General features: G+C 39.9%; 6 protein-coding genes and 2 pseudogenes across 7 annotated transcripts; 6 read left to right on the top strand and 2 right to left on the bottom strand.

The window, feature by feature from the left end:
• Nucleotides 1-12,465: 12,465 nt before the first annotated feature.
• LOC141846492 (uncharacterized) lies at nucleotides 12,466-12,966 on the top strand. Its single transcript, XM_074734532.1, has one exon. The coding sequence runs from the start codon at nucleotides 12,466-12,468 to the stop codon at nucleotides 12,964-12,966; it is 501 nt and encodes a 166-aa protein (XP_074590633.1).
• Nucleotides 12,967-20,878: 7,912 nt separating this feature from the next.
• On the top strand, nucleotides 20,879-24,279 carry LOC141846381 (protein DETOXIFICATION 34-like). Of its 2 annotated transcripts, XM_074734412.1 has the most exons (7): nucleotides 20,879-21,222; nucleotides 21,784-22,409; nucleotides 22,486-22,542; nucleotides 22,620-22,858; nucleotides 22,929-23,047; nucleotides 23,115-23,201; nucleotides 24,031-24,279. In XM_074734412.1, exons 1-7 carry the CDS (start codon nucleotides 20,905-20,907, stop codon nucleotides 24,082-24,084), a joined length of 1,500 nt encoding a protein of 499 aa, XP_074590513.1. In that variant the 5' UTR covers nucleotides 20,879-20,904; the 3' UTR covers nucleotides 24,085-24,279. The 2 variants fall into 2 exon arrangements, with proteins under 2 accessions (XP_074590513.1, XP_074590512.1); XM_074734411.1 differs by having other exon boundaries at nucleotides 22,929-23,201.
• A 12,049-nt stretch (nucleotides 24,280-36,328) lies between these two features.
• LOC141846482 (ACT domain-containing protein ACR10-like) lies at nucleotides 36,329-44,209 on the top strand (annotated as a pseudogene).
• A 1,234-nt stretch (nucleotides 44,210-45,443) lies between these two features.
• LOC141846441 (proliferating cell nuclear antigen-like) lies at nucleotides 45,444-48,448 on the top strand. The gene is made up of 4 exons (XM_074734487.1): nucleotides 45,444-45,769; nucleotides 46,425-46,577; nucleotides 47,577-47,674; nucleotides 48,056-48,448. Exons 1-4 carry the CDS (start codon nucleotides 45,451-45,453, stop codon nucleotides 48,266-48,268), a joined length of 783 nt encoding a protein of 260 aa, XP_074590588.1. The 5' UTR covers nucleotides 45,444-45,450; the 3' UTR covers nucleotides 48,269-48,448.
• A 724-nt stretch (nucleotides 48,449-49,172) lies between these two features.
• On the bottom strand, nucleotides 49,173-53,592 carry LOC141846167 (elicitor-responsive protein 3-like). Its single transcript, XM_074734165.1, has 4 exons — nucleotides 53,442-53,592; nucleotides 50,222-50,348; nucleotides 49,894-50,008; nucleotides 49,173-49,454 (listed from the first exon to the last, which is right to left on the bottom strand). Exons 1-4 carry the CDS (start codon nucleotides 53,500-53,502, stop codon nucleotides 49,389-49,391), a joined length of 369 nt encoding a protein of 122 aa, XP_074590266.1. The 5' UTR covers nucleotides 53,503-53,592; the 3' UTR covers nucleotides 49,173-49,388.
• A 1,390-nt stretch (nucleotides 53,593-54,982) lies between these two features.
• Nucleotides 54,983-57,428, top strand: LOC141846491 (ACT domain-containing protein ACR10-like). Its single transcript, XM_074734531.1, has 4 exons — nucleotides 54,983-55,038; nucleotides 56,180-56,516; nucleotides 56,873-57,157; nucleotides 57,291-57,428. Exons 1-4 carry the CDS (start codon nucleotides 55,010-55,012, stop codon nucleotides 57,426-57,428), a joined length of 789 nt encoding a protein of 262 aa, XP_074590632.1. The 5' UTR covers nucleotides 54,983-55,009.
• Nucleotides 57,429-58,936: 1,508 nt separating this feature from the next.
• Nucleotides 58,937-61,947, top strand: LOC141846577 (proliferating cell nuclear antigen-like; annotated as a pseudogene).
• A 731-nt stretch (nucleotides 61,948-62,678) lies between these two features.
• On the bottom strand, nucleotides 62,679-68,384 carry LOC141846386 (elicitor-responsive protein 3-like). Its single transcript, XM_074734417.1, has 5 exons — nucleotides 68,239-68,384; nucleotides 66,983-67,048; nucleotides 63,778-63,904; nucleotides 63,450-63,564; nucleotides 62,679-62,960 (listed from the first exon to the last, which is right to left on the bottom strand). Exons 1-5 carry the CDS (start codon nucleotides 68,303-68,305, stop codon nucleotides 62,895-62,897), a joined length of 441 nt encoding a protein of 146 aa, XP_074590518.1. The 5' UTR covers nucleotides 68,306-68,384; the 3' UTR covers nucleotides 62,679-62,894.
• Between the last annotated feature and the right edge of the window lie 2,403 nt (nucleotides 68,385-70,787).

The following is a 70,787-nucleotide window of genomic DNA, read 5'->3' as shown; positions in this document are numbered from 1 at the left end:
CGACACTTCTGAAAACCTACTAAACTAGTTCATAATACAAAATCGTGTTGCTCGTTGAAGGTTGATTGATAAGTCAGAGCACCACATCCTAAAAGCTGCTCATCCATCTGGTCTTTTCTCAAAACCCATGACAATCCTCATACTCAGCCACTCTTCTGAAATGTTATTCTTTCTATAACAAAAAAGTGTGCAAAAGTTTGTCTTAGTTGATCTTACTGTTCAGGTTAATTATAAAAACATAAGTTCGCCCCTATTGGAATCACAAGCTGGAGCACAAACAAATCTTTCACAATATCATTATATCGTTCCTTCAATTTCTAGTAAAGGAGAAACTAGAGCAAGTTATCAACTGCACTGAAGAATATTTGAAGGATTACTTGCTAATTGTTCCTGTTGAGATCTGCACCAGGAAGCTTCGACCGTCTTCTCCAACACCAAGACTGTTGCGAAGGGGATGGAGTAGAAGGACTTGAGAGCAGCACCTGCACACAAGAGGAAGGTGAGATGGGAAGGCCAGGAGGGTCCTGGCGCGACCACTCCGATGCTTAAGTCAGTTGAGGGAGGAGAGGTGTGAAAACTCAAAGGAAGAAGCAGGAATTCTGAGATTGCATACCTCCCTTCATTAGCCAACTGACCTTTTATATGTTTCAATGAAGATGAGTCACATCAAGGATATGACTAAGGTCCCATCGTCGTTATGAATGTGTCAGAGAGCAGGGCATGGCCAGCACTGATGTCCCATCACTGACCAGCATTTAAGGGAGCATGTTTCAATATTTATCGAAGATTTGCTATGATGATATGCAGGAATGTCAGGAGAACATTCATAACCGTACGATAGGGGAGTGGTCCTTTCTGGGATTAGAGTAGGTTAATGGCGTGGGGTACACGCCCGAGCCGAGCGGGTCCTCTCGGGCGACGGGGAGGGGCCATGGACCATACGGGGTCGAGCCACCTAGACCCACTTGAAGTACCCAATGATGTCTTATCTTCGAGCGTGAGAGTCGAAGTGACCTTGCTTAACTGATGCGAAAGGATGGGCACCACTATGGGAATTACCCGAGCCGGGTGAGCTGGCCGTATCGCGACACCCGCGTCTCGACAAGGTATCAGTTGTGAGGACTCGCCTCGGTAGCGGAATAGGAGGATTCGGCTCGGTAGGTTAAAAGGATTCGGCTCGGTGGCTTAAGAGGCTTCGAGCTCGGGCTTAGCTAGATAGGAGGATCTCTCGGCCACTGGAGAGGGCCTCGGTCACTATCTTTAACCCTGAGTTCGGCTCGATAGCTTTGGGGCCTCGGCTTCGTCCGCCACTGAGGCTTCGCGCTCGACACCCTCCGTCTGATTCGGCTAACCAGGCCGGACACACACACACCCATAACACAAGCCTCCCCTCTAGTCTAGTCGAAGGAGAAGGGATTTTGACTGACTAGACCAGTGTGGCAGTGAGCTGCACGATCGGTAACCTTGGTTCTGGGGGAGATGCCTGCACAGAGCTTTACGTGGTTCGTCGAGCCCATACCGGTTTGGTGCGTTGACGATGTGGCGGATCGTTTCCCAATGTGCCATTAATGGGAGCGTGCTAGCGGGATGTCCGACGGGACAGATGAATCGTCATCATGTCGTCGAAGATCGGTTTAGGAAATTGAGCCCATCGGACGGTAGCCAACCATTCCCGCTCTTGTTCCGCCGCCTAATCGGACGGTCCTGTTAGGTTAGGGTATCGGATATATAGCCTAACCCGTCGTTCGTGTAGCGGCTACGCGATCTCCTTGTCTTCGTCTGTTCTTCGTCTTCTTTATCTTCTCCATCTTCCCCTCCGGCGACTCCCTCGCTCATCTTCTTCTCTTGCGAATCACGTAAGTGCTGTTTCTTTTTCTTCTTCTACAAAAATGTCTTCAGATAGCACTTCGGAAACCCCTGCAGTTCCCTGGTATGAGTCGATGCAGTCCACCTTCCATCAAGCCACCATTCCCACTGTTAGGTTAACGTATGAGATCCCTGCCAACCTTAGGATCTCAGCCCCTAGCCCGGACCAACGACCTAGTTTGCCCCCTCCCGGTAGTGTAGCTTTCTTTTATAGTCAACTTGAAGGCGGTCTTCGATTCCCGATTCCGGACTTCTTTACTGCCATCTCGACCTACTTTCACATTCCTATCAACCAGCTTGCCCCCAACTCTTTCCGCCTCCTTTGTGGGGTGGCTCTGATCTTCCGTTTGTATCAGATCCCCTTGCGTCCTCCTTTCTTCCATTTATTCTTTTATCCGAGGATGAAGGAGGATGGCGTATTTTACTTCAACGCCAAGCCGGGCATCAAATTTCTAGAGAATTGCCCGTCCTCGCATAAGGGATGGAAGAAGAAGTTCTTCTTTGTTCACTTCTCGAGTGCTATCCCTTTTCCTGCCGAATGGCAGGGTGAGCTTCCCTCCCCGCCTCGGCTCCGCCTCCTCAAAGTCGACCCGGAAGTCCAGGCAGTATTTGATTTGGTGAAGGGCTTGCGCTTCGACGCCCAGAAACTGCTGGCCGAGGAAGGCTTGCTCTATCGAGGCGGTTTGAGCCCGATTGCTGCTGAGCTGACGCGGCCTTTCGGTAAGAGACAGGCGTCTAAGTTCGTTTGTGATAACTAACTGAATGTTTTTGTTTGCTTGCAGCTGATATCTGGATGGACGCTTCCTCGAACAAGCACTTGAAGTGGAACCGAGCCGTGCTCGGGGCGTTCCTGCAACCTGGCTCCAGCGCCGGGACCTCAACTGCAGCGCCTCCCCAAGAGGATCCAACGGCGGCCGTGGTGACGGGAGCCACTGCATCCGAGACCCCGGTGATTGCCAAGGAAAGGCACCCGTCTCGATCGGCGTCGGAGCCACGACAGAAACGGAGGGAGGAGGATTCTTCCCATAAATCTTCAAAGTCGCACTCCAAGAAGCGCCATCATCACCGTTCCTCGGAGGAGGAGCGGGCAAAACGCCCCAAGAAGCCGGAGGCGCCAAAGGGCAACAAGTCGGCTCGGCCTTCTCGGAAAGAAGGGCTAGCGCCACCTGAGGCCGAGCAGACGGGAGAGCCGACTCAGCCGACACAGGCTACGGGTGATGAAGGGGTTCACCCAGAGCCTGCGGAGCTGACGGTACTGGCTCCCACATCCGAGCTGGAGGCGCCGGTAATGGAATCGGTCAACCTCCAGGAAGAGATTGAGAGGACCTCTCCCGCGGAGCCAGGAGTCGAAGTCGATCTGGAGGAGGTACCGTCGGCTCTGATGGCTCGAGGCCCGTCTGGACCCAGCCCGACCGGCTCTTCAGAGGGAGGGCAGGCCTCTTCCTCTCGACGAGAGTTTCGGGATATGCGGCTAACGCATGTACCTGCTGACGAGCCTCTTTCGCCCGAGGTTGTATTGGGCGTGATGAGCCGGATACGGGCCGGACTCGGCACCGAGTCCTTCGCCGGGGCTACCACCGCGGAGCTGAGCTATCGCGGCAACTTCCATTTCTTCCGAGTAAGTATTGCTTGACTTGTCTGGTGTTAAATGCTGATTTATACTAACTTCTTCTTTTGCCAACAGTCGTGGGCGGAACACCTGGAGGTGCATCACAGGTTGAACCGTCTGAACCGCCAATTTGTGGCGGTGAAAGCGGAGTTGGAAAAACTGAAAACCCAGGATGCCGAGCTGCGCCGAGAGCGCGACGAGGCGCGAGCCGACGCCTCCAAGAACCACGAAGAAGTAGATCGGCTCCGGGCAGATCTTCGCGAGGTGCAAGACAAGCTAGCTGCCTTGGAGCGAGAGGTGGAGGCGGCTCGTGCGAAACTAGAGAAGCAGGAGGAAGAACTATCTCGAATACTCGAGAACTCCACTTCTCAACAGAAGCAGCTGGCAGAAGAGCAAGAGAAACGGCGGCTTCTGGAAGCGGACTTGGAGAAAGCCTGAGCCGAACAGCCCAGGCGAAAGCCGACCTCGCTGCCTACCAAGAAGAAGAACCGAGCCGCCTGCAAACGGCTAAGGATACTTGGCTGCAGTCGGCGGAGTATATCGACCTATTCGAGCAGAGGGCGGCTCTGATGTTGCAGCGCGGCTTCGAGGGTGCAGTGAAGCAAGTGGGTGAGGCCAAGCTATTCCCTCCAGACTTCGACCCTGATCTGTTAGATATCAATAGGGTATGGAGTGAACTGCCCGAGTCCGAGAGGAGAGGTCTTCTGTAACTTTGTGTAGCCCTGCTTCCTGATGAAATGATAACTCTCTTTTTGGCCTACTCTCTAGGTTAAGTCATGTTGTGTTTTTATAAGAGCTGGATAATGTATGCCGGACTAGGATCTTTCATATGTTGTCTGTTTTTGCACTCTACATCCCCTAGTTTCTCGTCTTTTACGCTGAAGTTAAAGGCGAAGGTTTCACTAATTTTCCCGAGCCGAGCCGAGAGATGACCATCGATCGGGTCAGGAGGAGATCTCCCTCGAGTCGGTAATTTCTTTCCCAGAAGAGTTCCTTAGGGTTTTCTATAACATGTAAGTAAAAGTCAACCCTGCGGCGGCGCGCACGTGCGCAGTAAGGTTTGCTCTTTTTCCGAGGAATAGGCATTAATGGGACCCTACTTTCGATGGGACTAGGGTATCGTCATCATGATGACGCAAAATCTGCCTAGGAAGTTGTGCCGATCAGACGGTGGGCGTTAAATCCCGCCCTTTTATCTCCCTAGGATCGGAGGGTGTGGATCTGTTGTTCTCGTATAAGAAGTCGATGAATCAACAGTTGCAGGGCAACTGTATCGTCGACGGCGTCGTCTTCTTCTTCTTCCCAGCGCCTTGCTCCTTCTTCAGTAAGGCCCGTTCCTTATCTCCCTCCTTTTCTTAGGTTTCTTACGTTAAGGATGTCCTCTCCATCGGGGTCGATCTGGGTATCGTCGCCGTCTGAAGAGGATTGGGCATCGTCTTCTTCGACGGCTGGAGAAACCTCATTAGATCTGTCGGACGAAGGACCTTCGTCCGAGGCTGCAGACCCGTGGTATGAGGTAGAGTCCTCCACCTTTACTAGGGAATCTCGTTTAGAAGTTAGGCGACGATTCGGCATCCCTTCGGAGTATAAGATCAAGGTCCCAAGAGCCATCACTGTCCCGGTTCTCCTCCTCCCAGTTGCATCACCTTCTTCTTGGATCAACTGGAAGGGGGGCTCAGGTTTCCCATTCCCGAGTTCTTTCTAGAGGTTTCTAAGTACCTCGGGATTCCCTTGAATCAATTAGCCCCGAACTCCTTCCGTCTTTTGTGTGGGGCTTTCTTAGTTTTCCGAGTATACGGTATTTTGCCCAACCCTCGTATCTTTCACTTCTTCTTCTTCCCTAAGATGACAGAAGAGGGCGTCTTCTACTTCACAGCCCGAGTCGGTCATAACTTTTTAGATAATTACCCGACTTCCCATAGGGGATGGAAGAGTCGGTTCTTTTTCCTTCTCCCGCCTAGTCCCTCTCAATCTTTTCTCAGAGTGGTTGCGAGAGCTCCCGAGTCAACCTTCTCTAGGTTCCTTCAAGGAGGACTCGGTTTATCAGGAGGCATTCGATTTGTTGTTAGGCCTTCAATATGACGTCGACCGTCTAGTTGGTGAGGAGGGCCTTTTGCATTGGGCCCGCTTGAGTCCAGTACCCGCGAAGTTGTCTCAATCACTTGGTAAGACTTTTGTATTTCTTCGAGTCTCCGCATTTGTTAACTTAGCTTGGTTTTTATTGTTGCAGACGAATTCTGGATGTCTTCCTCTCTGAACCGATACCTCAAGTGGGACAAGACCATCCTTGGGTCTTCGAGCTCCCCTTCAGGCTCGACTGCTGCACCTGCAGTAATGGCACTAGAGAGCCCTAGACCCCGAGGAGGCGCGTCCCCCGCTTCGACTCGACCAGCCGCACCAACCTCGTCTCGGTCTCAAGGTTTGGGGCTAGGTCCACTCTTCAGCTCCTACTTCACTGAAGCGCCCTTCCTCATCGATTAATCCGGTAGAGCCCTCACCTTCCAAGTCCCAGAAGATGGTGGCTCCTAGCGGCTCTGGTCGAGGATCAGAGGCAGTTCGAGGGAAAGCCGTCGAGGGCTCCCCTGCTGAGGCACCGAATACGGGGCTGATGAGCCGAGCTGAGGAGACTTCCGGACGCCCTTCTGCTCTCCCCGAGGCTCCCGCGCGATTGATCGAGGGGCCTCCGCCCCTTCAGGAAGAAACGAGGTTGCCCGGCATGGGGGAGCCGACTCGGGCTGCCTTAACCACGAACGAGGCTCCGCCGATTCCCACCCCCATGCGGGCCCCCGCGACCCCAAGGACTGCTCCGTTGTCCGGTTCGGCCCCCTCCGCGTCACGGTCCGTCATCGACGCAGATGCTCCTTTTTAGTGGGCCGAGGTAGCTCAAGTCATGGACCACATTCGGTCCATTCGAGGCGCGGATAGTTACTCCAGGCTATCCTTGATGGACTTGTTCGGCCGCGGTAGCTATGACCTTTTGAGGGTAAGTATGTTCGCTCTTGTTCCTATGTTAACCTTTGAGGTTTACTGAACATGGTTTTGGGGTCAGGTATGGTCAGTATACCTCGAGATTTATCGTCGCGCGCCGGAGCTCCTCCGCCATCTCCACTCCCTAGAGCGACAGTCCGAGGATTTGACAGCTCGTGACTCCGTGCAGTGGCGGGAACTAAGCGACGCCCGTGCCGAACTTGCTGCTGCGCGCAACGAAGCTGCTGAGAGATATCAGGAGGCTAACAACTGGCGACTCGCACATTCTCGGCCGAGACCAAAGTAGAGGGCCGTGGAGGAGGAGGTGCAGTGAGTTCGAGTCCAACTGACCCAGAAGGATCAAGAGCTGAAGAGGGCTCAGGAAGACGCTGCTCACCTGCGTAGTCAGGTCAAGGATCTGACTGAGACTCAGCAGGCTCTAGAGCGACTGCTGGAGGAGTCCAGGAATGAGCTAGCCGCCCGCAAACTCGAGGAGGCCGAGCAGGCTGAGGCGGACAAGAGCAAATGGCGAGGTTCCAAGGGATACCTCGACGAGTATAAGAAGATTTCCGCAAGAATGATGCAACGCGGTTTTGAAGGGGCTCTGAAACAAGTATGTCAGGCAGGAGTAATTACCCCCGGTGCTTCCATGGACTTCCTAGATATAGAGAAGGTGTGGGCAGAGCTGCCCGAGTCGGAGAAAACGGGCAAGTGATGTAGCCGATTCGGCCGGGCTGTAATATCACTTTTGAATGTAATGATAACTTCTTTTGTCTGCCTTAGTCTTCTTGGTTCTCGCCTTCTTGTTACCCTTCTTGGATTCGCGCATTGTCTCGAAACATAAGTTGGTCCCGTCCAACGTGATTTCATTGCCGACGGGGTAGGTTCGGAATTTGGGCAGAGCTCGATCCCGGTTATGTCCGAACCGGGAGAGGTTGAACCCTGAAGAGGGCAATTGCTGATGGAGCAGGTCCGAAACTTGAATAGAGCTCGATCCCGGTTATGTCCGAACCGGGAGAGGTTGAATCCTGAAGAGGGCAATTGCTGATGGAGCAGGTCCGAGACCTGAATAGAGCTCGATCCCGGTTATGTCCGAACCGGGAGAGGTTGAACCCTGAAGAGGGCAATTGCTGATGGAGCAGGTCCGAGACCTGAATAGAGCTCCCGGTTATGTCCCGGTTATGTCCCTGAACCGATGGAGAGGTTGAGACCCTGAAGAGGGCAGATTGCTGATGAAGAGCAGGATGGAGCAGGTCCGAGACCTGAATAGAGCTCGATCCCGGTTATGTCCGAACCGGGAGAGGTTGAACCCTGAAGAGGGCAATTGCTGATGGAGCAGGTCCGAGACCTGAATAGAGCTCGATCCCGGTTATGTCCGAACCGGGAGAGGTTGAACCCTGAAGAGGGCAATTGCTGATGGAGCAGGTCCGAGACCTGAATAGAGCTCGATCCCGGTTATGTCCGAACCGGGAGAGGTTGAACCCTGAAGAGGGCAATTGCTGATGGAGCAGGTCCGAGACCTGAATGAGCTCGATCCCGGTTATGTCCGAACCGGGAGAGGTTGAACCCTGAAGAGGGCAATTGCTGATGGAGCAGGTCCGAGACCTGAATAGAGCTCGATCCCGATTATGTCCGAACCGGGAGAGGTTGAAAGCAAGATTATAGATGGGAGGAGAGCGCGCTAAGATGTCCTGCGAGCATGCCAATTATATTATCAGGAACATTTACAAGGGGAGTACAAGAAATTTACAGAGATGATTATCCGCTAAGTTCTGTATGGCCGAAGGTGAGCGGCGTTCCATGGCCGGATCAAGTCCTTCCCCGAAGAATCCGTCAAGTAATAGGCGCCGGAACTGGTCTTCTTGTTGATGCGGTAAGGACCTTCCCATGGCGGCTCGAGCTTGCCAACCTCTCCAACGGGCTTGACTTTTTTCCACACCAGATCCCCCACTTGGAAGGATCGAGGCAAAACTCGTCTATTGTAATTGCGGCTCGTGCGCTGTCTGTATGCGGTGAGCCGAGTGGCAGCGGCATCTCGGGCTTCGGAGACCAAGTCCAACTCCATGAGTCTTCGTCCGCCATTGTCTTCATCGTAGAGTTGTCGCCGATCTGACTCCACCCCCACCTCCAAAGGGACGACGGCTTCTCCGCCGTACACCAGATGGAAAGGGGTTAGGCCGGTACTCTCCTTGGGAGTGGTGCGGTAGGCCCAGAGTACCCAGGGCAGCTCCTCCACCCAACTGCCTCCTTCATGATCCAGCTTAGTCTTTAATCCGCGCTGTATCTCCCGATTGATGACTTCGGCCTGACCGTTGGCTTGGGGATACGCCACCGACGTGAATGCTTGCTGGATACCGAGTCCTCGGCACCATTCTTGTAATTTTCTTCCTTGGAATTGTCTTCCGTTGTCGGAAATGAGCCGTTGTGGTATACCGTATCGGCACACAATATTTTTCCACAAGAATTTCATCACTGCCTCTTCTGTAATCCGAGCCAGGGCTTCGGCTTCTACCCACTTGGAGAAGTAGTCGACAACTACCAATAAAAACTTTTTCTGCTGAGGCCCTGTCAGGAAGGGACCCACTATGTCCATTCCCCACTGATCAAATGGACAAGAGGTGGTAGCCGTCTTCAGAAATTCCGTGGGGCGGTTGCTGAAAGGCTGGTACTTTTGGCAGTGTGTACAGGTGGCTACAAGTTTAGCCGAGTCCGCTTGAAGTGTTGGCCAGAAATACCCAGCCAGGAGCAACTTTCGGGCCAATGATCGACCTCCAGGATGATCGCCACAACATCCTTGGTGCGCTTCTCGAAGCACGTAGTTTGCGTCCTCTGGTCCGAGACATTTGAGCAGGGGCCGAGATCTTCTATACAGTTGGTTTCCTATTATGGTGAATCGGGAAGCTCTTCTTCTGAGCATGCGAGCTTGATCCGGTGCCGACGGTCCCTCTCCCCTCTGAAGGAAAGCCAGTATGGGAGTCCTCCAATCTTCTGCCGTGACCTCCGGAGCGGCTTGATCTATCTGCGCCACCAGGGCTACTTGGATGATAGGGCCTTCTTCGGCCCACTCGGTCAGGGAACTAGCCATTCGGGCTAGCTCATCAGCCTTGACGTTCTCGGCCCTGGGGATCTTCTGCAATAAGACTTCCTTGAATTCAACTTTTATTTTAGAAAAGGCTTCGGCATACCTGCGCAGCCTGTCATTCTTGACTTCATAATTCCCTTCAACCTGTTGAGACACCAGCTGTGAATCAGAGAAGAGATGGACTCGGGCTGCCCCCACCCGCTTGGCGGCTTTAAGTCCTGCAAGGGCTGCCTCATACTCAGCCTCGTTGTTGGAGGCTTTGAAACTGAGCCGCATGGAAAATTTGATTTCTTCTCCTGCTCCACTTTACTTGGGATCCATCACAAGAATTGGAAATAAAGTGAATTTTTTTAAAAAAAAATGGGGATCATATTCGTCATATTCTAAATCATGTCAAGACCAGAAACAAGAAACTACCGTGCATCACTGATGAAAATTGGGCAAGGATCCTCGGTGCTTGGGAAACCGAGGAAAGTAAACAAAAAAGTCACCAGAACAAGACAAACCAATCATATAATTTTGGTGACTCATCTGCTACATATGCGGGAGGCTCCATCAACATCGAGGAACACACGCGCAGATTAGTAAATTCTTTTATATACTATGTTATTAATTAAATTTAAATTATTTCTTTATTTGTAACAATGCTTTTTTAGACTAAGGAAATAGGGAAGGAGCTACTATTTATTGAGACATTTACCCGCACTTTTTAAAAAAAAGATAAGACTTGGAGCGGGGACAGAGCTAGAGCTCTAAAGGTTTAAATTTTATTATTTAACTTAAATGAATTTTAATAGTTATGTATCTTCTTTAACTTATTAAATATATTTATATTTCAATACAGGAAAAATATGATGAGGTCGAGCTAGCAAAGAGGAGTTTAAGTGCTAGTGATAATGCTGATGGATCTGAGCCCTCTGTTGGAAATGACCTGAGTATCTGGTTGGATGTGACTGGAGAATCAAAGCGAGTGGAGGATATTGGAAATGAGTTCTCTGAGCAGAACTCATCAAGTTCCTGCCACCTCTTCTTCTTCTTCCACCCAACCAGCAATAAGGGCACAAATAGACAGCCTAACTGAAGAAGTCTCTCATTTAAAAGGAATAATTTTTCAAATGGATGAAGAAATGAGAGAAATACGCAGACAACAGAATGAAAAAATGAGAGAAATGCGTAGACAACAGAATGAAAAAAATGAGAGAAATGCGCAGACAGCAGGAGTTGATTATGCAGCATTTTCAGTTAGGCTCCGCTCTGAGTCAACTTCCTCATGTTCCCGATGATGACGGTGAAGACAGTGAAAACGACACTTCTTGATAACCTAGTTATGTATCATTTTAATTTTTCTCACATTTAATATTACTTTTACTTTTTCTTATTTGTAACTCTTTTTTTACTAATTAATATTATTATTTTATTTTGAACAGGGTTGATGAAACCAAGGATGGCCAAGAGGTAAATTTTTACATATTATACTTTATTTGTAATAAATAATTTTCTAATATTTTTATTTTTTGATATAGAAAAAGAAATTATGATGAAGAAATCAGTGATGCAGAAAGTATTACCCGAGGTTGATCCCGTGGACGGTGATACTTTTTTTTCCTGGTCATTCAGATACTTCCTTATTTATGTATTTTATTATGGATATGGATTTATGTTAGTTTGATACATTTGGAGTTAGAGTTTCATTTGTAGTTATGTTTGATACATTTGGAGTTGTTTATTATGTATGTTATTAGTATGGATGTTATGTTTGATACATTAGCTAGAACTTGGAGTTGTTGTTTATATGGATGTGTTTGGATGTTAAGTAAGATGTATTTATGTTTGTGGATGTGTTTGGATGTCATGTGGATGTGTTTGGATGTCTTTATATGTTTGTGGATGTGTTTGTTGTGGTTGTGGATATTGTATTGTAAACAGGTTTCATATTTCGGAGAAACAAATTGAAGTTATGAATTTTTTTTTAATTTGCGATGAAATTTATGACAAATCGAGGTTTCGTCGCAAAAATATCGAAACTGCACTGTTGTATCATAAAATTGGCGACGAATTGGTATCTTTCGTCGCCAATTTGACGACGAAATCATGGATTCGTCACCCATTTGCGACGAATCGACATGATTCGTCGCCAAATTGGCGACAAAAGTTTATTCGTCGCCAAATTTGTGAAGAAACTGAAATCTCCGAGCGAAGTTGGCAATGAAAAATGATTTTTCGTCGCCAAATTTACGACGAAAAACCATTTTTCATCGCAAATTGACGACGAAAAACCATTTTTCATCGCAAATTTGACCGTCGACATCTCCATTTACTCCGTAATGTTTCCCGAAAGTTTGCGACAAATTAGTTTTTTCGTCATAAAATTTGCCACGAAATTTTATTTTTGTCGCCATCTTTTGGAACGAAAATACTATTCATTGCAAAATTTAGCGACGAATTTAAATTTCGTTGCCAAATTTATGACGAATTTCAAAATTTTTGTCGCCACAAGTTGCGACAGGCTTTTGGCAACGAAAAACTTTTCGTCGCCACTTTCGTCGCAAAACCATTTAGCGACGAAAATTTTTTATTTTTTCGTCACCAAATTTGTCGCAAAAATCCTATTTTTTTTGTAGTGTATGACTGATTATCTGGATCGTCTGGCGGATCTATACTGCAGAGAGATCGTCAGATTACATAGAGTTCCTGCTAGCATTATTTCAGATAGAGATCCGCTGTTTACCTCCTAGTTTTGGCAGAGTCTACAGCAGGCATTGGGTACAGAGCTTCATTTCAGCACAGCTTTTCATCCTCAGACAGATGGCCAGTCAGAGCGTACCATTCAAACTCTTGAGGACTTGTTACAAGCTTGCATTCTGGATTTCGGAGACAGTTAGGAGGCCATTTACATCTAGTAGAGTTCTCATATAACAATAGTTATCATTCTACTATTCAGATGGCTCCATTTGAGGTACTATATGGTAGACCTTGTCGATCTCCGATATTGTGGGAGGGGGTCGGCGAGCGACAGATGTTGGGTCCGCAGAGTATTCAGCAGGATGCTGAGCTTGTGCGTATTATCAGACGTCGTATGTCAGAGAATCATGATCGTCAAAAGAGTTATGCGGATCGGAGGCGTCGACCACTTGAGTTCTCAGTTGGAGAGCATGCATTTCTGCGTGTTTCACCCACGAAAGGGGTGAAGAGGTTTGGGTTGAGAGGAAAGCTGGCTTTGCGATATATCGGACCGTTTGAGATATTGGAGCGGATTGGCGAGGTTGCATATCGCCTGGCTTTACCTCCGACACTTACGGGTGTCCACAACGTATTCGATGTATCTATGTTGCGGAAATACGTACCTCATCCTTCACATGCTTTGAGGGAAGTACCTGTTCCTTTCCAGTTGGATGCGAGTTATGAGGAGATTCCGGTGCAGATTCTTGACCGGAAGGAATGACAGTTGCAGAACAAAATCATTCGACTTGTTAAAGTCGGATGGCAGCATCACACGGATGAGGAGGCTACTTGGGAGCTGGAGGATACTATCCGAGCTCGATATCCTCATCTGTTTGTTTGAGGTATATTATTACGGTATTTCTGCATCGTAGTATGAGCATAATAAATTTGGGGACCAAATTTTTGTTAGTGGGGGAGAATGTAAAATACTGGAAGATTAAGGGTTTATTCATAAATAAATTAACCCTAAAATTAGGAAATTAATTAATTAAACCCTAAGTTGTCTAAAAGGGTTAGATGGTTAATGGTTTAATGGATTTTAGAACCCAATCCGCTAAGGAGTTTTAAAGGTCGACACTGTAGCTTTCTCAAAATTGCTATTTCCTTCGCTGGTTTCCTCATTTGCGCGACGCCGCCGCTATACCTTTCTTCTCCGACGAAGCCAAGCATGAGGGAAGCTCCAAATCTGGAGCTTGAGCGAAGGAGAAGCTAGCGACTGAAACTCAGCTGCGAGGGTTGGCTGGTCATCGATCGGGCGGTGCCGATTTGAGCCGTCGAGCGGAGGAATCGGGGGGTGAACCGAAGAGGAAAAAGGTCGATCGGTAAGTGATGTTGGTTGGATTTCGGGTTTGTGTTTTTTTTTAGCGTGGATCTGTGGTTTTCCAGATTTCTAAATTGGATTTCGAGGTTGAACTTTCGTGCTGGTCTCGGTAGTGAAGAAGATGAATCGGGCGGTGGCAGATTGAAGTGAGGAAACCGAATAGGTAAGGGATTTAGCTAGAGTTCGTGTTATTACTTGATTATGAGCTGAATATCTGTGGATTGCTTCAATTTGCTTGGATCTGGATCGGTTTCTTCTTTGCTTTATAGATTGTTGATACGATCTGACCGGAGCTTGAGGAAGGTTCGACAGCAAGGTCAGGGGGAAGAAATCGAAGCTTGATTTGGGTTTAAATCAGATTGAAGGTAAGCCTTCTTGAAGCCATTCCTTCTAATTGCTTGGCTTTGATGGTTGATTTTATTAGTGGGATCTGTTCTTAGGGATTGGACTGGTTGTGTAAAACTGGAATTTAAGTTGGATTCAGCAGTGAAGAAGGAAGGAAGGCTAATCTAGGGTTAATTTAGGTAAGTTTTCTTACTGATTGTGATCTAATTATTGATTAGATTTAGATTAGTATGGATTGTTGTATAAAGGTTGTTGGATGTGGGATTGATGATATTCTGTTCAATGAGGTTGGGAGTTGTATGTTGATTTGAGTAGCTTGTTGTTGTTGGTAATTGATTAGTTGGATGTGTTGAAATAAAGATTATGATTGATTAATCTAATGGGGTTAAATACGAATTGATTCGGTTATAAATGTTGGATTAGGATTTATTATGTTGTAAATTTAACAAGATAATGTGTTTAGTGTGATAGTAAGTGCTGTATTGACATTTATTGCAGGACCTTGATTGGATTGGTCTTATTATATTTGGAGTATTACATTTTTTTTTGATGAAAGGTAAATATATATATCATCAAAGTAAATGCACCAGAATATAGGAGCTCCAATGACGTTCACTCATATCATGTCTGACGAACTGTCAGATCTGAGCAATCGTCAGAGGTAAGCTGTACATGTGCTCTCGTGGGTACCCTATCTCAGTGCCTCGCTCTATATCATGTGTACACAATCATGTCACCCGCTCATGCCATCAATCTGTGGCCCAGGGCCTCCATCCAGAAGCAAGGGTAGCACTGCAGCCTCCATCAGTCTCTCCTATGCCATCCATGGCCATCCAGCTAGCATCCATCCGTCCTGAAGTGAGGGTAGCACTGCAGACTCCATCCAGCTCTCTTGTGCTATCCATGGCCATGCCGCTAGCCTCCGTCTCCTCCACCGGTCTCCGGCTCCAGCTACCACTATCATAACACCCGGCGTCCTCTGCCTCAGTCACCATCTGCTACCATACTCACAGCGTCGATCATCCTCAGCATCTAGCATCCTCCTCAGTCCCTATCAGGGGGCAAGGCAGCCACCGCCGCTAGTACCGTCCGCTGCCAAAGGGACAATCAGCCGTAGCATCCAGCATCATCATCCGTCAAGGTGACTATATCCATCCAACATCCTCAGCTCAAGCCTCCAGCTCCTCCATCCATCCTCGGACTCATTTCGCAGCACACTTTGAGCAAGTGGCCAGCTATCAACGGATTTGACGCGTCTTTACCGTAGCCGTCACAACGGACTAGATAGGCCATGTCGGTGGAGTATTACATTTTTCTGGGGGGTTTGATTATCGACGATCGTCTGATTAGGTGGGTACCCTGTACTTGGTCAATATAAGTTTTCTATTCCAGTGCATGTGTTGTTATTATCCTATTTATCCTGTCGATATCCATGATGGTTGAGTTAGTATCTAGTTGATACCTTTGAAAATCATTGTTTGATACTTGCCGTTGACCTTATGTTGATCTTTGATATCATGTTAATACTCTTGTTAGCTATATCATCTATCTTGTTGATACTCGTATGATTCGTTGTCTGATACATATCATATGACCTCTGATGGATTAACTGTTGTATTATTGACCTATGTTGAATCTTGTTGACTCATGTTGACTTCTGCTAAACATGCTAATTAACTTTAGCTATTACATATTGGGATGATCATCATGCATCCATAATAGTTGTAGATATTATTGTTGTTGGCTCTTGCCTGACACCGTGTTGTGGTGGCACATGGGTAAGAGGTTACACTACAGTTGGGTGCGACCAGGACTGACTACATTACCCTCCTGCTACACTGTCACTCCTCACTTATCTTTAGTGGTCAGTTGTTGGAGTTTGTGCAGTATGTCCTGTTTGACCACTCAGTTCATTGCCCTAGGGGTGTGACTCGGGAGTATAGAGTGCGGACAGTGATGGATATTTTGATTGCGTTGATTGATGCATATTACATGCATTTGTTAGTAGGATTATTACATAGTTTACTTTATTCATATGATTGTGGCTGTTGCACTTGGTTTCTATGATTGTTGCACTGCGTGCCATTACATCCATGATTATATGCTATGATTCTTATACCTGTTGCACAGTATGGTTCGTTCTTTGTTGTATCAGTTGATATATCATGTTCTATTACCTTGATACATGATACCTTGTTGATACCTACTACCATGTACATGTTATTCACTTCTATTATACATGTTTACTTTGGCTTGTGCTCTTTTACTATTCCTGTTGTTTACCCTTACATGCATTTCATTTCTATACCCACTGAGTATCTAATGCTCACTATCCAGACCCTAGGGTTATTTTGTTTTCTCCCCAGGTAGTAGATAGGCTATTTGGAGCTTGGAGATTATGTCGGCTGGCTCTATCTTACTTCAGGGGTTTATGTTATGGTTTGTATGGTTTGTAGTTGTACTTGAGTATGCATTTTGTATTTTGTGGACATGGACTGTAGTTATGCTGGGTTTGCATTGGTGGTTGTTTGTTTTGTCAGATTTACGCAGTTTCCGCTACGCAGATTTACTTATTTTGGTTATTGTGCATGTGATAGTAATGTGTGGCCGTGTAGGCCTTATGTTATAGTTTATGTTGCATCTGTTGTGTGTGTTGTGATGTTTATTGGACGTGTAGTCCTTATTCCAGCCTCATGTGGCTGTGTATCATTGTATGTACTTGGGGAAGGTCATTGTTACAGGGAAGATGCTGTCGAAATTTTTCGGATGGCCTCCTGGGACGGCCTTCATGGGAAGGCTGATCAGTCGTCTTTCATGGGGAATACTAATGAGTCGGCTTTCATGAGGAAGACTGGTGAGTTTGTAACGAAGGCTGGTGAGAAATTTTTTACATGATTCGATACTGCTAGTTGGATATTTTAGATATTTCATAGGTTGTGATTGTATTGAGACATTTAATATGTTATGATTGTTTCAGATATTAAATATATGTTAAGATTGTATTAAGATATTTGATATTTGTAATTGTATCGTGATTTGATTAATTTAACAATATTTGAGATATTAAGTGGATTTATTTGTTATATTTGATATGTTGTGATTGTATTATGATTGTGATTAATTTAATTAATTGTATTGTGATTGGTTAAATTGTTGTATCAAGATTGGATTGATTTAACTTGTATCGTAATTGGATTGGTTTAATATGTTGAATTTGTTAAGTTATTGGATTAGTTAACTTGTTGAATTGTGATTGGTTAAGTTGTTGTATCGTGATTGGATTGGTTTAACTTTTATTGTTATTGGATTGATTTAACTTGTACCATAATTGGATTGGTTTAAGATATTGAATTTGATAAGTTGGTGGATTGGTTAACTTATTGTATCTTAATAGTTACTTTGTTGGATTGGTTTGTGATTATATTGTTGTTTATTGAAGTGTAATTATATTATTATATATTAGATTGTATGTATTGCAAAATCATCATTTGTAATAGTTTATGATTATATTTGTAAATATAAACAGGGAATATACAACTATTGATTCCATTGCTATTTAACAACGAAAATTTAAATCCGTTGCTAAGGTTAGCGATGGAATTAAACATTTGTCACTAAATCAGGGATATAATAGTACATTCCATTTACAGTCTTACAGAATTAAATTTTCGTCGCTAATTAACGATGAAATATTTAATATCCATAACTATCAGTAGTGACGAATATTAAATATTCTGTCGCTAACATTAACGACGGCTATTTAATATCCATTTGTAATATTAACGATCCGTCGCTAATTAGCAACGAAATATTTAATATCCGTCACTAACATTAACGACAAATATTAAATATTTCGTCGTTAACATTAGCGATGACTATTTAATATCTATTTATAATATTAATGATGGATATTAAATATTCAATCATTAATTAATAAGAAAATTTTAATTTCACCGTTAATTAATAATAAAAATTTAATTTTATTGTTAAATGACGTCAACTATTAATTTTTTAGAGATGAAAAAAATTTGATTTTTGATCGTTAAAGTTAATATTCTTAACAAAGAGAGTAGAATTCATAACTTATCAAAGATATTCCAGGCATAGGGACGAGGATTTAGGATGTAGGATTTATATTAAAGTAATTAATTAATCAATGCTGCCATTAATTGAATCAATTAATCAATAGCCGCCGATACAATAATTAATTTTGTAGCCGATTGATTAATCTGACCAATTAATTCATTATTTATTTATTTATTTTAGTTTACACCTAAATCTTCGAAACTTAATTTCTCCTTCGTACCCCTCGATACATACAGATTTACATTCATGTCTAAGTGAGTAATTATTAGAATAATCTTACATATTTTTTATTAACTCATGTCAAAGATATACCACCTGTGATAAAATTTTATAGTTTTTAAACGACATTACAAGAATGGACGATAAAAAAACTAAGGCATGCTACAATAGGTTTTTAAACGACATCTCTTATTATACTATATATAGCAGGCACAAAATCGAATACATTATTAAAGCATTATTTCAAATTTTGATTGGATTTTTCATAAGGTGCAAGTTCATGTGTATCGATTTGTAGATCTCAAGCCACGGTAGTATTCAAGTTGTCAGTGGCTCTATTCCTAAGATGAGATTGGTTTGTAGATTGTGATATTTTGTATGACTTTTAGATGAACATACAAGTGTTGTGATACGTGGACATGTCAGATTATGATGTATAGGTGTTGGTGGTGTCATAGATATGATGTAATTTCTTAGAGCATCTGCAACGCGTTACACGTTATAACACAAAAAAAAAAAAACCATACATATGGTGGGCCAACCTCTGGCTGGCCTCATTTTACTGCGCATGAACGCGTTCAAAATATTGAACACGTTCATGTGCCACATCATCCTTTTCTCTCTCTCAAAGCGTTATTAATGCCTATTAACACTGGGTTGCGGCTGCCCTTATATGATAGGTATGTGTGCTCAAAAATTAATGTTATCTGGATTATGATGCTGATTTTTTTTTATTGTACATTTGAGAGGGATCTAATCTTTTTTATTTTATTTGAATCATTTTTTTTTAAACAACCTGTTGACCAAGTCAAAAAAGTGTCACGTGGAGCGCATGCTTCTCCTCACCGCCCTATCCATACCGCAGCTTACTCAGCGGTTCAGTAAAATGGCAATAAATGACAATTGTCCAATCCCACCAACCGACAGGTGTGCATTACGTGCCTGCGTCCTTCTCCTGGCCTGGCGTGGTAGTTGGCAGCGCTGCCGTGGCATACGATGCTCCGCCCACCCTACCAAACTACCGATCAGCAAGGCGACTTAAGACCGGACTGGCAGGTAGAGAAAGAGAAGCGAAGCCATTATCGCATACATGCTTCATGCATCACGCACAGCGTAGGGGACCAACTATACCCGCACGGCACTGCTCTGCAATTACACTCACCGAAAGTTGCAACCGCGATGGCAGTCTTAGGCGCCTCTGCGGTTGTCGGAACACTTGCGTGTTTAATCATTTATTTATTTATTATTCAAATAACATTTCATAACTGTTGTTCCTTTCGAGATTGTCTTGTGGATCCGTTATCAGCCACGCAGCATCAAAAGGACAAGATGATGTGTTTGAGATCGCCTGATAGATCCATCATCAACCATACAGCATCAAGGTCATCCTTGTTAAGAAGAAAAAGATGATATATTTTGGAGAGCAATGATACATTACATGAAAATACAATATGAAAATGCAATATGACATATTATAGACTTGGATCCCACATCCATGTAGTGTTGTGTGTCATGTTGTATTTTTATGTTATGTTTTCATGTAATGTATCATTTCTCTATTTCGGGACCTGCAAACACCAACACAGTGAAAAGGAAAGGAAGAGATGTCTCTGGTTCGACCACTTCGACGCTCAAGTCAATCACTGAAGAGGAAGAAGAAGAAACAACTTGAAAGAAAAACGGACTTGAAGATTGTGTTATGGCCTACCTCTGCATGCAATATAAGGAAGTTATATATAGACGGAGAGGGGAGAGAAGTATATTAGCTTGTCTTATCGTTAATTAAGGAAAATCTACACAGTAAAATTTTGTCAGAGGAGACGTCTTTCGTTAATTAAGGAGAATATTACGTAGTAAGATCTTGTCAGGGGAAATGTTTTGTCAATATATGAAAAATGTTTTATCGTGATTATTACAGATGGAATGTCTCCTCACTGTTATAGTTTCGCATCATTAGATTGTTATGTCTCATAAGACGGTGATAATGTGACTATCTGACAGATTTGATTACGATGTGACTGACTGAGAGACTTGGTGGGCTGAGAGAGAAGGATCGGAATAGGCACGACTCAAGTATAGGAGCAACGGGCTTGGTGAGTCATAGAATTCTTGCTTTAAACACATTTAGTTCGGACAAGATGAGAAGTTGAACTGGGAGTTAGGTAGGTCTTAAACGTCAGAGTCCGAAATAAGATGGATTAGTGCTAAGTCCAAGTAAATGGGCGAGTGACCGAATAGAGATTCTAAGTGAGTCGAATGAGATCCAGTCAACCGGTCAAGTTAACCATACCGATCGAGTCTCCCTCCGCCTGTGCAACATGTTTGACAAGTCACATTCCTTCTGTTTGACGTATCCCTATCTAAGATTGATCTTTACGGATTAGATCATAATACCCCTAACAATTGTCATGGTATATTAACGCTGGTTCAAATATTGGATATATTATTTTATTTTTATTTTTTAAAAAAATAAGAATATTTTAGAAAATTAAAAAGGGAGTTAGGTGAGCTTATTATATATTGAAAGTTAAGTACTTATAACTAAATTCAATGAATAAAATATATTTATGGATTTAATTTTGAATAATAAACTTCACTAATAAATGTTATATAAGTGAAGTGTAGCTTCGGGGACAGCGAACAGAACTCGAGTAATGTGAATAACTGCCGCATTTGAAAGAGAGAAGCATGGGGAGCGAGAAAGGGATCTCGGATCGCCCGCTCCTCCTCGACGACCGCAAGGCTGCAGCGCCCGTCGGCGGCGACGCGGAAGCGGGAGCGGCTGCGGATTACCTGGCGGTGAGGACCGCGGGGGAGGCGTGGGCGGTGTTCGCGGCGGAGTCGAGGAAGCTTTGGGCGATCGGCGCCCCCATCGCCCTCAACCTCGTCTGCCTCTACGGCTACAACTCCCTCACGCAAGTCTTCGTCGGCCACCTCGGCAACCTCGAGCTCTCCGCCGTCGCCATCACCCTCAACGTCCTCACCAACTTCGCCTTCGGATTCCTCGTATGTTTTTCTTTCCCTTCGCTTCCCCTTTTTTTCCGTCGCTCTTCTCGCCGGCGAAAGCAAACCCTATTTTCTCCCGGCGGAGTCGACGAAGGATCCGCCGTCGGAGCCAGACAGGAAACACGCTACCAATTCCACCCTAGAACAATTACTGTTATAAAACTTTTTTTTTTTACTATTTTTTATTTGTAAATCAGAAAATTTTGTCCTCTTTTGCAAATTTTTTTAAAAATCATCTTATTTTTTTTTTCAAAAAAATATAAAAAATAATAACAATAATATTGTAGAAGCATTTTATAATAAATAAGCTACTCCACTAAATACTAAGGCACTCCAAGTACTTGTCGAAATGTTATTTCACCCCTAAAGCTTAAAAAATATCATGTAGACGAATTTGAAAAGGTAAAGGGGCAAATTAAGAAAATCTTTATGGAAGGTGGATGTAAAGAATGTAATAATTTTAGGGGCAAAGTGTAATATTTTCTTTTTTTATTTATTCAATTGAGTGGTGCCATAAGCTGTTCGACGAAATGCCTCACCGATGTTGTTCTACTGTTGTAGCTGGGCATGGGAAGCGCACTGGAAACGCTGTGCGGGCAAGCCTTCGGCGCCGGGCAGGTGGCGATGCTCGGTATCTACTTGCAGCGTTCCTGGATCATCCTCCTCGTCACCGCGCTCATCATCTCCGTGTTCTTCTTCTTCGCCACGCCGGTGCTGGTGCTCATCGGCCAGGACCCCACCATCGCCGCCCTGGCCGGCAAGTTCGCCATCGCCGTCGTCCCCCAGGTATTCGCCTCCGCCATCATCTTCCCCTCGCAGAAGTTCCTCCAGGCGCAGAGCAAGGTGGCGATCCTCGCCGCCATCGGCCTAATCGCCCTCGGCCTCCACGCCGCCATGCTCGCCTTGTTCATCTACGTCTTCGGCTGGGGTCTTGCCGGTGCCGCCGCCGCCTTCGACATCTCCGCCTGGGCCGTCGCGCTGGCGCAGGTCGCATACATCGTCGGCTGGTGCAACGAGGGCTGGACCGGCTTGTCGCGGGCCGCCTTCAGGGATATCTGGGCCTTCCTCAGACTGTCTCTGGCCTCGGCCTTCATGCTCTGCCTCGAGATATGGTACATAGCCATTCTCACCGTGCTCACCGGCCACCTCGACGGCGCCGAGATCGCCATCGGCTCCATTTCTATCTGGTAATCAACAACTAGTCAATCTCCACCAACTCTAATGGACCAAAATCCCTACCCTAAATCCTTGATTCCTCTGCAGCCTGAACATAAATGGCTGGGAAGGTATGATTTTTATCGGCATCAATGCTGCCGTAAGGTACATCACTCACTGAGAAACAGTGATCGATCGATCAACTGAACTTTTCATGGTGGATAATCAACCCAACTCTGCAGCGTTCGGGTGTCGAACGAGTTGGGAGCAGGGCGGCCGAGGACGACCAAGTACGCGGTCATCGTGATTCTGGTTCAGTCTCTGGCCATCGGCCTCTTCTGCATGGCCATCGTACTCGCCACGCGCAACTATTTCAGCCTAATCTTCACCAGCGACAAAGACATGCAACGAGCGGTGGCCAAGATTGCGTATTTGCTCGCCGTCACCATGGTCCTCAACAGCATCCAACCAGTTGTCTCAGGTATTACTCACATTCACAGAAAAGTCATGGAATCTGGTGTGACTTCTCCTGTGATCGTTGTTTGAGACAGGAGTTGCTGTTGGAGGAGGGTGGCAGGCACTGGTGGCTTACATCAACTTGGGTTGCTATTACATTTTTGGCCTTCCTCTGGGCTTTCTTCTGGGGTACTTGCTCAAACTGGGAGTGCAGGTAATGCTTTCCTTCTTCCTCTCAAGAAAAATCATAGTTCTTACACAAGTTTTCTTTTTTGTTCTAGGGAATTTGGATAGGCATGCTCACTGGAGTTCTTCTACAGACACTAATTCTGTTGTTCATAGTCTGGAAGACAGATTGGAAGAAAGAGGTAAGCAAAATTTATAGCCAAAACTTCCATCATTTCATTTTTGTATATCATCATCTAGAGAAATGCTACGTTGCGCGATGAGGAATCCGCGATCCGTGCGCGACACCCGCGACCTACCGCCGCCCTCGGCGCGCCGTCCGGCCGCCGCCTCGGGCGCGACCGACGCGCCGGTCGCCGGCGCTCCGTTCGACGTCGGATTCCGGCCGGATAGTGGCCGGATCCGGCGGAATTCGGTCGGAAACAGGGTCGGCAGTGGCAGCACCATTTCCGGTCAAATCGCGGTCGGATTCTAACGACGCCGGTCCTTCCTCGGTCGGTCTCTGGCCGCGATTTGGCCGGAATCCGACCGCGATTTGGTCGGAAACGGCGCGGCCACTGTCGATGGCGATCGGGTCGGATTCCGACTGAATCGCGGCCGGAGACCGACCGAGGAAGGACCGGCGGCCGGTCTCCGACCGCGATTCGGTCGGAATCCGGCCCGATCACCATCAACAGTGGCCGCGCAATGGGGGCAGATATTTCCGACCAAATTTGTCGGATTCCGACCACTATCCGGTGTCGACTGAAGCGTTGGCGAGTGGCGTGTCGATCGCGGCCAAGGCGGCAGCGGCGGTGGGTCAGGGAGTCACGCATGGATTTATCGCGCAGGATAACAATCTCGTCATCATCTATATTTTTCATCTTCAATATGTCTAATTTTCTTTTAAATATTTTTATTTTTCATCTCTAACATCCTCATCTTTTTCTCTTAAAGGGTGTAAGAGATATTTGATAAAATGTGGTATGAATTTGCCCATTTCTTATGATTTTTTTATAAAATACTTTGCAGGCGAGCCAAGCCGAAGAAAGAATTAGGTTGTGGGGCGGGCAACAAGACGACTGAGATGTGGAAACTTGATGCGGCAGCTTCAGTTTTTCCTCCAAGATCAAATTATTTGGAGCTTTATTTAGTTCGTCAGGTATCCCAGTCACATATAAAGCTCCAACACAAAAATAAAAAGTCTCCTTAGTGTTATTGATCGATTAGTACATGATCCAAGAATAAATGAATGGCACGAATAGTTTGGCACAAGATCGAAAGAGGGACGAAGTTTGGATTTTCATATTGAAAGGATGAAAAATATATATTTATGTTGAGGATGGGAGTGATCGTGGCGCCATCCCTCATTTGTATCTTTTTGCTATATCATCTACCTCTTGCACTATAAAATAAAGGAGTAATTTGTTTACCTGTTGAAGCGTGCCTCGACTCCGGCTCCGGCTCCGGCGGCAAAGATCGCTTCTGTCGGAAGAGTAATCACTGACGGAAGACTCTTCGCAAATCCACAAACCAAATCCTCTCTGTTTGGTGTTCTCCCTCTTTCTCTTCACTCCGGCACCAACACAGTAGACTCTTCGCTTGGACGCACAAACTTCTTGCATACACGGCACAAAGCCTTCGGAACCCCTGCCCCATCCTCACCTCTCCCTTTAATAGGGAGAGGCTCTCTGCTCCACGAAGATCAGAGGCGTGCGTGGTGGGCAGTTACAAAAACTGCTTACATCTCCCACTCGTCCAAGTGAAGCCACAAAGGCAAATGGTCACAAAGACCATTAAGAGGTATCTAGTCACATAGACTAAATATAACCGGAATGCACAGTCACATAGACTGTAAGAACAACCAATTCATACATAGGAAAATGGTTCGTGCGACAGCAAGCACATTGAGCATTCATTGCTAAGAAAGTTGTTACACCTTACATAGCTGCTCATAGAGCGATCAACACTAAGAAAGTTGTTACACCTAACTTAGTCGCTCTCCAAATAGTACATAACCATTTTCTGAATGACACACAGTCATTTATCTGATGGCTCACAACCATCATCCAGGTGGCACCTAGCCGTTCTCCAGTGATACATAAATCACTCTTCTTGTGGTACATAACCATTTCCTGGACTCATTATGTCTTGCTATTTACCCAGATTAAATAATTTGTATTTACATCAATATGAACATCTCTAATCCCTCAATTTGACTATTATGTCAAGAGCATGTTCCATATTCAATATTCACAAACATTTCTATACATAACAGAAATGGGTCGACCAGTGAATAACATCATAAGATGTAAATATATTTAATCTTCCTTTTTAGCTAGAATCTATTCATTCTAATCAGTCGCTTTCCTAGTTATGCTCCATAGACCGAATCATCCATAGTCATAGGATACACGCTAAAGTAGCAGACACTGATTAAAATTTCAAGTAGACAGCCAAATAGTCACTTAGGGCAAATACTGAGATCAACATATAATCTCATAGGGCTCACATAGTAGAGAAGCAGGGATCCATTCTCCTACTACCCTAATTGTCGCATTAGCACATGTGGTATGAATCACATGCTACGATGTTATTCTCTTTACCAAAAAGAGTGCATGTTTTCCTCAAATTAACATCGTACAGATTTCGATCTAGACATTCCCAATGCCTAATCCAGAATTTAACACATAAATTCTAATCTGGCTTCAAAACAGGTTTAGTAAATGGTGGGAGCATTTACTTCGATCATCAAACTTTAAATGATCTCATCTTGATTCCAATATCAAGGCGACCCCAGCTTATAGGAATGTAACAATTTTACAGCTACATAAGCTAACAGCTGCTTTAGCTGAACTATAAGCACCGGTCTTACCTCTATTCATACATAACAAATAGAGATGATTGTCCATGTGAGAGGACCAATCACTACCTGCCAACATGCTCACCGAGATCTTATCTCAAGAATGTAACTTTTCACATACACTGAATAAATTATGGCATTTACTTAATCAAATCATAATATTTGATTGTCATTGTTACATTCTACGAAGTCCCATAGACTTTACATGTTCATTAAATGACTCTCTAGTCATTGGCTTAGTAAAAGGATCTGCAAGCATAACTCTTGTAGGGATATACTCAAGAATCACCTTCTTTTTAGCAATAATATCCCTTACAAAGTTATATTTGATAGCTATATGCTTGCCCTTGCTGTGATATTTGGGATCCTTCGAAAAAGCTATTGCAGCTTGACTGTCACAATAGACAGTAACTGGACTCCCACTGTCTTCAGCAATCTTCAGATGCTTTAGGAACCTTCTTAACCAGACTGCTTCTTGCACAGCAGCTGAACATGCCACATATTCAGCTTCCATTGTTGACAAGGCTACACAAGCCTGTTTCTTGCTGTTCCAGGAGATGGCGCCACCATTCAGCAAGAATGCATAGCCTGATGTGGATTTTCTATCATCCAGGTCCCCAGCCCAATCTGCATCTGAATAGCCCTTCAGGCTCATATCTGATCCTTGAAAACAGAGACAATAATCTGTTGTCGCCTTCAGATATCTGAAAATCCTTTTTACTGCCTTCCAGTGTCTCGGTCCTGGGTTTGACTGGAACCGGCTCACTAAGCCAACAGCATAGCTGATATCGGGACGTGTACACAACATAGTGTACATCAAACTACCAATAGCACTGGCATATGGTCTTTTCTTCATTTCGGCTATTTCATTAGGAGTCTTGGGACACATACTCTTGCTCAGAACAGTACCTTTCACAATAGGTGTCTGTTCTATGTTGCACTCAGACATGCCGAACTGTTGTAACATCTTATTAATATAAGTCTCTTGAGACAAACCCAAAAGTCTTTTAGAACGATCTCTAATGATCTTCACTCCTAAGATGTACTCGGCTTCTCCCATATCTGTTGTATCAAATTGTGATGATAACCACTTCTTGATTTCATTCACAAACCTTATGTCATTTCCAGCTATCAACATATCATCAACGTATAATGATAAAATGACATACTTTCCTTTTTCCCTTTTCAGGAAAACACAATGATCCTCATTGATCATTTCGAAACCATAAGATAAAATGACTTCATTAAATCTTATGTTCCATTGTCTTGACGCTTGCTTTAGCCCATATATAGATTTTTTAAGTCTACATACTTTATCCTCTTGGCCTTCAGCAATGAAACCTTCTGGCTGAACCATATAGATTTCCTCGTCAAGTTCACCATTAAGGAAAGCGGTTTTTACATCCATCTGATGTAATTCTAAGTCATAATGTGCCACAAAGGCCAAAATAACTCGTATTGATACAAATTTTACTACAGGAGAAAATGTCTCTTCAAAGTCAATACCCTCTACTTGGGTAAATCCTTTTGCAACTAATCGAGCTTTGTATCTGTTAATCGATCCATCAGCTTTCCTCTTTATTTTGAGAATCCATTTATTCCCAATAGCCTTTCGGCCAGGAGGAAGATCGACTAAGTCCCAAACATGATTCTTATTCATAGACTCCATCTCTTCAACCATTGCAGTTTTCCACTTTTCTTTAACTCTACATCCCAATGCTTCCTCAACAGATTGAGGTTCATCATCGTCAACTGGGAGTGTCATCAATGCCTCATTCTCAATATCAAACCTCTTCTTAGGTTTGATTTTACGAATACTTCTTCGTAAGTTGGGCTGTTGAGAAGTCAACTCATGACTAGGCAAATTACTCCCACTCGGTTGACTAGGTTCAGGCATCTCTATAGACACCTCTTTGGTTGATAATGTCTCATCCTCCTCAAATAGAGGAACTGTCTTCTCAACCTCACCTCTAATTGGGAACTCAGTTTCAAGAAAAGTAGCATCTCTCGACTCTATTTCAGAGATAGTTCCATCTTGCTGCTCACCAATGAAAACATAACCTTTAGAAGTATCAGAATACCTTATAAAGATACACTTCTTACCCCTAGGTCCCAGTTTTCCATATTTATGAGAGTTATCATGAACATAGGCAGCTGACCCCCAGGGTCTCAGATTACTCAAATCCGGCTTTCTGCCAGTCCAACGTTCATATGGGGTAGATGGAACTGATTTTGAAGGCACTCTGTTAAGTATATAAGCCGCTACTAATAATGCATCTCCCCAATAGGAAATAGGCAAATTAGCTTGGGCCATCATAGACCTAACCATTTCAAGAAGAGTCCTATTTCTTCTTTCAGCAACCCCATTTTGCTGCGGAGTTCCAGGGATTGTCAGCTGTCTAATAATCCCTCTATCATTACATATTGTCTTGAACATATCAGACAAATATTCCCCCCCACGGTCAGTGCGTAGGGTCTTAACCTTACGTTCCATTTGATTCTCAACTTCGTTCATATAACGAATGAAGCAATCTAATGCTTCAGATTTATGAGAAATCAAATACACATGACCGAAACGAGAGAAATCATCAATAAATGTAATGAAATAAGAAGCTCCATGTCTAGCCTTCACATTCATTGGACCACAAATATCCGAATGAATTAATTGCAATGGTGATTCAGCCCTAATAGCCTTTCCAAATGGTTTTCTAGTTGATTTTCCAGCAAGACAATGCTCACATATAGACAAGTTAATCTTAGCTCGAGTGCCCAAGAGGCCCTCCTTAGCCAACCGATTCATTCGTTCTTGTCCTATATGTCCTAATCTAGCATGCCAAACTTCATCAGTTATATCTGCATCACTAGTAAGAGCAATGTTTGAAAAACAACTATCAATTCCACAACTGATATTTGGTTCCACATCAAGAACCATAAAACCATTCGTTAAATAACCATATCCGATTGACACTGAGTCAATCTTAAGTTCCACACACCGGCTATAAAAATTAATACAATACCCTAATTCAAGAAGACTAGTTACAGAAACAAGATTCCTTCGAATCTCTGGAGCATACAGAACATCATGTAGAAACAATGTACTTCCACCACGAAGGTTAAGTTTGCAAGTGCCGATTCCTTTGACTTCAACTCTTGCATTGTTTCCTACATAAATCCATTTGTTGCCAGCTGGTACCCTGTGGTACTCAACATACGTAACTCGTTCCCGAGTTACATGGTTGGTTGCTCCCGAATCTATAATCCACAAAGGATAAGAATCAGCCAACAACACAGAACTAGCAACTAAATGCTCAGAAAAAGAAGACACACTAGGAGAAACCTTTTTCAGCTCAGAACATTCCCGAGCGAAGTGACCCTCTTTGCCACAGTTAAAGCAAGTCAACTTGCTTTTAGGTTTCTTTCCAGTCTTCTTTCCCTTCTTCTTGATAGGGTCTGGTCTCACTCCTATAGTAAGACCATCTACAGGTTCAATCATGACCTGATTTATAGCCTCTAGAACTTTTTGTTCCTCTAGGACATCCTGTATCCTAAGGTGCCAGTTTTTGTAGTTATCCCCATTAAAATTTTCTCCATTATTTAAATCAGCTATGATGTTCTTTGTTGCCATAACCTATCATAAATAAACAAATTATTCAGATATTCAGTGTATGTCATTTTATGTATGTAATCTCTAAATTGACTCAATGTAAATTTGATTTGGTTTACAAAATCAAGTGAGAATTACATTCTCACTCATCATTTGTATGTTCCAATCTAATTTGCATTGATCTATTTTATTACATACATCCCATCTTTAATGAACTTAATCATTAATTAATCATGATATTTATCATTAAATGAACTTATCATTTAAAAGTTAATTAATTATACTCATAATGAACCAATCAAAGAGTATACATTAATTAAATATCATGCATCATGTAGAGCAAACAGCATAAAATGAACATATCATTAAAACGTGTTGTACATTGTTAACAAATAACAAGAACTCTACTTTAAATGTTATCTTTAACATTTTTACTCATAATTAACTAGACAACAACTCTAACAAACTAGATAAGCAACTATCACTCCCACTAGGACAAACACTAGCGCAGTGATAATCCAAACATAGCTTATCCTTTTAGGCTGAACAGAAACATCTTCAACTGGGATATTATTTGGATGATGCCAGGATACAGAATCCTGTGATGAACTCAAATATCCCTCAGAAGTGTCCTCTCCAGAGTCTTCTCTTGGATCTTCTTCTGGATCCTCTTCACAATCAGCATAGTGAAGCAGTTCTGTGCACAACTCAGTATATGTAATACGTCCCTTATGGCGCTCCCATATCTGAAGTGCTTCAACTTGCAGGTTTTCAGGCAATGAACGAATCAAAGCTTAAATCCTGTAGTTGTCCAGAATCGAAAAATCCTACATCTCTAGGTGCCAAAATAGTCTGTCTAACCTCCCCATGTGTCCACTAACTCCATAAGCTGGATCATAATCTATCCACTAGATAATTTCCCTCAGCTTATTACGCATCACTTCGCGTCGAGTCATAGTAGTAATCGTCCATGCCATCTCAAAAAATTGAAATTAATGAAGTCAGTACAAAACTGACAAACCAGTACATATACCAGCTTAATTCAATTTATACAGGCATAGATCAACACAATAAATCAAGAAAAACAAATCTTCTTGATTTATAAGGGTTTGTATCAACTGATCCTTTTGATCAGTCAATCGGCACCTTGAAGACTCAACATGGTAGTGTTCCATGAGAACTAAAAATATCATCTAGCTCTAAGCACCCCAGGCACTTGAGCACCATGCATGATATCATTTTCAATTGTTGACTAAGCCTATTGAGTTGTTTCTAGGGTATAAGTTGTTCAAACAACTTCTCAATTATGAGTATAGTTGACCAATGTCAACTCTAACCAGATCCAATTGATCAGATTATTAGATATATGAAACAGATTCATATTTTTAATCTAATCTAATTAATCAGATTAATAGATAAATAAAACAAATCTCATTTTTGAAACTAATCTAATCTTAATTAATCAGATAAATAAATAAAATTCACAGATTCATTTAATTAATCTAATTAATCAGATCATATAAATAAATGAAACAATTCATTTAATTAAATCTAATTAATCAGATCCATATAAATAAATGAAACAAATTCATTTAATTAAATCTAATTAATCAGATGCTATCAATGGAAAAGTTATTTGGAATTAATGGCCCAAATAAAAAACAACCCAGCCCATTCTTTTAATAAATTTCAGCTAATAATAATTTTTTTTTTTTTTTGAACTGTTGCTCAAAGCAAGTACCCAATTAACCTTTACGCTTCCACCATTTTTTTTAATTCCATGCAAAGACACAACCCAATTAATCAGCCTAATGATTTCTGTGCTTTCATTTTTTTTTTTTTAAAAAAAAATTGAAATGAAGGTCGACAGGGACAGGAAATAAAGTTGTTTTTTTTTTATTAACGTGTAAAAACACGTTTCTTATTTTCTCGATGTTTTCCCGTGCCCTAAAAAAAATTTCGTTTCTTCCTACTGCCTGCGCCGACTTTTCTGCCCGTGCTAGCCGGCGCCAGCCCCGCCAGCACCCTGTCGGCGCCCTGCCGGTGCCAGCCTGTGCCGGCCTCGGCACCAGCCCTGCCAAAGACGAAGACAACACTGGTTGTCTTGCTGCCGACGCCGGACTTCAGCCGCCGGCTCCTTTCTTTCTTCCTGTGCACGAAGCACAGTGTCGCCGCCCCTTTTCTTCTTCTCCGGCGCCAGCCCTTTGCCAGCGCCTGCTCCGCCGGCGCCATCCCCACCGACGCCAGCTTCCCCGAAGGCAAAGCTTCCCGCGTCAAAACCCAAACAGATCGAGTTTCACGCATACTAGAAGCGCGGAGAACAGAAAGAAAGAAAAAAAAAAAAAACAAACAGCGCCTCTGCGCTGTTGTAGCGACGGCCGAACAGAACAGGTATATTTCTAACATTTTGCTCTGATACCAATATAAGAATTATACCTGTTGAAGCGTGCCTCGTCTCCGGCTCCGGCGGCAAAGATCGCTTCTGTCGGAAGAGTAATCACTGACGGAAGACTCTTCGCAAATCCACAAACCAAATCCTCTCTGTTTGGCGTTCTCCCTCTTTCTCTTCACTCCGGCACCAACACAGTAGACTCTCTGAACTTGGACGCACAAACTTCTTGCATACACGGCACAAAGCCTTCGAAACCCCTGCCCCATCCTCACCTCTCCCTTTAATAGGGAGAGGCTCTCTGCTCCACGAAGATCAGAGGCGTGCGTGGTGGGCAGTTACGGTAACTGCTTACAAGTTGTTTGGTTACTTTTGGATTTAACATGAGTTGATTCGATTATTTCATCTAATAAATTTGAATAATATAAATTACATATGACTCTACTCATTTATAATAAATAGACACTAGGTTTTGGACATGGGAGGACAACAATTTTCTCAACTTGTTCTCCTTTCATAAACATCACAAATTAGCTCCTGGGCAAGATTAAGTTAGCTATGATAGTACAGATATTGCTACAATGGGCAAGAGATTGAATTTCGATGAAATTGAGAAAAATATTCTCCTTCACAGTGGTCAACTACAATTTCTCGATTTATCTTCTCCTAGATGATTGTAGAGCTGATTGTATGAGACTGTTGGGGTGGCGAATTCTATCTTAATACTACAATAAATGTCATAAATTAATATTTTATTATATCATTTTAATATGACCTATAAATGATGATAAATATATTTGTGTAATATTTCTAAAATATGATATCAAATAAAAAAACCCGTTTATGTTTTTTTTTAAATTTACTTTTATTTGAACTCTATCTCTTTTATTAAATTGGATTTTGATTAGCATTTTATTTTTTATAAAACTTTGTTAAATTTTTTTATATAACATTTAAAAAGATGCCCTATTAGATAAAAGTCTACTTTTATGGCATTTTAAAAATTGAAATTTATCTTAAATGCTATCTTTCTGACTAAATTGATCGATTATAATAGTTTAATATGTCATTTTATAAAATGTGATAATAAATCAAATAATATTTTGATAAGATTTCATATAAAGACGCTCACGGTCAAGATCCACAAACAAATCAAGGAGGGTTCAAAACCCTCCCTGTGTATGGATATGACGTTTGAACAACTAATGATATTAGGATATCAAATTATGAGTCATCTTACTTTTTGAATTTATTTGATAGATAGAATATGAGGTCAGATCGTCCATTTCAGAATTAGTAGGTTTAAATTGAATACATGATATTAAAAAAAAAACAAATCATTGATTTGCCTAGATCCTCAAGATCCTTCCCTTAATCAAGCTTAGAGCCTTTGATCGGGTTAGGAAATCTAATTGATCTGAATGAGATGAGTTGAGCCGATTGGCTTGAGGAGGTCCTTTTAAGTTAAATGGGCTAGGCAACCTGAAAGCTCATATGAGTTAATTAGCCCGTTCAAATTAGTCATGTCAAGTATATAGGAATCGTCATTACATGCCCCCGGGGCATGGTTGAGTTAGTTACTAAGAGGCAGACTTGCTAAAGTGGGCAAGGGTGAATTTCGATGAAGTCGAGATAATGTCCTCCTTCGTAGTGACCAACTGCAGCCTCTCGATTTACCTCCTCACAGATGATCATAAGGTCGACCGTATATGGCCGCTGGAGTGGTGGATTTCATCTTTTTGTTGAAGAAGAAGGGATCGCCATTACACAAAGAGTGGGTAGGTAGCTATTGATTTTTTTTATTTAAAAAATAATTAATCTTAAAAACATTCCAAGCATCTCATCTAGATTGCGATGGTACCCAAGTTATTTCCCGAGTAGTCGGTCTCACTTCTAGATTGGTCCGACCTAGTTCCAAGTACGCCATCATCTCGGAGCGCTAGGTATGACAACATCCTTGAGCACTAAATATGACAACATCCTCAAATACTAGATATGACAACATCCCCGAGTACCAAATGGGGCAACATTTTTGAGCACTTAACTTGTATGCAATGGTTTCCCTCTTGGGATCAGGAAAGCCACTTGTGATCCGTTCTTCAAATACTTAATGCTCCTTCAAGGACAAACTAGTGGAGCTTGGGAGGTGCATCTTAGGTGCTTGGTCAAATTGGTACTCGACCTCAATTCTAGGCTATCGGGAAGACATGCACCACCCACATGGAGATTCTCTTCAATGGTTGTCGTCCTTTGGTCCCCTAACCTCCCCACTAATGGATAATGGATGCGTACGTGGTAGTCGACGTGGAGATTCCCCTAATGATTGTCTTCCAACCGCCTTTTGGAAGGAGAGCAAACAACTGTGTGCTACTTATGAGGGCATCCTCGGAGGCGTGACTTAGAGGTTGTCACTCTTTTGTTCTCTACCATCTCTCTAATAATATCTACATGGAGATTCTTTTTTGATGGCTATATAACAATAGATGTGAGTAAGCAAGAGGTATGATTGTCTTCTTACGTGCGAAGACAACTCTTCGCCATCACTCTCTCTTTGTTTCTTTCTTTATTCTCTCTCTCACTTCTGGGAGCTTTTTTCCTTACTATGCCTTGGTTCTGATTTGAGTATCGGAGTGACCGCACCGGTAGAACCGGCTAACCTTGACGTATCTTTCCTCATAGGCCACCGAAGTTTGGCCAACTAACATTCCACCATAGCCTCAATTTAAGAAGCATTCAGGAGGAGAAGGTCCCAAGCAAGCGAAAATGACACCATCCAAATTGCTACACTTGTTCTCATTTGATATCGCCTATTAAAGTCTCTTCCACCATAAATTAAAGAAACACACAAAGAACAAACCTATCCTCACTTATTAATCTAGCAAAGTAGCGGTCCACATCGCCTTTTCAAAGTCCATTTTGGTTGCTTTATCCATCTTTTGGATAGTGATTTGTGTAAATTAATCTTCACACACCACAAGTGGTTGGACTAATTGAAACTATTTTAAAATATAAATAATTAAATAAATAAAGTTGATAATAAACTAATGAAATTTTTAGGTCTATTCCATGCTTTGGAGATTGATGATGTAGAGGAGAATGAGGTCACTTGCTATTGCATCATAACTCACTCAATTCACTCTTGTTTTTATGTGTATTATGCTTGGCCTCCTTGGTGCAAGTAGTTACTACAATAACATAAATTAAGAGATAGCAGCCCTCGGGATTATAGCTGTCAATTTCGGTTAGGGCAGCCGGGTTGATCCGCCCCGTCAAGTAATTTAGGCGTGTTAGGTTGAAATTTTATGAACCCATTTTAAGATGGGTTCAGATGGGTTGACCCGTCTAGGCCTGCGACCCGTGACGGGCTTGGGTTGGCCCGCGGATTGAGAAAGTTTATTTATTTATTTTAAATTTTAAAATTAAAGTAGAAAACTCAACGAATTAGTGGGTTTGATCCGTCTAAATTATAATTCAAGTTTAAAAATTATAATTCAAATTTAAAATTTTCAACTTAATCAATTTAAATTATAATCCAAACTTAAAATTTTTAATATTTTTAATATTTTTTATTTTTTAATAGGCCCGTAGATTGACCCGCCTAACTCACGATCCGCCTTGAGTTGAGTTGGGTTGGAGATTTCCCAACCCGCCAAGTTGGTGGGTCGGCCCGCCCCACCTCACCATATGATGAGTTTTTAATGGGTTAGCCCGCCCCGTCGTAGGTTGGTTTGTTTGACAGTTCTATTCGGGATATAGTTGAGTTCGTTACGACAGAGTAGAGTTGTTGAAGTCGACAAGGATCGAATCTTAACGAAGTCAATGCAATGCTTTCATCCATCATGGTCAACTGCAGCTTTTTGATTTACCTTCTCATAAATAGTCATAGGATCGATCATGTAAAATCGCTGAGTGATAGATTTCACTTTTTATTAAAGAAAAAGAATAGTCATGAGGCCGCTCCTCTTTTATCTTTTATAATCACGTATAAAATTAACTCGATGAGCAGTCATGAGGAGGAGTATCCTTCTTCCTTGATTCGTTCATCATATAAATCTGAAATAAGAAAGCAATGAAAAGTATTTTTTATTTTTTAAAAAAGAAAATTTTAACAAAATTATAAATATTTTACTATTTTTTAAAGCAAAAGTTATATAGGCAATTAATAAAATAATAGTAATTTAATATGGAATATATTATAATTATTTTGCTAATAATTACTTTTGGATAATGCAATTTGGACATGCAAATTCAATGCTAAACTTAGCCAAAATCAGAACTTTATTAAGCAAAAATTTAAAATAAGGGATTTTTTTAATAAAGTGGCCAATCACTAATAAGATAATAGAAACATTTTTATTTATTTCCAATTTAGGATATATAGCAAATATCAAATCGTATAGAACTTTTATAGGAACATCTCCATATAAATGCCCGTTGATTCCGCTACCTGGTTCAGATTCCAGGTGCCTTCTTGTGAATCTTCTTCTGCTCGCCGCCGGCGCTCCTGCTCTCTGCTGGGTGGTGTCTGTAACCGACGCGAACGAGGGCCGAAGAAGGCGGCGATCGGAGTCGGAGCGACGGCGTGGAGGATGGGCATCCCGAGCGACGAGGTCGTGATCATTCGGTCGCCGGAGAGCCCGGGAGGCCCGAGCTTGATCACCGTCAGCTGCCCCGACAAGACCGGCCTCGGATGCGATCTCTGCCGCGTCATTCTACTCTTCGGGCTGAGCATTGTGCGGGGAGGTACACTTCGCCCTTCTTTTACCCTTATTAAAACCCCGATCTCGAGGCTTCCGCGGGTAGAAATCGGCAAAGTTTCCACCTTCTTGTTGTCTCCATTTTTAGGTTTACGAAGATTCGTTTTTACTGGGATTTTTTTTTACGAGTGGTGTTTCCGTATGGCTTTGGGGAAGAAACTGAAGCTTGAATCGTTGTTAGATTTCAGCACGGATGGGAGATGGTGCTATGTGCTGTTGTGGGTGGCGGAGAGAGGGAGGAAGGGGACGAGGTGGGACTTGTTGAAGAAGAGACTGGTGGCAGCCTGCCCGTCGGTTTCGCCACCGTTGGTGAGTGGAATCGATATCAGGGATCAAGAGATGGATGCGGAGCAGAAACCGCAGGTCTTTCTGCTCAAGTTTTCCTGCTACGATAGGATGGGCCTTTTGCACGGTAACCTTGCTTCCACTCAGTTTCCTCCCGTTTCAAGTGATTGGAACCTTTTCCCCTCATTTTTTGTCCTTCTCTTGATGCTTAATTTATTAAGATCTTTGTGAAATCTGAAAGTTTTTTTGAAGTTTCTAATCTCTTATTTGTGTTTCACTGTGTTACATATTCTTTCTTTGTAAATTATTTTCTTTTTGCTGATAACCTTTTATGGTATGCTGTTGTATTGCCTTGTCTTATCTGCAAATATAGTTTCCACTTTTTGTCCCTTCTATGTAAAAAGCCATAGTTTGTTCTACCAGGTATCATTTTATTGTCAAGTATTCATTTAGATTGCAATACCAGGGGATGGGATTGTTGGAAATTTGAATGGCAATAAGAAGAGTGGATGAAGGAGATTCTATCATGCATGGGTTTGTAGTTCCACATTGGGAGTCTCATGACTTTATTGTTGGTTTATACTGCATCACATGCATTGATGTTATGAATATAACGTTGGGAGAGACTCTCTCATGTGTGGGTGTACAGCGGGTGCAATTCAGGGCCTAGATTGCACTGACCCAAGTTGACTCGTGTGTGAGCACGACCAACGCGCGTCGAATGCTGGACTATCGGGGCAAGTGAATGGACCAACATTTTGCCACTCGAATCAATTTTGCTACCTGGTCAATTGCATAACGGATGCATTAATTGATGTTAATGGTGTATCTGTAACTCCCAGATGAAACAGCCGACTGCGGTTGGTGTTTTGATCTGGGTGAGTAAAAGTAGTAAATGGTCATTTAACGTTGTCTAAGGTCGGAGCTCATATAAAAGAGGAGGCCATGGTCTTGAGCAAGGTGGGTGCAAGCAAATTATCTCCATCCACCTTTGTTCTCCAAAGTTTTCCTTTTTGTAGTGTTTTTCCGCTCAGCAGAACCTGTGATAGCATTCGGGTACAATTTTAGTTTGTCGCGACCAACCTGTGCTTGGTAGTGATTGTGGTCTGTTATTGTGTCCTAAGAACTAGACGTCCGCTGTGAGATTATCAGTTCAAGTCATCTTAACAGATAAGGTTGAATTTTGATTCTGTAATTTCAAATTCAGTAAGTTTCCCTTATATCTCCGATGAAGATTGTCCAACAACCTTAACATAGAATCGTTCTATTGAGATGCCCACATAAGCGGTTGAGGTGCAACATACTTAGCACGTGACGACCTTCTTTGCCCCGATTGAAAATATTCCAATCAACCATGGGGAAAGGCTAAATAAGTTCAGTGAACTTCAAGTGGTGGCAGTAGAAGATGCTCTTCTATCTAACTACACTGAATTTAGCTCGGTTCTTGATCGAGAAACCTCCCAAGCCAGCTGAGGATGTGACTGATGTCCAGACCATCAGTGTAGTGGAGGCATGGATTCATTCTGAGTTCCTATGTCGAAATTATATCCTCAACTGGTTTACTGACTCGTTATACACTATGTATAGTACGAAGAGAACGATTAAGGAGTTATGGGAGTCCTTGGACAAGATTTACAAGACGGAGGATATATGGGCCAAAAAGTTCATCGTGGGCCGATTTCTGGACTATAAGATGGTTGACTCCAAGATGGCGATCAGTCAAATCCAGTAGCATCAGGTTATCCTGTGCGAGATTCACTCAAAGGGTATGGTTCTGAGTAAAACCTTCCAAGTGACTACTATCATTGAGAATTTGCCTCTTGGCTAGAAGGATTTCAAGAACTACTTAAAGCATAAGCGGAAGGAGATGAATGTGGAAGAACTTGTTGTTAGACTTCACATTGAGGAAGACAACAAAAGTTAAGAGAGAAAGTTGTTCTCTCAGGTTACTGTGAATCCCAATGTGGTTGAGCATGGTCAAAGCTCGAAACAGAAGAATCTCAAATCTTCCAAAATAGGACTTTAGAGTAGGCAATTCTCTGGGAAGTGCTTTAATAGTAACTAAGTCGGTCACAAGTCTTTGGAGTGCAGAAAGCAAAAGAAGCAGGAGACTAACCTAAACGAGGGTTAGAAATGGATGACCTCTGAGCCGTGGTCTCCGAGTTGAACCTAGTAGGTTCAAACCCGCGACAATGGTGGATCGATATTGGTGCTACCAGACATGTGTGGTGCAACAAAGAGCTGTTCTACAACTTCGAAGAAGTCGATGGGGATAAGTTATTCGTTGGGAACTCAGTAACCTCGGACATCAAGGGTCAAGGGAAAGTGGTGCTGAAGATGACCTCGGGCAAGAAGTTCACTCTAAACAATGTACTACTATACGTTCTGAAGATTCGAAAGGATTTAGTGGATTTTGAAGAAGAAGATGAAATCAGATGACACGATTGATAAGTACAAGGCTAGATTGGTAATTAAAGATTATCGATAATGAGAAAATAATTACTTTGATACGTATTTTCCGGTATCAAGAATAACTTCTATTAGAGTGTTGTTGGCGATTGTCGCTCTATGAAATCTGAAAATACATCAGATGGATATAAAGACAACCTTTCTAAATGACGATTTAGAAGAAGAAATATATGTGAAGTAACTTGAAGGGTTTTTTGTGCCAGGATTGAAAAACAAAGTTTGTAGATTGGTGAAGTCCTTATACAACTTGAAACAACTACCAAAGTAGTGGCATGAGAAATTTGATACTGCCACGAAGGAAAGTGGATTTAAGATCAATGAATGTAATAAATGTGTCTATATAAAAGCTATAGAGAATGATTATGTTATCTTGTGCCTATATATAGATGACATACTTATCATTGAGAGTAATGATAAGATAATCAAATCCACTAAAGAGATGTTGAAATCACGATTTGACATGAAAGACATGAGCCTAACTGATGTGATTCTAGGAATTGAGGTTCTTAGAACATTAGAAGGAATGGTTCTAAGTCAGTCCTATTATGCAGATAAAATTCTTAAGAGATTTACCGTGGGTGATACTGTGTTAGTACGAACTCCAATAGATATAAGTCAACATCTATTGAAAAATCGAGGAGTATCTCTTAGATAGAGTACTTCAGAGTGATTGGAAGTCTGATGTACTTGATGAATTGTACACGACCAAACTCAGCCTATGCAATGAGTAAATTGAGTAGATACATGAGTAATCCCAGTGTTGAACACTAAAAAGGGATAACGAGAATACTGAGGTACTTGAGGTATACTTGTAATTATGGATTGCACAATATAAGATATCCTGTTGTGATCGAAGGATATAATGATGTGAATATGATATCTGATATGAAATACTCTAAGTCTTCGAGTGGATATATATTTACTCTAAGTTTTCGGGTGGATATGAAATACTCTAAGTCTTCGAGTGGACATAAGTCTTCGACTGATGTTTTGATCCGGGTGAGTAAAGTTAGTAAATGGTCATTAATTGGCCATTAAACGTTGCCTAAGGTCGGAGTTTCTATAAAAGAGGAGGCCATAATCTTGAGCAAGGTGAGTGCAAGTAAATTATCTTCATCCACCTTCGTTCTCCAAAATCTTCCTCTCTGCTATGTTTTTCCGCTCGACAAAATCCATGATAGCATTCGGGTATAATTTCAGTTCGCCGTGACCAACTTGTGCATAGTGGTGATCGCGGTCCACTGTTGTATCATGGGAAACAGACACCCGTTGTGACCTCAAGTACTGCTGGAGGGGACAAATATGTTTTAAAGAAACTGCGTCACACATACCTTAATACTTAGTGACTCGATAGCTCACCTCAACAATTAGACCTCACTTGGCTGACTCAGCACTCGACACTTGGTTGACTTGATACTCGGCCTCGACACTCGACTAACTCAGCACTCAACCTCGACACTCAGTTGACTTGGTAGCTTAGCCTCGGAGCTCGGCCATACAAGGCAACGATCCACTTAGACTCAACCGCTCACTTAGATAACCAAGCAGTGTAGAGCTTGATAGCATTATCAACTTAGGTCATCTTAATAGATGAGGTTGAATTTTGATTCTGTAATTTCAAATTCAGTAAATTTCCCTTATATCTTTGGCGAAGATTGTCCAACAATGATTTCCATCAAGTGAAGTAATAGCATAATTAAAGTGCTTCTTTAAATTTCTAAATAATTCTTGGTACTGTATTCTTCTGAACTCAAATTACAAACTAGTTTAGTGGCTTTGTTCAAAAGCTATTGGGTTCTTATGAATCTTTATGTATGTTGGACTTTCTTTCATCTTTTTGAGCAAAGAGTTTTTTTGTAAATAATCTATTTGACTTATCTTATGACTTAAGCCATAGCATCTCCTTTCTGAAGCACATTTTGAATCTCTATTTTGTTGGGTTTTGTTTTCAATTTTTTCCCCCTCATCTAATCTACTCAGTGTATTATGCTGCACTTCTTTCATCTATGTTTTTTTTGAAATCATGGGACATCTCAGTGATGATTATGAAATGGCAGATGTGACTGAGGTATTATGTGAGTTGGAGCTTACAATTTGGAGGGTGAAGGTTTCCACAACACCAGATGGGACAGTCATGGACCTGTTCTTAATCACAGACACCCGGTTTCTATTCTTTCCAATATCTTCTAGCAAGACAATGTCTTATTTAATCTAGTATATTCAATTTCTTTTCACTTGTATGAACTGTAGTGAGTCTTGCGACAGAGCTAGTATTAGCTCCTGAAAAATTCTTGTCTGACTATTTCTTTTATAGAAAAAGAAAAAAACTTGCCTGAGTCAAAGTGGTATGCTTGATAATTATTCATTGTAAGTGATCTTCGCATTCTGGGCTGCAAAAATAAACCTGATTTCACAAATCTTTTACCTGTTTTTACCAAGAGTTTCTATCAATGTTTCAGCCATTTCTCAAGACCTATTGTTACTAGACTTTAGGATGCATACCTAATATTTATTCTTTAATGTCCTTTAGCATTTGTTTAGTAACATATTAGAAAAGGATGTTATAGTGTCAAGAATCGGTACTTAGTACATCATAACATAGTTAAACAAATAACACCAACATGATAGTGAGCATGGATCACAACTCCTACAGTTTGGAAGTTTGCTAGTGCAAACTGTTTAACTATTGAGGGTAGAATGGACATGGAGCTGGAAAGGGTGAAAAAGTACAGGCTAAACTAAAAAATGAAAGGGAGGAGAACAACACCTACTAAAATTGTGAGCTGTTGTTTCTGCAGCAGTTTCTGCAGCAACTTGCATCACCAAGTGAAAGTTTGGAAAGCTTTCATCCCTATTTTATTACCACTTACAAACAAGATTTAGTTAATAGTTGGTTCTGGGTCCATCTCTCTATCAGTGGGCTTCAAGAAAGTGAAACTAGCAAAGGGATGTATCAATACAAATAAAAACAATCATCCAAAACCTGTGCATTTTCTTTGATTGCATTGGATCTCACAAAGTTTTGGGCCACATTACCAGTTTTAGCTGTTGACTTAATTAAGGTCATCCACTCATCAGGAATTTGGATTTTTTTTCTTGTTTCAAACATGGGTTCAACATTTATAGCGAAAGCTCCTTATTCTAAATGCACTACTATATAGTAGGTGACAATTAATCGTTGTCTTATTATTTCCATATATGAGTTCTAGGTTGATTACCTGCATACTAATAAATATTTTTTGAGGTTAAGTTTCCATCCGATATGATTGTTAAGCTTGGATTTATTTCAGGGAACTTCTACACACAGAGCAGGAAGGAAGATGCATGCAATCGACTGAGAGCTGTTTTAGGAGATTCTTTGTGCAGTTGTGAGATTGAACTGGCAAGTGAAGAACTTGCTTCTTGTTTGCAAGCATCATCTTCTCTACCGCCTTCTATAACAGAGGATATCCTTACTTTAGAAATCCAGGATGAATCTTCCAGCCCTGTTCCTCAGTCCTCTTTTCTCTCAGTTTCAATCGACAACTCTCTCAGCCATGCTCATTCACTTATTCAAATCCAATGTTATGACCATAAGGGCCTTCTCTACGACATCATGAGAACTCTCAAAGATTACAACATGCAGGTGAGAACTGTAAAAAGACAGGAGCAGGCCTGTATCAGAAAATTTTCATTCATGGACATTATTTTATACCATAATTTTTTCTTTGCCTGTTATGTCTTGGTACTAAATGGAAAAAATTTATATTTCACTAGTCTTATTCAATTTCTTTATTAGGAGGATAAGAGATTTTGATTTCTAGTCGATCATGAAACCCTTGAGGTTTATAATAATAGGAATTCCCACCGTATCCATTTAATCTTGTTACTAAATTCAATTTCTGTAGATATTGGTGAATCTTCTTTCCTCTATATTCCTTTCTATTTTATTTTCATGATATTCATGTGTTTCAGTTTCTTTACGCGGAATTTTCTTAACAGATCTCATACGGGCGATTCAATGCAGAGGAAAATGGAAACTGCAATGTAGATTTGTTTGTGGTTCAAAATGATGGACAGAAGATTGTTGATCCAAACAAACAGGTTGCCCTTTGTTCTCGCTTGAGGATGGAACTTTCTAGTCCTCTGCGTGTGACTTTTATTAGCCGGGGTCCCGACATAGAACTTTTAGTAGCAAATCCAGTTGAAATATGCGGCAAGGGTCGGCCTCTTGTCTTCTATGATATCACTCATGCACTCAAACTGCTTGAGATAAGAATTTTTCTGGTATGTCTTTGAACTTCCAGGCTTGGCACTTCTTTGGCTTGTTAACTTCAAAATCACTGCCAAAATCACTGCAAGCTGATTTCATCAACTGATTCAATCACTGCAGTGGAACTATCATTGCTGAATTTTTGATCATTTCAGGCAGAGATTGGCAGGCATGTCATCGGCGACAGGGAATGGGAAGTCTACAGAGTTCACCTTGGAGATGATCATGAGCTCTGCGCATCAAAGGACAAAATTGTCGATGGGGTCACAAAAATGTTAATGGGTTGGCACTAACCTTAACCCGAGCTTAAGTTTTACTGTAAATGAAAGCTCGCGTAACTACCGAACATCGAATAACATATAACCAATATGGTTCTCACTAATTCTAGTATGGTGACTCTAGGCAATAGGATACTTGGCCTGCCATCTAAAGTGGAAGTAGAAGATGAAAGCCTTAAAGGCTCAAAATTGTAACTGCTCTTTGAAGATCAAGAATTAGCTAACTTGGACTTGTTTATGTGTATCTTATGCTTACTTTGTATGTTGTTAGTCACTAATGTTTAAGGAAACCAGAGATTGGTTATGACTTTGAATGAGGAAATCAGTTCAAGTTTTGAAGACTAATGTTAACATGGAATGGCATTACTGTTTAAGTTGTTATAAGTCTTGCTCATGATGTCTCCCTTATAGTGTAGATCGGCTTAAAACGTTGAAGTTTTGGTTTTCAGACCAATTCGACTGGTTCAATTTTGGGTTTTTCATTTGAACTCATCTAGTTTGAGTTGCCAATTGTGAGGTTTCTTTTTTATAATCCAAGTTAGAGCCGTCAATTTGGATTGAGCCCATTGGATTAGTCAGTTGCGCTCCGTCAAACAATTTAAGTAGATTTGATTGAAATTTTATTAATATATTTTAAGATCGATCTAAGCGGGCTGGTCCATCTGAGCCTGTGACTCATGTAAGTCAGCTCTCAGTGGACTTGGATTGACTTGCGGATTGAGAGCTTTTTTAAAAAAATTTAATAGGCTTATGGGTTTAACCTATTTAATTCGCAATTTAAATTTTAATTTTTTAATATATTTTTTATTTTTTGACAGACTTATAGGCTTAACCTACATAATCCATAATTCAAATATAAAAATTTTAACTTTTTATATATTTTTTATTTTTTTGTGGGCTCGTGTATTAACCTAACCCACAATCTACTTTGAATTGGGTTGAATTGGAGATTTCTTAGTTCACCAAGATAGTGGGCCACCTTGCTCCGTCATAAATTGACCTATTTGACCGCATTGATTTAGTTATCGGAACCTTGGACTCAATTAATTCGGAAGACGGATGATCTTCTCCCCGGTTTATTTATTGGATAAATCCAAAAATGCGAGTGACTTCTCATCTAGTAGTCAATTTAGATTTTTCATCATATTGAAAAAAAAAAATATGTTATAGTCCATCGTAATTGAGATTCGAACTGTGACACTAAAACCTTCCGTTATATTTAAATCTTTTATTGTTAAAATTATTATGTCTTAATGCCATTTAACTTTATTTTCTTTAAAAAAAAAAGAATAAAGTATGTTTACACAAATAACAACATCAATACACTCGTACATATGATATCATTAATATTTGAAAATACGAGAGGTAAAATAAAAACAATACTCAACTGTGAGGGCAAAATAAAACTCTATTAGAAAATGTTAAACCTTGGTGGCCATTTTGAAAATTGAACAAACTTCTGCCGCAAGCAGCGAGGAGGAAGGAGGAGGAGGAGGAGGAAGCCTATAAAAACCGCCTCCGTGGACCCGAAGCTTCCCGAGGAAGGCGGTTAGTTATGTTGGAGCTGCGGCTGCCCCAGGCAGGGCTTCTGAAGAAGGTTCTCGATGCGATGCGGGAGCTGGTCACCGACGCTAACTTCGACTGCTCCAGCTCCGGCGTCTCCCTCCAGGCCATGGATTCCACCCACGTCGCCCTCGTCGCCCTCCTCCTCCGCGCCGACTCCTTCGAACATTTCCGCTGCGACCGCAGCCGATCCATCGGCATGAACCTCAACTACCTCGTCAAGATCCTCCGATGCGCCGCCAACGACGACATCCTCACCCTCAAGGCCGACGACGACGCCGACACCGTCGCCTTCATCTTCGAGAACCCCAGTAAGTGATCGATCTGTATATCCGCCTTTTAATCAACCATTGCTGTCTGTTTCTGCAATTCAATCCGAGCACTTATGAGTGCTCTCTGCTGACATTTTCCTTTGTATCTTGTGTTCTGCGATTGATTGAATTGAGCCTGGCGACTTGATCTCTGAAATTATTGCGCTATAATCTGAATCAGAAATACGTGAGAGGAATGATGATCTTACTTTCTAATTGAATAAAAAGAAAAAAAGGGGTCAGACTTACGAAGGTCGTGGTACATTAATCAATTAACCCCGAGTGGCGGAATATAATTTGTCTGGTGAACTGTACATGAGATACTCTTTGTTGTTGAGATGTTTCTTAAAATTTGTGCAATTGTTAAACTTCTCCAATAAATCTGGTTAAGGAAATCTTTGTTCTTTTTTCACTGCATATAATTGGCTCCAATTTGCAGTCTGATGCTTGTAGTCTAGTTACCATACCAGGAACAATGTTCTAGTTTCAAGAGTTGTATATTCAGTAGATTTTAGCAAACTGATAATTTGAATTGTTGGAAGACAATCTACTGGACATATCTACATTGAATCCATTACTAATGGAATATGTAAAATATTCCAGTCCTTTACTATCCTTCCTATTGTAATTCTGTTAACGTTGTGTTGATTTACAGAACAGGATAAAATTACAGACTTTGAAATGAAGTTGATGGAGATCCAGAGTGAGCACTTAGATATTCCTGAAGCAGACTATCAAGCTATTATAAAGATGTCATCACAGGATTTTGCACGAATATGCAAAGATCTGAGTTCCATTGGCGACACTGGTAGGGTCTTAGCTTATAATATTGTTGACTCTACCCATTGATCTATGTTACCTGGATTTGAATATGATGTATTGATCTTGGTGTTTGACAGCTGACAGATTGAATTCAATTTTTCTTATGAACTTTATTTCCTAAAGTGTGTATGGTCAATGGAGGTGTTGGTGTCTGGATTGTTGGATATCCGACATGGGTACAGGGGTAGATGAAGAGTTGCAGTATGAGTTATTGACAAAAGGGTAAAGGAAGCTAAGGACCACATGATTAGGACATGTTCTGTTTTGCATAGTTATTGTTAGCACCTCAATGAGCGTCCTTTAGTTTATAGCATTGTTCTTATTGTCATATTAGTTACTTATTCCAGTCTCACAGTGGGAGCCAATTTTATTTGAGGTGTTGGCTGGTTAGTTAGCTTGGTATCTTTATCGAATGGTTCCCATGATTCTGAAACCTTTGTTAGGACTAAATGACCTACAAGGGGTTAGCTATCGACCAAGGTTTTGGTAAATTGAACTATGATGGTCAACATGGATCTACTCCACATAAGCTCAAGTCCTTACCTTTGACATAAATAAGGCTCTCACCTTACTATACTTTACTTTTTGTCATACTGAAAAACATTTGGGGATCAATTTCCTTGTATTTGAGCTTGACTTATTTAATTTCACATTTTGTATTACTATGTGGTAATAGGCAATATTTTCTTTTTACTCACCATGAGCATCTTTAGTTTTAGTTAATCAACTGCTTACATTGGAATTGCTCTCTAGGACTGTGATCTGTCCATAAATATAGCCGAACATATAGTGCACCTACTTTCTCATTACTACATAATAATCAATATAACTGGATGATGCTGAAAGGTTGTTGGACTCCTTTTGGTTATTTGAATTTTAAACTATGTAGCAAATTGTTCCTTAACCCAGCAGTCATGTTGTCATTATTTTAATGTCCATTACACTCTTTTCACCTTCCTAATCTTGTTTTTCACCCTCTTTGTAGTTGTGATTTCTGTAACAAAGGAAGGAGTGAAATTCTCTACTACAGGCGACATTGGGAGTGCAAATATTGTTTGCCGTCAGAACACTACTGTAGATAAAGTAAGGAAACAACAAATTTCTAGCTCTCTAAGAGTTCACTCAGTTTCTTATGTGGTTTGTTGTTTAGCCATTTCCATTCCCCTTTACAGTCCGATTATAGCAATCTACTTATTGAAGATGCCTTCCTCATAACAAGAATCACAAATAGTTGCATGTACATCACTTTATTTGATTGGATTAAGCTTTCAATCTCATTTTAAATTAGGAATCTCCCATCCTATAAGCATTTACTTTTATTGTCATTCACTGTATGTCTTTGCTTCCACAAATAAGAGTTCTTCCATGAACTTTCTGTTGCATCACAATATAACGGAGATATAATTTTTTTTAAAAAAAAAACAGCATTGTAAAATTCTGGACTAATGCATGTTGTCATTGCAGCCAGAGGAATCCATGATAATCGAAATGAATGATCCAGTTTCATTGACGTTTGCTCTTCGTTATCTGAATTCTTTTACAAAAGCAACACCCTTGTCGAACAGTGTTACAATCTGCATGTCTTCGGATCTTCCGGTGGTGGTTGAGTATAAGATTGCAGACATGGGGTATATCAGATACTACTTGGCTCCAAAGATAGAAGATGATCAAACCTGACTATTTTCTGAAAATCAAGTTTTGACTTACGTGGGGCTTAAGAGCTGGATGAAATCCTAAAAACATGTGAAGCATCATGGTGCTCATGCTCTCCTGTTTGAGCCATGGAGGTGAGGAGAAATAATCCTTTGGGTTGTATTCTCTTTGAAAAGGAGAGAAAAGAAGATAAAATAAATGGATGGAGCCAACCAACTTGATCTTTCTGTCAAACAATTTCTCCTATACCTGTTCTGATTAATTAGGTCTTTGATCTATTATCCTTTCAAGGCTCAACCAGAGGGAGTAGGATTAGTATGCTGGCGATAATCTAATGGGGACTCAATGAGGGGTTGGACTATATAAAACCTAAAAAACAAAAGATTATTTAGTGGAAGAGACATTAGTGAACAAAAAATAAGAGATGAGTAGGATGGAATCACTTATATTACCATTAATAAAACGGTAGGATTGCAATGAGTTTGTTGGTTGATTCTTTTAGTTTCTGTGCTAATCAAATTTGTTGGTCGAGCAGATCAAGAAGTTTGCAACACTCTTGAACCAAAAACAGATAGAAAACAAGAACAGAGCTAGGAGAGAACTCATGTTGATTCGTGGAAGATGGAGATTCTCTCGTGCAAAATCAAGGTGCACATAATGCTAAAACTCTGTACTTAATTTTGCAAATCACTTCCATCCAAGTCAACACAATCTAAGCCAAGGTTTCCACCCAATAAACTCAACCTTCGAGTTGCACCAACGAAATTGCTCACCCATCTCAGCCCTCAATCATCATGAATCCTTCTGAGGTCTCCTTCGCAGTCATCGACCATGTAGAATGGCACATCAAACATAGTGCTGCCATTTCGATGATGTCTAGCACAGTGCAACTGCTTCAAGTGAAAAAAAGTGGCTTGAAATGATCCTCTGAATCCATGCAGTTTGCTAACCATTTTCTCAAGCTAAATGGGGAAATCCAATCTTACAACGCCCGTACACGACAACAAAACACAAACACGGGCTGCTGTAGAGTAGAATGAAGTCATCATCCACAATAAACTGAGTATCAAATTCAACGTTACCAAATGAGATGCAACGAGTTCAACAAAGGCCACTAGCACAGTCCGAAAGAAAATAAGGCTTTCTATTGGAGTGACGACTGTTTCCATCCCCCAAGTTCTTCCTCCCCAAAGTCCAATGATCGATCTTCCTGCAAAGGATGCACGACATGTTGAACAAAGAAACATCATAGAAATCTTGAAGTGAGAATGGTAAGGTTCTCTATCTTTCACTGAGAAATAGAGATGAATTAGTGACAATTATGCCGAAAATGTGCACAAGACTGGCTTGACAAATTCTGTTATTGATATTGGAGATGTTTCGTACATTTCCACAAGATTGAGATTTGGGTTATATGAAGAATTAAATTTTCCCCAGAAATTTTGCAATTTCCAGTCATTTTTCTGTTTTAGTTAGACTTCATCCAACATTTTGCTGCTTTTCATCAGATTCTTTTTTCCTTCAGCAAAAACTGTATATTTGGCAGACTTCATCCAACATTTTGAAGTGGCAACATTTGTATATTTGGCAGGTTTAAGTTCTAAACGATAACTACACTAAAATGAAGTTAGCATGTCTTGAGAAGTTACCGATGGGGTGAAAGTGAACCCGACTTTGATTTCTCCACGATATTCCTGATCTTTAACCACATTGTAAACAGTTGGTGGGAGATTTCCTTCAGCAAAAACTGTATCCAAGAGAATCCTGGAAATTTAAAGAATGACAACAATTACTAATCTGGTTATCCAAATAGAAGGAACTTATCTAGTTATGAAATAACTTATATCAACTATAGTGGTAAGCCTCCCTGATATTAGCAAAAACTAACCACCATAGAAGATAATGTCACAGCCTACTAAAATCACTTAAACTTGTCGTAGTTTTCATGCAGTTTTACTTCTGGTAGAGGCGACTCACTTTGCTTCTCCTACAAAATCATCACTTGAAAAAGTATCCTTGTCAAAGAGCTTAATGGTAAGGTCTGTGGTGCTGTCTGAAACAGTAAACACAAATGTCTCGTTCCATTCAGGTTCATTTCCTGCACCTGTATCCACAATTGGATTATCTATATTAGTTAAAGGAAAAAAATGAAATGGCAAGAATCAAATTCTGCGTAGCTTAACTATTCATTCAGTAATCAAATTCACTTCCATGATTTGAAATACCATATCGTACCACCCAGGGAAGTTGGTTTCTTTATTGCTCCGACCATATTCCAGCACAAAACTACCCATTTCAATGTCATTCAGGAGCATACTGGATTAGTAGGCGCCGATATCTATGTAACATTTAACCAGAGTAGTACATTGCCTTACATCACGCCCAATAGAGCTTCCAACACCTAGCCTCTCTAGCCTCATGTATCTAATGGCCAACAAACCTCTGGTCGTTTGGGTTGCAAGGGGTATTTGAGCCCTTCTCTTTTTTCCCCATCTTATTCTAAGACTCCATCTCCTCATCATCTTTAAAATTGTACATCATGCTTCCAATGAGGGAGGACCATTCCAAAAGAACCTTTTTGCCCATGCAAAGTGATGATTTTCAAAAAGCACTTTACACAGAAGATATCCATAAAAGGGATATTTCTCACACTTCATCGTTAGGTATATGTATAGGTATATGTATACAGCATTACATGAGCATGCTCCTACAAATCTCATCCAATATTGATTCCATGGGATGAACCAGTTGAATCAGCTTGGTTGATGCAAGCTCACCTAGCAAGGAGCCGCACTTATTCAAATACCAAGAAATTCTAGCTAACTTGCAAATATCTTCTAGTTCCAGAAGCAAATCATTTGATAACTTTCATTCCCTCTAATTAACTCCTAAACTATCCCTGGTTACATAGTAAATTTTAATGGAAATCCAATGATGAGTTAATCTATTGCCTGTTGATAGACAATGCTAGGTGCCTGAATCTTCACCATGGTCATAGAGCTTCCTACCTTATTTCTCTTAGGTTGATTAGCTAAATCCATGCACCAATTCATCTATATTCATATTCCATTTGTAAAAAAAAATGGAAAGAAAAATAAGGCATTCAGCAGATGGGTCACACGCTCAATATGTAACCATAACAGCTGAATTGTTTTCCTATAAACAATGAACAAAAATATAATGTTCTCCATTATAATTCAGAGGCATCAAAATAGTAAAAAAGAATCTAGAAGTTAATTGCATAATCTCGTATAAGAACACAAGATTCATTGAAGGAAGTTGTCATACTACGGACAAAATGAGATTCTCTTTAAAAGCTGAGCACAAGGATTAAAAATTGGATCATGTTTTATATCCACATAAAAAAAACAACATACAATCAGAAGAAGCTACTAAGTTGCATTTCACACCTGTTGAATTTTTAGAGGGAAAGAATTTTTTGAGGATGTTTGAAGAATTGAAGGCAAATCAATCAGCAAAAAAGTATTAAAAAAAAGTAAATAGAAGGTTTGAAGAATTGAAGGCAAATCAATGAGCGTAAAAGAGGTTTTACAGGAGCTGCAATTTTCCAGCTAATTTCAACATTACATATATTTTCCAAGTTTAACTGCTTGGAGTTGGCTAGTAGTGTGATCAACTATTTAAGGAATAATTGGAACGCCATTTGGTATTTCTTTTTACCAGTTCTGATGCACCTTTTACATTTTCCCCTTTTGTGTTATTGTAGTGCTAATAGCTGTAGACTGAACTCAAGGCTTTTAACTCATGAACATCATAACTGTATTATTTGTCATTGTTATGGACCTAGGGACTAAGGACCCACTTGTATTATTACATTAAAAAAATAATATACATATAGATAGAAGGGGTTTGTAGGGTAATTCAGATCTTCTTGTGTTTTTATCTTACTATGCTCATAGCATTTTTGTTCTCCATGGTAGATTCCCTTTAGTATTCCATTTCCACTTGATTCTATCTATTGTCTTCCACCCAAGGTGCTTGGTTTATCCGCTGTTATCTCTTCACAAGCATAAATGGTCACATACAATAGTCAAGAGTTTATTCCTTAGTTACTCTTGGTTGAAAAAGGATACATTGATACTCTCCTAGTTAGTGTATTTATATACGTTGATGTCACCTTCTTTGAGTCTTATCCCATTGTTTATACTCGTCATGTACTTTTGAATGTATAACTGAGATGCTACTTCTTGTTATGCCTTTCTCTGTTCCATTATCTTTTTGTGCAAGATTGCCAACAGTGGAGTGTACACCATTGAGATCTTACAATAGACGACCATGAGATTCCACTAGTCTTCCAGCACAATTCTTGTTCAAGATTTAGCCTCTGATTTAGATCTTTCTATCAGTGTTATTAAACCCAGATTGGACCAACCAGTCCAAACAAAACAGTGGACCCAAATCCATGTCTGATCCGGTTGGTTAATTGGATCCGGCAAAGCAATCAAACCAGTTAAAAACCAGGTTTTTCTCACAAGCAATTTGATAAAAACTGACTCAGTTTTATAGGTAGTCCTAAGCTCTAATTTTTAGTGTGGCATCCTCTCTTATGTCCTCAACCTTTAGCACAGTGGTTGTTTGTGGTTAGTGGCAGAGGTCGCACTGAAGATTCATCTCTTCAAGACGTCGTTAGTAGTGTATAGTTCTTCAATTTTTTAATATTTAATTGTTAGTTTTATATATGCATGATTTGGCCATTGCACATTTTTATTTTTTTATTACTATTTATTTTATTTTAAAAATAAGAAATATTTATATTAGTTAGCTTGACCGGGTCAATTTTCAATTTAATAGGCAATTAGATCAATTAACCCACTTGTTTGATCAGTGAACCAGTGATCCAAAGTTTTTCAAGTTTGATTTCCAGTCCAGTTCTGATATGCTTCCTATTGTTTTCTGGAAAGGTACTCGTAGTTGCTTTAACTTTCATCCTGTTGCCTATTGTTAATCTTATGTTGCTTTATCACCTATCGATTCTATCTTTATTTCTTCCTTAGAAGATTCCATTCCTATGCCTGTTTCAAAGACTCTTTCACTTCCAAGAATGATCTTAACAAAACGTACAGTTGGTGCACAAACTGTTATATGATGAAACCAGAGGACTAGCTAAAACAAGAATAAAATAAGAAGAAACTGCAGAATACAGGAGAAAGTGAAACATTACAAGATGAAAATGCACCTGAGGCAATACTGCTTTTCTGTTCCTGACTACGACAAATAAGGACGGCATAAGGATCCATATTACCTGCTCACCAGTTACAAATGTTACTTGATAGACACTATTGATATGACAAACTTGCAGACATATATAATTACATATATTAATTTTACTAATTGCTAGTGCATCAAGCAATTCAGGATAGCATGCATGAACTGGAAGCTGAAATATGGAATCTAAGCATATAAGTTGATCTAGGTCAAAGATTTTGTAGAAAATTTGCAATTTTATCTGTGAATGTCTACAAATCTCAGTAATATGCGTAAAATTGTAAAAATATATGGTTTAGTCTTTTATTGGAAGCTCATAACATTGCAGGTAGAAATTTTAAAGCAATGTAGTAGCATACTCATTACTAGCAACATAAATATAATATCTATTCAAATTAAGCAATGAGAAAATATACACAATGAGTTGTTGAGCTCTAGAGACATTAGATTCAACAGCTATAGAAACAAGCAAAAGAAAATATCAGAAATCAAACAAACCATTGTGTTTTTCCGCTCGACAAAATCCGTGATAGCATTCGGGTATAATTTCAGTTCGCCGCGACCAACTTGTGCATGGTGGTGATCGCGGTCCACTGTTGTATCATGGGAAACAGACACCCGTCGTGACCTCAAGTACTGCTGGAGGGGACGAATTTGTTTTAAGGAAACTGCGTCACACAGACCTTAATACTCGGTGACTCGGCAGCTCGCCTCGACGACTCGACCTCACTTGGCTGACCTCAGCACTCGACACTCGGCACTCGGCACTGGACACTCGACACTCGACCTTAACACTTGGTTGACTTGACACTCGGCCTCGACACTCGGCACTCGGCTGACTCGGCACTCAACCTCGACACTCAGTTGACTTAATAGCTCAGCCTCGACAACTCGGCCATACAAGGCAACGATCCGCTCAGACTCAACCGCTCACCTAGATAACCAAGCAGTGCGAGAGCTTGACAGCATTATCAACTTAGGTCATCTTAATAGATGATGGTTGAATTTTGATTCTGTAATTTCAAATTCAGTAAATTTCCCTTATATCTTCGGCGAAGATTGTCCAACAATGATTTCCATCAAGAGAAGTAATCGCATAATTAAAGTGCTTCTTTAAAAATTTCTAAATAATTCTTGGTACTGTATTCTTCTGATCTCAAATTGCAAACTAGTTTAGTGGCTTTGTTCAAAAGCTATTGTGTTCTTATGAATCTTTATGTATGTTGGACTTGCTTTCATCTTTTTGAGCAAAGAGTTTTTTTGTAAATAATCTATTTGACTTATCTTATAACTTAAGCCATAGCATCTCCTTTCTGAAGCACATTTTGAATCTCTATTTTGTTGGGTTTTGTTTTCAATTTTTTCCCCCTCATCTAATCTACTCAGTGTATTATGCTGCACTTCTTTCATCTATGTTTTTTTTAAATCATGGGACATCTCAGTGATGATTATGAAATGGCAGATGTGACTGAGGTATTATGTGAGTTGGAGCTTACAATTTGGAGGGTGAAGGTTTCCACAACACCAGATGGGACAGTCATGGACCTGTTCTTAATCACAGACACCCGGTTTCTATTCTTTCCAATATCTTCTAGCAAGACAATGTCTTATTTAATCTAGTATATTCAATTTCTTTTCACTCGTATGAACTGTAGTGAGTCTTGCGACAGCTAGTATTAGCTCCTGAAAAATTCTTGTCTGACTATTTCTTTTATAAGAAAAAGAAAAAAACTTGCCTTGGTCAAAGTGGTCTGCTTGATAATTACTCATTGTAAGTGATCTTCGCATTCTGGGCTGCAAAAATAAACCTGATTTCACAAATCTTTTACCTGTTTTTACCAAGAGTTTCTATCAATGTTTCAGCCATTTTTCAAGACCTCTTGTTACTAGACTTTAGGATGCATACCTAATATTTATTCTTTAATGTCCTTTAGCATTTGTTTAGTAACATATTAAAAAAGGATGTTATAGTGTCAAGAATCGGTACTTAGTACTTCATAACATAGTTAAACAAATAGCACCAACATGATAGTGAGCATGGATCAGAACTCCTACAGTTTGGAAGTTTGTTAGTGCAAACTGTTTAACTATTGAGGGTAGAATGGACATGGAGCTGGAAAGGGTGAAAAAGTACAGGCTAAAAAATGAAAGGGAGGAGAACAACACCTGCTAAAATTGCGAGCTGTTGTTTCTGCAGCAACTTGCATCACCAAGTGAAAGTTTGGAAAGCTTTCATCCCTATTTTATTACCACTGACGAACAAGATTTAGTTAATAGTTGGTTCCGGGTCCATCTCTCTATCAGTGGGCTTCAAGAAAGTGAAACTAGCAAAGGGATGTATCAATACAAATAAAAACAATCATCCAAAACCTGTGCATTTTCTTTGATTGCATTGGATCTCACAAAGTTTTGGGCCACATTACCAGTTTTAGCTGTTGACTTAATTAAGTTCATCCACTCATCAGGAATTTGGATTGACAATCCTTTTTTTCTTGTTTCAAACATGGGTTCAACATTTATGGCGAAAGCTCCCTATTCTAAATGCACTACTATATAGTAGGTGTTTGGAGCCTCTTTCTGTTGACAATTAATCGTTGTCTTATTATTTCCATATATGAGTTATAGGTTGATTACCTGCATACTAATAAATATTTTTTGAGGTTAAGCTTCCATCCAATAACATGATTGTTAAGCTTGGATTTATTTCAGGGAACTTCTACACACAAAGAGCAGGAAGGAAGATGCATGCAATCGACTGAGAGCTGTTTTAGGAGATTCTTTGTGCAGTTGTGAGATTGAACTGGCAAGTGAAGAACTTGCTTCTTGTTTGCAAGCATCATCTTCTCTACCACCTTCTATAACAGAGGATATGCTTACTTTAGAAATCCAGGATGAATCTTCCAGCCCTGTTCCTCAGTCCTCTTTTCTCTCAGTTTCAGTCGACAACTCTCTCAGCCATGCTCATTCACTTATTCAAATCCAATGTTATGACCACAAGGGCCTTCTCTACGACATCATGAGAACTCTCAAAGATTACAACATGCAGGTGAGAACTGTAAAAAGACAGGAGCAGGCCTGTGTCAGAAAATTTTCATTCATGGACATTATTTTATACTATAATTTTTTCTTTGCCTGTTATGTCTTGGTACTAAATGGAAAAAATTTATATTTCACTAGTCTTATTCAATTTCTTTATTAGGAGGATAAGAGATTTTGATTTCTAGTCGATCATGAAATCCTTGAGGTTTATAATAGTAGGAATTCACACAGTATCCATTTAATCTTGTTACTAAATTCAATTTCTGTAGATATTGGTGAATCTTCTTTCCTCTATATTCCTTTCTATTTCATTTTCATGATATTCATGTGTTTCAGTCTCTTTACGCGGAATTTTCTTAACAGATCTCATACGGGCGATTCAATGCAGAGGAAAATGGAAACTGCAATGTAGATTTGTTTGTGGTTCAAAATGATGGACAGAAGATTGTTGATCCAAACAAACAGGTTGCCCTTTGTTCTCGCTTGAGGATGGAACTTTCTAGTCCTCTGCGTGTGACTTTTATTAGCCGGGGTCCCGACATTGAACTTTTAGTAGCAAATCCAGTTGAAATATGCGGCAAGGGCCGGCCTCTTGTCTTCTATGATATCACTCATGCACTCAAACTGCTTGAGATAAGAATTTTTCTGGTATGCCTTTGAACTTCCAGGCTTGGCACTTCTTTGGCTTGTTAACTTACTCGCAAAATCACTGCAAGCTGATTTCATCAACTGATTCAATCACTGGAGTGGAACTATCATTGCTGAATTTTGATCATTTCAGGCGGAGATTGGCAGGCATGTAATCGGCGACAGGGAATGGGAAGTCTACAGAGTTCACCTTGGAGATGATCATGAGCTCTGCGCATCAAAGGACAAAATTGTCGATGGGGTCACAAAAATGTTAATGGGTTGGCACTAACCTTAACCCGAGCTTAAGTTTTACTGTAAATGAAAGCTCGCATAACTACCGAACATCGAATAACATATAACCAATATGGTTCTCACTAATTCTAGTATGGTGACTCTAGGCAATAGGATACTTAGCCTGCCATCTAAAGTGGAAGTAGAAGATGAAAGCCTTAAAGGCTCAAAATTGTAACTGCTCTTTGAAGATCAAGAATTAGCTGACTTCGACTTGTTTATGTGTATCTTATGCTTACTTATGTATGTTGTTAGTCACTAATGTTTAAGTAAACCAGAGATTGGTTATGACTTTGAATGAGGAAATCAGTTCAAGTTTTGAAGATTAATGTTAACATGGAATGGCATTACTGTTTAAGTTGTTTTAAGTCTTGCTGATGATGTCTCCCTTATAGTGTAGATAGGCTTAAAACGCTTCAAGTTTTGGTTTTCAGACCAATTCGATTGGTTCAATTTTGGGGTTTTCATTTGAACTCATCCAGTTTGAGCTGCCAATTGTGAGGTTTCTTTTTTATAATCCAAGTTAGAGCCGTCAATTTGGATTGAGTCCATTGGATTAGTCAGTTGCATGCTGTCAAACAATTTAAGTAGATTTGATTCAATTTTATTAATATATTTTAAGATCGATCTAAGCGGGCTGGTCCATCTGAGCCTGACCCACGTAAGTCAGTCCTCAGTGGACTTAGATTGACTTGCGGATTGAGAGCTTTTTTAAAAAAATTTAATGGGCTTATGGGTTTAACCTATTTAATTCGCAATTTTAATTTTAATTTTTTAATATATTTTTTATTTTTTACAGACTTATGGGCTTAATTTACATAATCCATAATTCAAATATAAAAATTTTAACTTTTTATATATTTTTTATTTTTTTGTGGGCTCGTGTATTAACCTAACCCACAATCTACTTTGAATTAGGTTGAATTGGAGATTTTTTAATTCACCAAAATAGTGGGGCGCCTTCGCTCTATCATAAATTGACCTATTTGACCGCATTGATTTAGTTATCGGAACCTTGGACTCAATTAATTCGTCTTCTCCCCGGTTTATTTATTGGATAAATCCAAAAATGCGAGTAACTTTTCATCTAATAGTCAATTTAGATTTTTCATCATATTGAAAAAAATATTTTATAGTGTGTCATAATTGAGATTCGAACTGTGACACTAAAACCTTCCATTATATTTAAATCTTTTATTGTTTAAATTATTATGTCTTAATGCCATTTAACTTTATTTTCTTAAAAAAAAAGAATAAAGGTATGTTTTAACACAAATAACAACATCAATAATACACTCGTACATATGATATCATTAATATTTGAAACTACGAGAGGTAAAATAAAAAAAATACCTAACTGTGGGGGCAAAATAAAACTCTATTAGAAAATGTTAAACCTTGGTGGCCATTTTGAAAATTGAACAAACTTCCGCCGCAAGCAGCGAGGAGGAAGCCTATAAAAACCGCCTCCGTGGACCCGAAGCTTCCCGAGGAAGGCGGTTAGTTATGTTGGAGCTGCGGCTGCCCCAGGCAGGGCTTCTGAAGAAGGTTCTCGAGGCGATGCGGGAGCTGGTCACCGACGCTAACTTCGACTGCTCCAGCTCCGGCGTCTCCCTCCAGGCCATGGATTCCACCACGTCGCCCTCGTCGCCCTCCTCCTCCGCGCCGACTCCTTCGAACATTTCCGCTGCGACCGCAGCCGATCCATCGGCATGAACCTCAACTACCTCGTCAAGATCCTCCGATGCGCCGCCAACGACGACATCCTCACCCTCAAGGCCGACGACGACGCCGACACCGTCGCCTTCATCTTCGAGAACCCCAGTAAGTGATCGATCTGTATATCCGTCTTTTAATCAACCATTGCTGTCTGTTTCTGCGATTCAATCCGAGCGCTTATGAGTGCTCTCTGCTGACATTTTCCTTTGTATCTTGTGTTCTGCGATTGATTGAATTGAGCCTGGCGACTTGATCTCTGAAATTATTGCGCTATAATCTGAATCAGAAATTCGTGAGAGGAATGATGATCTTACTTTCTAATTGAGTGTGGATACTTTGTGATAGCTTTGAAGAAAAAAAGGGGTCAGACTTACGAAGGTCGTGGTACATTAATCAATTAACCCAGTGGCGGACTGGTGAACTGTACATGAGATACTCTTTGTTGTTGAGATGTTTCTTAAAATTTGTGCAATTGTTAAACTTCTCCAATAAATCTGGTTAAGGAAATCTTTGTTCTTTTTTCACTGCATATAATTGGCTCCAATTTGCAGTCTGATGCTTGTAGTCTAGTTACCATACCAGGAACAATGTTCTAGTTTCAAGAGTTGTATATTCAGTAGATTTTAGCAAACTGATAATTTGAATTGTTGGAAGACAATCTACTGGACATATCTACATTGAATCCATTACTAATGGAATATGTAAAATATTCCAGTCCTTTACTATCCTTCCTATTGTAATTCTGTTAACGTTGTGTTGATTTACAGAACAGGATAAAATTACAGACTTTGAAATGAAGTTGATGGAGATCCAGAGTGAGCACTTAGATATTCCTGAAGCAGACTATCAAGCTATTATAAAGATGTCATCACAGGATTTTGCACGAATATGCAAAGATCTGAGTTCCATTGGCGACACTGGTAGGGTCTTAGCTTATAATATTGTTGACTCTACCCATTGATCTATGTTACCTGGATTTGAATATGATGTATTGATCTTGGTGTTTGACAGCTGACAGATTGAATTCAATTTTTCTTATGAACTTTATTTCCTAAAGTGTGTATGGTCAATGGAGGTGTTGGTGGCTGGATTGTTGGATATCCAACATGGGTACAGGGGTAGATGAAGAGTTGCAGTATGAGTTATTGACAAAAGGGTAAAAGGAAGCTAAGGACCACATGATTAGGACATGTTAGTTTTGCATAGTTATTGTTAGCACCTCAATGAGCGTCCTTTAGTTTATAGCATTGTTCTTATTGTCATATTAGTTACTTATTCCAGTCTCACAGTGGGAGCCAATTTTATTTGAGGTTTGTATTGATATGGCTGGGAGCCAGGGGCTCCTGTCTCATTGCATTTCTGGAGGTGTTGGCTGGTTAGTTAGCTTGGTATCTTTATCGAACGGTTACCATGATTCTGAAACCGTTGTTTGGTAAATTGAACTATGATGGTCAACGTGGATCTACTCCACATAAGCTCAAGTCCTTACCTTTGACATAAATAAGGTTCTCACCTTACTATACTTTACTTTTTGTCATACTGAAAAACATTTAGGGATCAATTTCCTTGTATTTGAGCTTGACTTATTTAATTTCACATTTTGTATTACTATGTGGTAATAGGCAATATTTTCTTTTTACTCACCATATGAGCATCTTTAGTTTTAGTTATTCACCTTACTGTGATCTGTCCATAAATATAGCCGAACATATAGTGCACCTACTTTCTCATTACTACATAATAATCAATATAACTGGATGATGCTGAAAGGTTGTTGGACTCCTTTTGGTTATTTGAATTTTAAACTATGTAGCAAATTGTTCCTTAACCCAGCAGTCATGTTGTCATTATTTTAATGTCCATTACACTCTTTCCACCTTCCTAATCTTGTTTTTCACCCTCTTTGTAGTTGTGATTTCTGTAACAAAGGAAGGAGTGAAATTCTCTACTACAGGCGACATTGGGAGTGCAAATATTGTTTGCCGTCAGAACACTACTGTAGATAAAGTAAGGAAACAACAAATTTCTAGCTCTCTAAGAGTTCACTCAGTTTCTTATGTGGTTTGTTGTTTAGCCATTTCCATTCCCCTTTACAGTCCTATTATAACAATCTACTTATTGATTATAGCAATCTACTTATTGAAGATGCCTTCCTCATAACAAGAATCACAAATGTGTTGCATGTACATCACTTTATTTGATTGGATTAAGCTTTCAATCTCATTTTAAATTAGGAATCTCCCATCCAATAAGCATTTACTTTTATTGTCATTCACTGTATGTCTTTGCTTCCACAAATAAGAGTTCTTCCATGAACTTTCTGTTGCATCACAATATAACGGAGATATAATTTTTTTAAAAAAAAAACAGCATTGTAAAATTCTGGACTAATGCATGTTGTCTTTGCAGCCAGAGGAATCCATGATAATCGAAATGAATGATCCAGTTTCATTGACGTTTGCTCTTCGTTATCTGAATTCTTTTACAAAAGCAACACCCTTGTCGAACAGTGTTACAATCTGCATGTCTTCGGATCTTCCGGTGGTGGTTGAGTATAAGATTGCAGACATGGGGTATATCAGATACTACTTGGCTCCAAAGATAGAAGATGATCAAACCTGACTATTTTCTGAAAATCAAGTTTTGACTTACGTGGGGCTGGGATGAAATCCTAAAAACATGTGAAGCATCATGGTGCTCATGCTCTCCTGTTTGAGCCATGGAGGTGAGGAGAAATAATCCTTTGGGTTGTATTCTCTTTGAAAAGGAGAGAAAAGAAGATAAAATAAATGGATGGAGCCAACCAACTTGATCTTTCTGTCAAACAATTTCTCCTATACCTGTTCTGATTAATTAGGTCTCTGATCTATTGTCCCTTCAAGGCTCAACCAGAGGGAGTAGGATTAGTATGCTGGCGATAATCTAATGGGGACTCAATGAGGGGTTGGACTATATAAAACCTAAAAAACAAAAGATTATTTAGTGGAAGAGACATTAGTGAACAAAAAATAAGAGATGAGTAGGATGAAATCACTTATATTACCATTAATAAAACGGTAGGATTGCAATGAGTTTGTTGGTTGATTCTTTTAGTTTCTGTGCTAATCAAATTTGTTGGTCGAGCAGATCAAGAAGTTTGCAACACTCTTGAACCAAAAACAGATAGAAAACAAGAACAGAGCTAGGAGAGAACTCATGTTGATTCGACTGGAAGATGGAGATTCTCTCGTGCAAAATCAAGGTGCACATAATGCTAAAACTCTGTACTTAATTTTGCAAATCACTTCCAAGTTAACTCGAGTGAAAGAAAAGAGAAACAAAATATATAATTTTTATACCTTTTACTGCTCGCCCAGTTTCGTTCCAAGGTTTCCACCCAATAAACTCAACCTAAGAGTTGCACCAAACAAATTGCTCACCCATCTCAGTCCTCAATCATCATGAATCCTTCTGAGGTCTCCTTCACGGTCATCGACCATGTAGAATGGCAACTGCTTCAAGTGAAAAAAAATGGCTTGAAATGATCCTCTGAATCCATGCAGTTTGCTAACCATTTTCTCAAGCTAAATGGGGAAATCCAATCTTACAACGCCCGTACACGACAACAAAACACAAACACGGGCTGCTATAGAGCAGAATGAAGTCATCATCCACAATAAACTGAGTATCAAATTCAACGTTACCAAATGAGATGCAACGAGTTCAACAAGGGCCACTAGCACAGTCCGAAAGAATATACGGCTTTCTATTGGAGTGATGACTGTTTCCATCCCCCAAGTTCTTCCTCCCCAAAGTCCAATGATCGATCTTCCTGCAAAGGATGGACGACATGTTGAACAAAGAAACATCATAGAAATCTTGAAGTGAGAATGGTAATGTTCTCTATCTTTCACTGAGAAATAGAGATGAATTAGTGACAGTTATGCCGAAAATGTGCACAAGACTGGCTTGGAAAATTCTGTTATTGATATTGGAGATGTTTCGTACATTTCCACAAGATTTAGATTTGGGTTATATGAAGAATTAAGTTTTCCCCAGAAATTTTTGCAAAACTATCATCAAGCCAAATTTCAATACAAATCAAAATAGCCCTAAGTTCCATCTATCCCTCCTCTCTAATATCATCATCTCTGTCTCTCTGGTGTCAGTTTACATAGACGAATTAATCAAATGAGCAAAACAAAATTTTGAATTAAAATATGCCCTTCCATTTGAAGTGGCAACATTTGTATATTTGGCAGGTTTAAGTTGTAAAAAGATAACTACACTAAAATGAAGTTAGCATGTCTTGAGAAGTTACCGATGGGGTGAAAGTGAACCCGACTTTGATTTCTCCACGATATTCCTGATCTTTAACCACATTGTAAACAGTTGGTGGGAGATTTCCTTCAGCAAAAACTGTATCCAAGAGAATCCTGGAAATTTAAAGAATGACAACAATTACTAATCTGGTTATCCAAATAGAAGGAACTTATCTAGTTATGAAATAACTTATATCAACTATAGTGGTAAGCCTCCCTGATATTAGCAAAAACTAACCACCATAGAAGATAATGTCACAGCCTACTAAAATCACTTAAACTTGTTGTAGTTTTCATGCAGTTTTACTTCTGGTAAAGGCGACTCACTTTGCTTCTCCTACAAAATCATCACTTGAAAAAGTATCCTTGTCAAAGAGCTTAATGGTAAGGTCTGTGGTGCTGTCTGAAACAGTAAACACAAATGTCTCGTTCCATTCAGGTTCATTTCCTGCACCTGTATCCACAATTGGATTATCTATATTAGTTAAAGAAAAAAACTGAAATGCCAAGAATCAAATTCTGCGTAGCTTAACTATTCATTCAGTGATCAAATTCACTTCCATGATTTGAAATACCACATCGTACCACCCAGGGAAGTTGGTTTCTTTATTGCTCCGACCATATTCCAGCACAAAACTACCCATTTCAATGTCATTCAGGAGCATACTGGATTACTAGGCGCCAATATCTATGTAACATTTGACCAGAGTAGTACATTGCCTTACATCACGCCCAATAGAGCTTCCAACACCTAGACTCTCTAGCCTCATGTATCTAATGGCCAACAAACCTCTGGTCATTTGGCTTGCAAGGGGTATTTGAGCCCTTCTCTTTTTTCCCCATCTTATTCTAAGACTCCATCTCCTCATCATCTTTAAAATTGTACATCATGCTTCCAATGAGGGAGGACCATTCCTTGGAAAAGAACCTTTTTGTCCATGCAAAGTGATGATTTTCAATAAGCACTTTACACAGAAGATATCCATAAAAGGGATAATTCTCACACTTCATCATTAGGTATATGTATACATCATCACATGAGCATGCTCCTACAAATCTCATCCAGTATTGATTCCATGGGATGAACCAGTTGAATCAGCTTGGTTGATGCAAGCTCACCTAGCAAGGAGCCGCACTTATTCAAATACCAAGAAATTCTAGCTAACTTGCAAATATCTTCTAGTTCCAGAAGCAAATCATTTGATAACTTTCATTCCCTCTAACTAACTCCTAAACTATCCCTGGTTACAGAGTAAGTTTTAATGGAAATCCAATGATGAGTTAATCTATTGCCTGTTGATAGACAATGCTAGGTGCCTGAATCTTCACCATGGTCATAGAGCTTCCTACCTTATTTCTCTTAGGTTGATTAGCTAAATCCATGCACCAATTCATCTATATTCATATTCCATTTGTAAAAAAAAATGGAAAGAAAAATAAGGCATTCAGCAGATGGGTCACACGCTCAATATGTAACCATAACAGCTGAATTGTTTTCCTATAAACAATGAACAAAAATATAATGTTCTCCATTATAATTCAGAGGCATCAAAATAGTAAAAAAGAATCTAGAAGTTAATTGCATAATCTCGTATAAGAACACAAGATTCATTGAAGGAAGTTGTCATACTACGGACAAAATGAGATTCTCTTTAAAAGCTGAGCACAAGGATTAAAAATTGGATCATGTTTTATATCCACATAAAAAAAACAACATACAATCAGAAGAAGCTACTAAGTTGCATTTCACACCTGTTGAAATTTTAGAGGGAAAGAATTTTTTTAGGATGTTTGAAGAATTGAAGGCAAATCAATGAGCAAAACAGTATAAAAAAAAAGTAAATAGAAGGTTTGAAGAATTGAAGGCAAATCAATGAGTGTAAAAGAGGTTTTACAGGAGCTGCAATTTTCCAGCTAATTTCAACATTACAAATATTTTCCAAGTTTAACTGCTTGGAGTTGGCTAGTAGTGTGATCAACTATTTAAGGAATAATTGGAACGCCATTTGGTATTTCTTTTCACCAATTCTGATGCACCTTTTACATTTTCCCCTTTTTGTGTTATTGTAGTGCTAATAGCTGTAGACTGAACTCAAGGCTTTTAACTCATGAACATCATAACTATATTATTTGTCATTGTTATGGACCTAGGGACTAAGGACCCACTTGTATTATTACATTAAAAAAATAATATACATATAGATAGAAGGGGTTTGTAGGGTAATTCAGATCTTCTTGTGTTTTTATCTTACTATGCTCATACCATTGTTGTTCTCCATGATAAGTTCCCTTTAGTATTCCATTTCCACTTGATTCTATCTATTGTCTTCCACCCAAGGTGCTTGGTTTATCCACTGTTATCTCTTCACAAGCATAAATGGTCACATACAATAGTCAAGATTTTATTCCTTAGTTACTCTTGGTTGAAAAAGGATACATTGATACTCTCCTAGTTAGTGTATTTATATACGTTGATGTCACCTTCTTTGAGTCTTATCCCATTGTTTATACTCGTCATGTACTTTTGAATGTATAACTGAGATGCTACTTCTTGTTATGCCTTTCTCTGTTCCATTATCTTTTTGTGCAAGATTGCCAACAGTGGAGTCTACACCATTGAGATCTTACAATAGACGACCATGAGACTCCACTAGTCTTCCAGCACAATTCTTGTTCAAGATTTAGCCTCTGATTTAGATCTTTCTATCAGTGTTATTAAACCCAGATTGGACCAACCGGTCCAACTGAAACAGTGGACCCAAATCCATGTCTGATCCGGTTGGTTAATTGGATCCGGCAAAGCAATCAAACCAGTTAAAAACCAGGTTTTTCTCACGAGCAATTTGATAAAAACTGACTCAGTTTTATAGGTAGTCCTAAGCTCTAATTTTTAGTGTGGCATCCTCTCTTATGTCCTCAACCTTTAGCACAGTGGTTGTTTGTGGTTAGTGGCAGAGGTCGCACTGAAGATTCATCTCTTCAAGACGTCGTTAGTAGTGTATAGTTCTTCAATTTTTTAATATTTAATTGTTAGTTTTATATATGCATGATTTGGCCATTGCACATTTTTATTTTTTTATTACTATTTATTTTATTTTAAAAATAAGAAATATTTATATTAGTTAGCTTGACGGGGTCCAATTTAATAGGCAATTAGATCAATTAACCCACTTGTTTGATCAGTGAACCAGTGATCCAAAGTTTTTCAAGTTTGATTTCCAGTCCAGTTCTGATATGCTTCCTATTGTTTTCTGGAAAGGTACTCGTAGTTGCTTTAACTTTCATCCTGTTGCCTATTGTTAATCTTATGTTGTTTATCACCTATCGATTCTATCTTTATTTCTTCCTTAGAAGATTCCATTCCTATGCCTGTTTCAAAGACTCTTTCACTTCCAAGAATGATCTTAACAAAACATACAGTTGGTGCACAAACTGTTATATGATGAAACCAGAGGACTAGCTAAAAAAAGAATAAAATAAGTGAAACTGCAGAATACAGGAGAAAGTGAAACATTACAAGATGAAAATGCACCTGAGGCAATACTGCTTTTCTGTTCCTGACTACGACAAATAAGGACGGCATAAGGATCCATATTACCTGCTCACCAGTTATAAATGTTACTTGATAGACACTATTGATATGACAAACTTGCAGACATATATAATTACATATATTAATTTTACTAATTGCTAGTGCATCAAGCAATTCAGGATAGCATGCATGAACTGGAAGCTGAAATATGGAATCTAAGCATATAAGTTGATCTAGGTCAAAGATTGAGTAGAAAATTTGCATTTTTATCTATGAATGTCTACAAATCTCAGTAATATGCGTAAAATTGTAAAAATATATGGTTTAGTCTTTTATTGGAAGCTCATAACATTGCAGGCAGAAATTTTAAAGCAATGTAGTAGCATACTCATTACTAGCAACATAAATAAATAATATCTATTAAATTAAGCAATGAGAAAATATACACAATGAGTTGTTGAGCTCTAGAGACATTAGATTCAAGAGCTATAGAAACAAGCAAAAGAAAATATCAAAAATCAAACAAACCGTTTAAGAAAAATGATCTGTATCTAATGCATGTAACAATATAATCTTTATGTCTCTGCATGGATTTTGGATGAGATAATTCAAACTAAATGTCCACATTGTCATTATTGACTAATATATAGTGGTACATGATTTGACTAAACAAGAAAAAAGATGGAACTATCCTCCAATCATATAAAAAAGTACAAGGCAAGACCGAAAATCATTTAAAATCTTAAAAGGAAAAAACCTTGCAATTATCATAGGCAGCGGATCCTGAAAAGGCTGCCATTTGTCTGTAATCCCAAGGAATATCGGGCCAATAATGGTAAGTTCCTTTGAGGAACAAATCGCTTTGAACAGCAAACTTATATGGTTATTCAGTCAAAAAAGATCGTAACGTATATTCCATTCATAAGCAAAGGGGATCTGTAATATCAGAAACACAGAGAAGTGACTCGATGATTTTGTTCTCAGACGAACGTGATTGAGGATTCTAAACTCTGATCCATTAAAGAAATTATGAAGTTTTAACCCAACGGTCGCAATCTTATACAGTTCTTACCATCTATCGTGCTCCGAGACATGACATTCCCCTTTTTAGCGTCAAAAAAGAGAGGAAAACCCCCCTGATTTGACAGATCCAAACAAAAGAAAAGTAAGGAATCCATAAATCAATCGATGCGTAAGACCTCCTTTCGTTAGTCGAAAAGGATCGGAGGCGGTCGACGGGAAACACGAAAACATACCTAAGAAATCGGCGTTATCGAGGCCCTTGGCGCTGACAAGCAGCACATGGAGCGTCCCCTGAACCATCCTGGATCGCCGCAGATCGCCTTCGCCGCCTCTTCTCCTCGCTCTCCGATCGAAACGCGGATCGTCTTCGCGTTAACCTCGGGGATTTAAGAGGCGACCGCAACGTCAACGATGAAACTTTTCATTTCACTCTCATAGATTTTTACTATTTTCATCCTACCGCTCGAAATTTCAAAATTAACAAACCTTCGCATAGGCCATTCGAATTGTTTTATGTGACAATTTCTATGTTAAAATATGTTATTAAGAAAATATTTTTGTTCATTGTGAATTATTAAAATATTTAAAAAAAATTGAATCCCGATGAAGTCGAGGTAATGTTTCTTCCATAATGATTAATTATAGTTTCTCGATTTACCTTTTCCTAAATGATCGTACAGTTGACCGTGTGAGGCCGTTGGAGTAGTGGATTTTATCTTTTGTTGAAGTAGACTGCCAAAGCTCTCAATAGCTACAATTTCCACAATAAAAATTTATAAAAAATATTTTTATTCAATTGTGAATTATTAAATATATTTTTAAAAAATATTAGGAGATTTGTGTTAGTTAAATTAGTATGAGACGAAAATATATAATGAAGAGATTTTTTTAATTATGAATTATTTTGATAATTGGCCACATTGTTGAATTGTTTGGGTTGAAACTTGAATTATAAACAAGTGAATGAAACTAATAAGATAAGAAAATTTTAAATTAATTATTTTAATTATATTTTCGATCTATAAAGATAAATTTATTTTTTTATATGAGGTAGAAAAAGTTAAAATTACTCGATAGTGATTTTTTAAAAATAAAAATATTTGAATTTTAAAATTTTTAAAAAATATAATATATTATATGATATTTTGATGGTTTATATTTATTTCAGAATTAAATCTTATAAAAGAAATAATACATCTAGAATTAAAAATGCACTTGAAAAAAAATTTGGAATACTAAATCTTATAAAATAAATTAAATTATTTTCCCAAATGTACGAATAATTTATAGGATACTACTATTATTCTTCTTCTTCTTCCTCTTTCTCATCCTCCTCCTCATGCCTTTCGAAGAAATATCTTTGTCTTTGGAAGCACAAAGTAGCAAAGATGTCCAACAGAATAAACAGAAAGAGATCTATATAGGGGGAATCTTAATTAAGAATAATTTCAGGGATAATTCCATGATTGGAAAGCAATCGAGCACCGCCCTGGTGTATCTACAGTAAGCTACTGCAAGAAAAGCACGGTAAGCGATGCGCACGTGAGCCGCCGCCACATGGGAGAACATCCACCATATTTCCACTTTCCAAGCGACCTCATCAACGATGTTATTGCAAAAGTAGTCGATGATGAAGTAGGTGCACTCAACATTGTGGGTGGAAGGAGAAATCATCTGGATGCAAAAAAATAGAAGATCAATTGGGGTGGGTCCACATCTTATGAACGTCGTGTCACTACTTCCGCTTCCATGCTAAGGATATAGTCGCTTGCATCAGCTTCCCACCCAAGAATCAGAATCGGAATGGGCATTGAACCGTCGACAACTGCGTTGCTCATCGAGTAAGTGTTGGTCGACAGAGACAGATCTAGTAATGAGCTGTCCTAGGCTATAGCCCAGCCTAATTTTTTTATTAAACAAACTAATTTTGTTATCTTCTGGCGAAAAGTTATCTTCTAGCGTGCAAAGCTAGAATCCATTTAATTTATGATTCTCTCTATTTTTTTTTAATTTTCATTGTACATGTATACACGTCTGTAATATACTAATATCTTGAGTGAAAGAAAACGTTAAATATAAAAAAGCAAAATTATTAATTTATGTTTTTTTAGAGAGCTAAATTAAGTTAATCTTTATTTTATTAAGTTTATTTAATAAAGTAAATGAGTCATTAATTGATTATTACTTATTTATCTATTTGATTGCTATTTTGTTACTTGTTTAGGGATATAATTTAAACTATTTTAAAATGAAATATCAATTTGCTGCAAAGAAAGAAAATATTGATATCCTCTTTCTTTAAAAAGAGATATCATAAAACTAGTGAAAGTACTTCAATTCTTACCATCTTTACAATGCAGCATCAATATAGTGAAAATTTTCCAATTCTTTTAGTGTCCAAAATTTCTTCAATTTCCTCTTCTAGCGACGACCATCAGTTATTCTTTACTTATATTGAATGAGGTCTAGGAAAAAGAAAATAGATATGTGAATATGTACGAGATGAGATAAACATTCATATCTAAAGATGGGGTCTTATCAATCAAATATGTTGGCATATCCGAGTACAAAATTTGGATGTCAAGTCCCCCCTAACTCTACTTTCTGGATCCATCCTGTTGGTCGATGAATTGATGGTTATGGAAGAAGGAAGAATTAAATGAGATGAATGACAAAATATGTAGGAGGACTTTTTATATAACAAATATTGATTCTGTTTGTTAATTAGCTGTTAATAATTCTCTAATTAACTAATTTTATTTTTTTAAATCCTAAACAAATG

The sequence above is a fragment of the Curcuma longa genome, chromosome 15 (genome assembly GCF_044706935.1).
Source record: "Curcuma longa cultivar G26 ecotype Majalengka, Jawa Barat chromosome 15, ITB_CL_G26_1.1, whole genome shotgun sequence".
NCBI lineage: Eukaryota > Viridiplantae > Streptophyta > Magnoliopsida > Zingiberales > Zingiberaceae > Curcuma > Curcuma longa.
The sequence above is the reverse complement of the archived record's forward strand: the minus strand, read 5'-3'. Positions and strand labels throughout refer to the sequence as shown.

Coding starts and splice junctions, on each gene's coding strand:
- LOC141846492 (XM_074734532.1), top strand. CDS start 12,466: ATGGCTCCATTTGAGGTACTATATGGTAGACCTTGTCGATCTCCGATA.
- LOC141846381 (XM_074734411.1), top strand. CDS start 20,905: ATGGGGAGCGAGAAAGGGATCTCGGATCGCCCGCTCCTCCTCGACGAC. Junction 22,410..22,485: donor ATCGGCTCCATTTCTATCTG/GTAATCAACAAC, acceptor ATTCCTCTGCAG/CCTGAACATAAATGGCTGGG. Junction 22,543..22,619: donor GGCATCAATGCTGCCGTAAG/GTACATCACTCA, acceptor CCAACTCTGCAG/CGTTCGGGTGTCGAACGAGT.
- LOC141846441 (XM_074734487.1), top strand. CDS start 45,451: ATGTTGGAGCTGCGGCTGCCCCAGGCAGGGCTTCTGAAGAAGGTTCTC. Junction 45,770..46,424: donor CTTCATCTTCGAGAACCCCA/GTAAGTGATCGA, acceptor GTTGATTTACAG/AACAGGATAAAATTACAGAC. Junction 46,578..47,576: donor GAGTTCCATTGGCGACACTG/GTAGGGTCTTAG, acceptor CCCTCTTTGTAG/TTGTGATTTCTGTAACAAAG.
- LOC141846386 (XM_074734417.1), bottom strand. CDS start 68,305: ATGGTTCAGGGGACGCTCCATGTGCTGCTTGTCAGCGCCAAGGGCCTC. Junction 67,049..68,238: donor CGATAACGCCGATTTCTTAG/GTATGTTTTCGT, acceptor ACTGGTGAGCAG/GTAATATGGATCCTTATGCC. Junction 62,961..63,449: donor GGTTCACTTTCACCCCATCG/GTAACTTCTCAA, acceptor CATCCTTTGCAG/GAAGATCGATCATTGGACTT.
- LOC141846167 (XM_074734165.1), bottom strand. CDS start 53,502: ATGGATCCTTATGCCGTCCTTATTTGTCGTAGTCAGGAACAGAAAAGC. Junction 50,009..50,221: donor GATTTTGTAGGAGAAGCAAA/GTGAGTCGCCTC, acceptor TTAAATTTCCAG/GATTCTCTTGGATACAGTTT. Junction 49,455..49,893: donor GGTTCACTTTCACCCCATCG/GTAACTTCTCAA, acceptor CATCCTTTGCAG/GAAGATCGATCATTGGACTT.
- LOC141846491 (XM_074734531.1), top strand. CDS start 55,010: ATGGACCTGTTCTTAATCACAGACACCCG. Junction 55,039..56,179: donor TTCTTAATCACAGACACCCG/GTTTCTATTCTT, acceptor GATTTATTTCAG/GGAACTTCTACACACAAAGA. Junction 57,158..57,290: donor TTGAGATAAGAATTTTTCTG/GTATGCCTTTGA, acceptor TGATCATTTCAG/GCGGAGATTGGCAGGCATGT.